Source organism: Homo sapiens, chromosome 2 (genome assembly GCF_000001405.40).
Source record: "Homo sapiens chromosome 2, GRCh38.p14 Primary Assembly".
In the NCBI taxonomy this organism is placed as follows: Eukaryota; Metazoa; Chordata; class Mammalia; order Primates; family Hominidae; genus Homo; species Homo sapiens.
Window position 1 is genome coordinate 176,912,616 of NC_000002.12, and position 72,089 is coordinate 176,984,704.

The 72,089-nt window shown below is 38.4% G+C and overlaps 1 pseudogene, besides 3 other annotated features; it reads right to left on the reverse strand.

Moving 5' to 3' along the window:
- Nucleotides 1,084-1,254: a silencer, noted in NCBI's record as "fragment chr2:177778427-177778597 (GRCh37/hg19 assembly coordinates)". NCBI's record gives its function as "represses an EF-1alpha promoter that drives an FKBP-Casp9 reporter gene in an ReSE screen in HepG2 liver carcinoma cells {active_cell/tissue: HepG2}" and the evidence as "EXISTENCE:reporter gene assay evidence [ECO:0000049][PMID:32094911]".
- RNU6-187P (RNA, U6 small nuclear 187, pseudogene) lies at nucleotides 17,370-17,475 on the reverse strand (annotated as a pseudogene).
- Nucleotides 19,285-19,584: an enhancer, noted in NCBI's record as "active region_16793". NCBI's record gives its function as "activates an Ori minimal core promoter by ATAC-STARR-seq in GM12878 lymphoblastoid cells {active_cell/tissue: GM12878}" and the evidence as "EXISTENCE:reporter gene assay evidence [ECO:0000049][PMID:35858748]".
- Nucleotides 23,135-23,234: an enhancer, noted in NCBI's record as "active region_16794". NCBI's record gives its function as "activates an Ori minimal core promoter by ATAC-STARR-seq in GM12878 lymphoblastoid cells {active_cell/tissue: GM12878}" and the evidence as "EXISTENCE:reporter gene assay evidence [ECO:0000049][PMID:35858748]".

Genomic DNA, 72,089 nt, shown 5'->3' on the forward strand with positions numbered 1-72,089 from the left:
GTGTTTAAGGAAATATTTCTATAACACCAGAGAAACCCAATTAAAATGTAAAATATCTACTAGCCAGCCTATTGTTTTGTTTAAAAAAAAAAGTAATATGTAGTTTTAAATAGTCAACCAAGGCCAGGCACAGTGGCTCATGCCTATAATTCCAGAACTTTGGGAGGCCAAGGCAGGAGGACTGCTTGAAGCCAGGAGTTGGAGACCAGCCTGGGAAACAAAGCGAAACCCTGTTTTTACAAAAAATAAAATAAATAATAATAATCCAAGTGCTGTGTCTATAACCCCAGCTACTCAGAAGGCTGAGGCAGGAGGACTACTTAAGCTAAGGAGCTTGAGGCTGCAATGAGCTATAATAGTGCCACTGCTCTCCAGCCTGGGTGACAGAGCAAGACCCTGTCTCTAAAAACATACATACATACATACATAGTCAATCAATCAACTATGGTAGCATGATCGGTTATATCCATGAGCAGAAGGGAATCATAGCAGATCATAAACCAATCATAGCAGAACCAGAAGATACCACATACCCCAGAGATCACACATAGTATCTCCCTTAGGGACAAAAGCCTCCTCTAGTCTATACACAGAGGGGCCTTGGCACAACCACAGAACAAGGTTCCTGGTCGGTCCATGCCTAGGTAAAACTATCACTTTCATGAAAAGCTGGTACCAGAATAAATTGCATGATTTGATTCTCTGACTTCTTATGATCTAAATTTTCTCCTCCACCTGCAAACCACAAATACAATCATTCTTACCTTTTCAGTCTCATATAATTTAATATCAAGTATCAGTATCAGATGGCAGAGGCAATCTAAGTTATATCAGCAACACACCAAATATTCACTCATTTACCAAATAATTATTTAAGATGTCCATGCAAGGCACTGGGGCATACAAAAACGAATGACAAAATCTAACCATTTGGTATTATTTAGACACCTTATTTTTTATGAAGATTTGTATATTTGCTGCTGTGTAAGCATAGTTTACAATGTTTCCATTTATGATACTTTTTTTTGAGACAGGATCTCGCTCTGTCACCCAGGTTGGAGTGCAGTGGCACAATCATGGCTCACTGTTGCCTTGAACTCCTAGGTCAAGCAATTCTCCCATCTCAGCCTCCCAAATAGCAGGGACTACAGGTGCACACCACCACATGGCTAATTTTTTAATTTTCATTTTCTGTAGAGATGCAGGGTCTCACTGTGTTGCCCAGGCTGATCTTGAACTCCTGGGCTCAAGCAATTCTTCCACCTCAGCCTCTCAAAGTGCTGGGATTACAGGCATGAGCCACTTCACCCAGGCTTAATGGTAATTGGGGAAAAAAAAGTATTATTTAAGTAATAACATGGTTAAAATACTGTCAATGTAGTGCTCTTATCTGTTCTTTTAAGACAATGAAAGGCAAAAGATTGTTTGGAAAAATTATTTGATATTCCGATATGATCACACTCATTGCTCCAGTGAAAACAGGAAATGTACAAGTGCATTTTTTACCTGGTATAACAAAACAACCCAATAAAAAGGTAAAGTACAGGTGAAGTATACAGCCTTTATGATACTTCTTGAAATTACTCCACTTTTATAGAGGATATTCATGGTGGCAACAGCTGTAAAAAATATGGAAATGTAAAAGAAAAGAGACTGAATATAGGATTTATCTATGGGCCCAGTACATTAAACCCTTTTTAACACATGAAATATGACAATAACTTAGACCCTCAACATCAGGATCATAAAGGGAATTTTAATGGTGACCTGTGCCTTCACATCAAAGAATTGAATTTTTGTTGTTTTAAAGGTCTTTTTACATATTTGCCTGGCTTGCACAATTACATCAATGTGTCAGTTTAACCAATAAGACAAAACTATTTGAAATCTGTGTTGCTAGGTTACCCATCCTGATCTTACACGCAACAAGTGGAAAACTTTTCCTGGCTTCCTCTCTCAGCGTCACACAAAGTGGGATCTTAGGCCACGCCACCAGGCTGGAAATCACAGCAGCTGTGGATTATGCCTTTGGAACAGGCAGGATGCCCAGTCCTAAATCCTCTTTCCATGCAACATGCTGGACCTATACAGAAAAGCAGGGTCAGTCTTGAATCTACAAGCTGTTGGGGGTGATGCAGCCATTCCTCCATCTGTTACCTGTAATTGCCACCTAAATGAGGCACAAGCTGACACACTGGTCCCTATAAAAGGTGGAAGTAAAGGGTAAGTCCATCCCAGCATACACCATTTCTGCAAAGATTGAGTACCTGATCATCATGATCTCAAGAGAACCTGAGGAGTAAAACTGGAGTTGTTGGGGAGGCGGCAAAGAAATGAACGTGATACCTGTATCAGGTAGACATGAGAAAGTGGATATAAAATAAGGCTTAAATCCAGAGATCTAGGCTTGGGAAAATAAAGAGATTCAAGGAGTGAGAACAAAGAGTGCTGGGGCAGCAGGAAACAGTGGATGAGTGAGTGGGAGGTAAAGAGGTGAGCGACGAAGCACAATTCCCAAATCTGTCTTCTCTCTTCATTCCACTGGGCATCTTTTAGGCCTTCACTTTCTTATAGCCCACATATGCCACATGAGTTGGTAGATAAAAGCAATCTGTTAATTAAGTTTTTAAGTAAAAAGACCCTAAAGAGTTCCAGTTTAAAACGGCATCTGGCTAATGGCCCTGATATAGCCTTTTCCACCAAAATACACACATACACACACAATTTATGTTGCCACCAAAAATTAAGATTGCTAATCAACCTTACCACTAACTATAAGATCAACGGACCTAGATTTTTAAAGGCAATCAGTGGCCCACCTGTGCTTGCCACCAGCCCTGGAGAAAGCCCACCTGTCTGAAATTGGAACGACCCATTATCTCTTCCCCACTGTCTGCCACCTGGCTCATTAAATCAGCCAGCCATCCTTCTACTATATACGTGTTCCTTTTTAAGCTGGAGTGTTATTCTCCTTCCACATCCAATCTCTCATTGGTAGCTTTTTTCATAAAAACAGGGTAGCTACTTAAAAAAGAATTGGTCAGCAAGAGAGAATGGGAAGGCAGGTTTTAAAGGAGCCTCGTTATAGTCAAGAAGGTGTTCCACTGAAGACAGCACAATATAAGGGAAGAGAGAACAACAACAACAACAAAAAACTGACAACCACATATGCTTAATACCACAAGCTTTCCTGTCAGAAGGAACAAAATGAACATAAGACAAAAGCTAATCTTGGGTCAATATTTAAGGAAAGAAAGCAAGTCAAACACCAGAAATTGAGCTAGTGGCTCTGGGTCTCACCCAGAGCTTGCCCTCTGGATGTAGCTCTATAGAGAGAATTGAACCAGTATTCAGTGGACAGAGAGTAGGGCCTGCTGGAAACACCAATCTAGATGGATCTTGTTGAGAGTGACAAGAAGAACAATTAACAAATGCATGTTGGTAAATGACATAGAAATAGAGATAGAAGAAATCATACTAAAGACTTGGAGGGAACACAGACTTCTGAAAATGATTTATCACAGGAATTTTTTTTAATTTTGGAAAATTATTTCAATCTTCAAAAGAATTCAAGAAATAATGGCCTCTATGGAATAGAAGCAGATGCCCATAGCGAAAGAATAGATCATCAGAAAAAGACAGCAAGATGAGAGGATAATGAAAATGTGTTAAGGTAAAAAAGAATTTAAGTGAAACCAAAAGGCAATGATGATGGAATTAAAATCTGCATTTGAAGCTATTTCAAACAGAAATGACACTGCAGTTCATTAGGTCAGTAAAGTAGGAGACCATGAGAAACTCCTCTGGTATCTAGAGGAAAAGAATAAAGATGAAAATTAAAGAGAAGATAATAGATAAGTGTTAAATTTAACCTAAAGCTGCCTCCTTATGTATTTTAAGTTCAGTCTGAAGGTTTTTCAGTACATAGTGAACTGTAACCTAACTGGATGTGTAAACAAACTAACCTCCTCTTGTATCCATCACTGAGTTTTGGCCAATCACAGGCAGTCAGTGCTCAAGTAAAGCAAACGCTGAGCTGAGACCAATCCCACTGTTTCTGTACCTCACTTCCCTTTTCTGTACATCACTTTCCCTGTTCTACTCATAAATCCTCTACCACATGGCAGTGCTGTTCTGGATTGGAGTAGCAGGGACTACCTGATTTGGGAATTATTCTTTGCTCAATTAAATTCTGTTAAATTTATCGCAGTGGCACAATCTCACTGCAATCTCTGCCCTCTGCCTTCCAGGTTCAATCAATTCTCCTGCCTCAGTCTCCCAAGAAGCTGGAATTACAGGCCCGCGACACTGGGCCTGGCTACTTTTTGTATTTTTAGTAGAGACGGGGTTTCACTATGTTGTCCAGGCTGGTCTCAAACTCCTGGCCTCAAGTGATCCACCCATCTCAGCCTCCCAAAGTGCTGGGATTACAAGCTTGAGACATTGCACCCCGCCTGAAGTTTTTTGTCTTATATGGAAGGCCTAAGAACTATACATATTTTTCAGGAAGAAACAGAAGAGTTGGAACAAAAGTTGTAATCAATTTGTAACCTTTTTTAGCCTTAAAAAATGTTAGAGTGGCTGGGAACAGTGGCTCACACCTGTAATCCCAGCACTTTGAGAGGCCGAGGCAGGTGAATCATGAGGTCAGGAGTTCAAGACCAGCCTGACCAACATGGTGAAACACCGTCTCTACTAAAAATACAAAAAATAGCTGGGTGTGGTGGCACATGCCTGTGATCCCAACTACTCAGGAGGCTGGGGCGGGAGAATGGCTTGAACCCGGGAGGCAGAGTTTCCAGTGAGCCAAGACTGTGCCACTGCAGTCCAGCCTGGGTGACAGAGAGAGACTCCATCTCAAAAATAAAAATAAAAAATAACAATAATAAACAGATCAAGAATCCGCTATATACCAAGCAAAATGAAACTATTAAGATATATCTAGAAATAGCTATGAGAACTCTTGAAGGTCAGAGATAAATAAAAAGTAACCCATAGCATGTGAGCAAGGGGCAGGGGACTGGGGAGGTGGGAGAGAAGTTCATTCTCAAATCAATGAAAATCAAAAAAATTCAGATGTTTCTCTTACCTTAGTAAATTCTATAAAGACAGAACATCTACAGAATTTTGAGGAAACAGTTCTACCCATGATGTTATGCCCAGACAAGTTGTCTTTCATGGGCAAAAATAACAGAAAACTATTTTCAAATCTGAAAGCTCTTAGAAAATACATTTCCCTGGAACCCTTCTTGAAAAAAATTACTTAAAGACATACTCTTTCTGACTGAGAGATAATTTAAGACAAACAACATAAGAATGGAACTATTGTGCTTTGAATGGTTAGCAATGAGCCGTAAAAGAAGGTATACATTTTAATTATATCAAATAATTATTGTAAAATTTGTTAAGAACAAAAAGTAAATGTCCAAAAATATCCATGAAAGAAAAATCTTACATACAAAAGTAATAGGAATAATACATATCTTAAATCTAGGTTTATATTAACAAAGATATGGTATATAGGGGATTTTAATGTGAAGACTTGAGAAATGTTAAGGAATTTTTTTAAAAATAATTCAAAGGCAACCAATAGTAAATTTTAAATAAGATTATATTTCAAGATTACCTTAATAAAGTAATAAAAGTACATTTTAAAAGTAAATAAAACATACTTTACAGAGCAAATAAGCAGATAAGAAAATAGCAAAATATCAGAAAGAAGATAAAACATAAATTATGAGAAAAATTATGAATGGGTTAAAGCAACCTGTTAATGATCGATATTTTCAAATTGCCTTCAAAAATAAAAATTAACTCTGCCACTGAAAAGAAACCCACCAAGCCTGGGTATGGTGGCTCACACCTATAATCCCAGCACTTTGGGAGGTTGAGGAGGGCAGATCACTTGAGATCAGCAGTTCGAGACCAGCCTGGCCAACATGGTGAAACCCCATCTTTATTAAAAATACAAAAAATTAGCCAGGCATGGTGGCAAGTGCCTGTAATCCCAGTTATTCAGGAGGCTGAGGGTGGAAGAATTGCTTGAACCCAGGAGGCGGAGTTGCAGTGAGCCGAGATCGCACCACTGCACTGACCACAGTGTGAGACCCTGTCTCAGAAAAAAAGAAAAAGAAACCCACCAGAACCTAAGTGACCCATAAAGGTAAGTGGCATAAGCATGAGTAAACATGTATCTGATCCATATAAGCAAAAGAAAGCTTACAAACCAGCAGTCAAGCCAAAAAGCAATAAGCAGGCCAAAAATTTAATTATTTATTGATAAAAGGTATAATCTACAATGAAGGGAGAATGGTCATAAACACTGTTATAGACCATATAATAGCAATATTTAATAAGCAATGCTCATATATTAGACTATAAAACGGCAATTAATTCCCCAAAGCGGAAATTCTAAAGGCCACAAATTTCCAACCACAATATGATCAACCCCAAAACTATTATCACATATTGAGACAAACTAATAAATAAGTAAAACCAATAGCTTAGAATCTTTAACAAACATTTCTCTAAACTAAGTTACAAAGGAAATCAAATCCTCAATAACAGAGTAGCTTTTAAATAATATAATGAAGAAATAACATGACTGAGAATACTAATAAAAGTTGTGAGAGAGTGCCAAAATTCCAATCAGAAGTGAATTCACACTTTTAATGAATTAAGTCGCCTAGGAAAATAAATGAATAATTTGATAAATTGATCAATTTGATAATTGGTAAAAATAAATTGAAAATAAAATGATAATGACAATGATGATGATGATGTCTGACCACCTACCATGAGGCAGGTACTGAGCCAAGGGCCTTAAATAATTATCTTATTGAATCCCCACATTATTCCTGAGAGATGGGTATCATTATAGCTTGCAAATAAAGAAATTAAGATTTTTGAGACATTAGGTAATTTGCCCAAGATCACACAGCTAGCAAATGGCAAAGTCAGGATTTAATCCAGGTCTGTCTGAGTCCAGAGTCTTTATCCTTAATCCCTGCCATAGTAGTATTAGAAAACAGAAAAGTGCTTATGTGATACATACAAACAACAGCTGGCTTTTTGGAAAAACTAGACAAAGACCTGACAAACCTAATATAGAACACAGAGATATAAGGAAGGAACAAAAAAATTAAAAATGAGAAGAAAGAGGATATAACAGATACATTAAATTTTAAAAGAATTACTCTTTATGTTAATACGTTTGTAAATACTGATATAATGGATTATATCACAATAAAGCATAAATCATCAATTGTGTTAAGAAAAAGTAGATTATCTAAATTGATAAACAACCAGATAAAAAATGGAAGGTTATCAAAGGCACAAGGGTCAGATTGATCTACCGGTGATTTTTTTTTTTAAGCTTTCAAATGAAAAAATATTTAAAATGAAGACATACAATGAAAATGAACAAGCTGCAACATTTTATCAAACACAAAGGAATATCTGAAAAAATGTTTCTGCATAGGAAAACCCAATTTTATAACAATATTTTAAAAAATATTCTAAAATTAATTTGAAGAGTTAACTATGTTCATGTGGATAATTTTCAGAATTTGGTAAATTATTCTAAAGTTTAACTGAAACAATGACATTGGTCTGGGCAATGACTTTTTTGGATACGACGCCAAAAGCTCAGGCAATAAGTGAAAATAGGCAAATGAGATTGAAACCAGCCCAATTTTTCTCCCAATAGTATAAAGGAATGAAAACTTTACAGATCACTGCATGTGGTTACAATAAAACACCAGACCCCTCATCCCACCGCCAGCTGCCTGTTGACAAACTCCTATATTAATTCCTAACTTTAGTGGGTTGGAGAGATGAATTTGAGAATTGTCTCCTATCTCACAGCTGATGTTACCTGCAATAAGGCTTTTCTTCCCTAGCAATACTCATTGTCTCAATGATTGGCTTTTTGTGCAGCAAGCAACCAGACCTACACTCAACCCTTGGTGTTTGGCAGTAGTATTAAATCAAACTAAAAAGCTTCTGCACAGCAAAAGAAACTATCAATAGAGTGAAGAGACAACCTACAAAGTAGAAGAAAAGATTTACAAACCATACATCTGATAAGGGGTTGGTCTCCAAAATATATAAGAAATTCATACAACTCAATGCAACAAACAAACAACTTGACTAGAAAACAAGCGAAGGACTTGAATAAATTTTAACACGAAGACATATAAATGACAAACAAGTATATGAAAAGGTGCTCACCATCACTAATCATCAGGGACATGCAAATCAAAATCACAATGACATACCACCTCACACCTTTTAGAATGGCAATTATCAAAATTTATTAACATAAAGAATAATTCTTTTAAAATTTAATGTATCTGTTATGTCCTCTTTCTTCTCATTTTTAATTTTTTGGTTCCTCCCTTTTATCTCTGTTGCATCTGGACAATTAGATGCCAAACCCTTCACCTGTGATGATTGCCTGTCTGACCACCTGCTTTCTGTTGACCAACTCCTCTTTCTTATCCCTCCCCAATTCCTATTTTCCCACACACGGGTGCATTTCTCCCCCTCCTGTATAAAAACCTAATTTTAGTCAGTTGAGAAGATGGATTTAAGACTGATCTCACATCTCATTGGCTGCAGCACCCAAATAAAGCCTCCTATCCTTGTGATAATTATTGTCTCCGTGTTGGCTTTCTGTGTGATGACCAACAGGGCCTAGACCAAATCCCTGGTACTTTGGTAATATAGCCAAAGGGAATAAAATCAGTAAAATCAGAATGTTGAAGAGATACCTCCACTTTATATACCCTGCAGCACTATCACAATAGACAAGATATAGAATCAACCTAAGTGTTAATCAACAGATGAATGGATAAAGAAACTATTCAGATTGAAAAAAAAAAAAAGGAAGGAATTCCTGTCATTTTCAACAACAGGGACGAACCTAGAGGACATTATGTTAAGTAAAATAAGCCAGGCACAGAAAGTCAAATACTGCATTATCTCACATGTGGAAACTAAAAAAGTTGAACTCATAGAAGCAGAGAGTAGAATGATAGTTCCCGGGGGCTGGAGAGAGAGGGAGTGGGGAGATATTAGTCAATGGACACAAAATTTCAATTAGACAAGAAAAAGAAGTGCAAGAGATCTATTGTATATGGTGACTATGGTTAATAACAATGTACTGTATACTTGAAAATCACTAGGGGAGGAGATTTTAAGTGTTCTTGTCACAAGAAAGTGAAATATGTGAGGTAATACATATATATTAGCTCAATTTAGCCACTCCACTCCACAATAATATATTTCAAAATATGTTGTATGCCATAAATATATACAATTTTTATTTGTCAATTTAATTAATTAGCTATAGGATTTAATTTTTAAAGTTTAACTGGAACCATAAAAAAAGAACTGACTATCACATTTTGGGAAGAACAAAAAACAAGTACATGAGTAATGAAAGAAGACCTCGGTGATAAAAACATACTATAAAGTTTTAGCAATTAAACTGCAAAAACCTGCAGCAAAAATCAGAAGGCAGATCAATGGAATGGAATAAATAGCCTAGAAACACACCTGGTATATAAAAGAATTTATTATGCAATTAAGATACCATCACAATCAGTGGGAAAAGACTCAGTCAATGCAGCTAGATAAACATGTGGGCCTGATACACTTCTCAAAAGAAGACACTTATGCAGCCAACAGACACATGAAAAAATGCTCATCATCACTGGTCATCAGAGAAATGCAAATCAAAACCACAATGAGATACCATCTCACACCAGTTAGAATGGCGATCATTAATAAGTCAGGAAACAACTGATGCTGGAGAGGATTTGGAGAAATAGGAACACTTCTACCCTGTTGGTGGGACTGTAAACTAGTTCAACCATTGTGGAAGATAGTGTGGCGATTCCTCAAGGATCTAGAACTAGAAATACCATTTGACCCAGCCATCCCATTACTGGGTATATACCCAAAGGATTATAAATCATGCTACTATAAAGACACATGCACACATATGTTTATTGCAGCACTATTCACAATAGCAAAGACTTGGAACCAACCCAAATGTCCATCAATGATAGACTGGATTAAGAAAATGTGGCACATATACACCATGGAATACTATGCAGCCATAAAAAAGGATGAATTCGTGTCCTTTGCAGGGACATGGATGAAGCTGGAAACCATCATTCTCAGCAAAATATCACAAGGACAGAAAACCAAACACCGCATGTTCTCACTCATAGGTGGGAACTCAACAGTGAGAACACTTGGGCACGGAGCAGGGAACATCACACACTGGGGCCTGTTGGGGGGTGGGGGGCTGGATGAGGGATAGCATTAGGAGAAATATCTAATGTAAATGACGAGTTGATGGGTGCAGCAAACCAACATGGCACATGTATACTTATGTAATAAACCTGCGCATTGTATACATCTACCCTGGAACTTAAAGTATAATAATAATAAAAAAATTTTTTTAAATCATGTGGGCCTGATAAATAGACAAGAATTAGATCCTTCCTTTACACCACACACACACACTCTTACACACCATAAAAACCTTTGAAAGTGGATAAATATATAAGCAAAAAATTGGGGAAGGTTTTCTAGGCATAAATATAATAGAAAATGTAAAATAAAAAAAGTAAAAAGTCAATAGGTTTTACTCCATGAAAAAATTAAACTTTTCTATTTCAAAAAACAATATAAATAAAATTTAAAAGCAAACAAGCTGGTAAAATACTTTTTTTTCCAAACTGTGATGGATATTACGTCACTATACATTGCATATAAGGAGCTCATACACTTGAATAAAACCACATGCCGGTAGTGGATTTCTGTCATTTAGGTGCCCAAATCCAACATTTTTCCCTTTGGAGGAAATCCCATGGTGGACAGGTTGCCATCCCTGCTTGCTGGCCCATAGTGGGAGGCCCTGCGACCTAAACACAGCTAATCAGCTGCTCCCACCTGAGCGTTTGTGTCTGTGAAGTAGAGACAGAAAGGAAGAGTATCCACTGGAGATTATTCACAGGTTCTGTGGTGGAGTCCAGAGGCCAACGGAGTCATAGCCCACCGGCCATGGTGCCAGCCATTGTCCAGCAGTAAAGGTGGTAGCTGTGGTGCCTTAACAGGCTACTCCTGAGCAGGATGTGGACTGTGCCCCTTCCCCCTTGGCTCCTGCCCAAGCCTGGTTCTCAGTGTTCCCCTGAATTCTGTAAGCTACCCAACAACTTTTCAACAGATTCTTTTTCTGTTTAAATTAACTGAAGTTAATTACCAAGGGCTAACTAGCATACCTCTATGGTCATATAACCTGAAAATCAGGCTATGTTCAGCATATAAACTGAAAATTCACAGAAAAAAATACATTGTTAATAACAATTTTTAAACACCCAATCTCACTATATCAGATAAATTATTGCTGGAAAATAAAAGCCAAAATTTGGGGTTAAAATTAGCATGCTTCTTAATTTAAAATATTTTGAATTAGTAAAGATGTAAAGACATGGTAGGAATATAAATTCATACAATCTTTTTGGAAAGCAGTTTGAGTATATATGCCAAAAACTTTCAAAATGCCCATATCTTTTTGATATATAATTCTTGTTCTAGAAATGTATCCTAATAATCATTTACACAGACAAAGATTTATAAGGATATTCATTTCAGCTTTTAAGTTAAAAAGTATAAACAAAAATTTGTTTAACAAAATGATAATGGTTAAACACATATCTACATCCAGTAGAATCTTTCTTAATGAACTTCTGCTGATCCACTTACTTCATTAGTCAGTCATTTTTACTCCCTTTGTAAAGCACATGGAGCACTCCTCAGTAGAACTTTACCCATGCACTTTCCACTCCAAATTTGGGTGGGAATTTAACAAAAGTGGGATGGGTCTGTGTCCAGCCTATTTATGTTCTTGGTAACTGCTATTGAAATTATAAATGCAAAAAGAAAGATAACAGTTGTTTTATGAAATTTAAGTTGATTTGCAAAATTTAGCCAAAATCAAATTGCCTAAAAAAAGGAAGTAAGAAAGGAATGTTGCTGTTACAAATCAAAAAGTCCATAGCAGTGATTCTCAAGATTGAGAACTGCTGATTTAACAGAGGCCTGTGCTCAATTTTTAATTCTCTCTAAGTTTTCTATTTCAAAACAAGCAAAAATAGAAACCTAGAAATTACAAAAGCATTATTGATATTGTTTATGCCAGAAAGCCCAAACTGTCTGTCATAATTAAAGAAACAACCTTGGCCTACACTTTTTTAAAATGGTGAATGAAAGTGTATATGCTTTAAATTTAAAAAAAAACTGTTTGAGAAATACATATGTTTTTAAAAATATACATCATATCATTTATTTCACTGTTTCACACTAGTTATTTCACTGCGGACTGCAGGTCCTCAAGCACTATAACTCCACATACCAAGTGTGAAGCCACATGTTCCCAGATGAGTGAAGGCAGCGCTGGAACCCAGGGTCAGGTTGGCATGGCTGAGCCGGCCCTGGCTTTCCCTCACACCGGAAAGATGACCAGAGAGCCCAGGAGCCAGTGGCAGGGAGGCAGGGCTGGCATTTCCAACAGAAGGAGGTTTTTGCCCCATGCTTCTCTCTCCTTAGCAGAAGAAAAATCTTTTCCAAAAGTCCCTAACAGACTGTTTTATGTCTCATTGGCAGAACTGTGTCACTTGCTAACCCCTAAACTACTTGCAGGCCAAGAAGAATGGGATCGTCATGACTGGCTGGGAAATGAATCATGGGCAGCCCAGACGCAGGGCTTTGATCAGTCCAGCTTCCTCCTCCTAAGGTGAGAGGATGCCCATCCTCACTGAACAAGTCGTTTCCACACATCTGAACAAAATCAGGGTCATTTTAGCTAGGACATAGAGAACTTCTAGATGACAGCAGAATCCACTGCACCTTATTTAAACCAGCTGCTGGCCTCAGCACACAGCTTAAGAGAGTACATCCATACTCAGTTACTAAAATCATTCTAAAAAGCAGAATACAATATTGTATTTATGATATGCAACTAATTTAAATATATATACACATATATGTTTACATATACACATACTTTTTAAAACTGGAAGAGAATATACAAAATATTACTGTTTTGTTAGGTTTATGAGTTGGTTTTAATTTTCTTGTAGCTTTTTATATTTCCTCATTTTTTTCTAATGCACACATAATCACTTTAATAAACTGAAAAAATATTTTTAATGATGCTGTGAAATAATATATTCATGTCTTCCAATTGTATAGCAATTTTACACACAGTATTTCATTTTTTTACCTGTAAAATTGGGATAACAATAATGCTTCATAAGAAAAATGCAATAATACATGTAAAATGCCAGGAATAGTGCCTGGTAGATGATGGAAACTCATTAAATACATACTATTGTTATTATTTCACATTAACTCCCTGACAGCATTAGAAAGGAATTACTGTCCGTATTTTATAGACAACCAAGGCTAAGAGAAGTTCAGTGATTTGCTCAAGATCATGCCACTTGCCAAGACCAGTGTTCCTTTCAGTTACACCATCAATGTTCTTCATCCATGGTACAGATTATTTTAAAAAGTTATATTCCTAATTTCCTACCTAAAATTAGAATTTTGTTGAGATAGAGTTTTTTAATTTAAATAACCATAATATAATGTATTTCTTTTCCATTGTTGAAATTGAAATATAATTCACATACCATAAACTTCACACTTTTAAAGTATACCATTTAATGACTTTTTAGTATACTAATGAGGATGCACCACCATCAGTATTATCCAATTTTAGAACATTTTCACCACTCCAAAAGGGGCCATGACTGGCTCCCTCAAGCCCCTGGTGATCACTGATCTATTTTCTGTTTCTGTGGTTTACCTCTTCTAGACATTTCCTATAAATTGAATCATACAATATATGGCTCTCTGTGACTGCTCTTACTTAGCATAATGTTTTAAAACCTCATTCATGTTGTAGCATGTATCCATACTTCAGTCCTTTTTATGGCTAAATAATATTCCATTGTATGGATATACCACATTTTATTTAGCTATTCATCATTTATATGCTAAATTTATAGGGATAGCAATTTGACAGTTAATAAACAAACCAGTATATGAATCAGCAAAACGCAGTAAACCAGTAAAATAACTAAATAAAATGGCAATCAAAAAACAAATCAGTAAAATTCAGCTTGTCTCATCCATCCAGGATTTTTTAACTTTTTATTTGCAACAGTGCCTGAAAACTCTAAACACTGTTCACCTTAAATAATAAAGCATCAGACATACTTCTATTAAAAATTAGAAATATACATTTTTCACCTTACCTTGGAATGATTTTTTGTTTGCTTTCTGTTAACTTACCAGAGACCAAAATATTCCAATTCTTTCCAGAATCTTTTGTGCCTCAACTCATCTGCAAGTCTTTTAGCCTAGAGTCCCTCAACTATAAACTATAAAATATGTGCATCTCTGATACAGATAAGGTGTCAATAGGAAGCCTGGTTTTCCCTTCCCTGGGGCTTTGAGATCCATGCTTACTTTTTTCTATAGATAGATTTTTAAATAGATGACCACTGGGATCCTGTCCAACTCCAGGAGTCTATGATTCCACTTTTTTGTTTGTGTTTGTAGTCATCACCACCCTCATTCCAATTCTATTCAAGTCAGAGAATTTAGATGCGACTAAACTTCTTGTGGCAGAAGGAAATGTAACAAAAGGACAGTGATATCAGGTGCGTCCTATTACAGCAACCCCAAAGATTTATATATCACTTCCCAATTTACAAAGCACATTCCCCATGCTATTTCTCATACAGTGCCCCATGGTAGCCCCTTGAGTAGGTCAGGCATTTTATCAAGCAGAAACTGAAATGTGGGAACTGGTCCAAGTTCACGGACAAATGACAGATCTGGGGCTCCTGCCTCCCAATGCCTGTTCATTTCATTGTCTCACTAAGCACCCATTCCAAGGGCACTGGGGCTGTGGAGAGTGAGCCGCTGAAAGGCAAGCATTGATGACCAGCAGGCACTTACAGTGTTCACAAGACTGACTTTACTGACCTGCCTGTGCCAAATGGGAATAAAGAGGAGAGACTCAGAAGTAAAGCAACAGTCAGAGGAGTAAGCAAAACAATGTCCAAGTGCAGCCAAAGCCAATGCCTCCTGGACTACTTGGAAAAGAATACTCTGCACTACAAGCCCCTCACTTACTGAAAGCTTCCAAGAAATGAGGGCTTTCAAACTGCCTATGGAAAGTCATTTAGAGTTGGCATTGTCCATTCAATTTCAGAAGTTTCCACCAGAACATTGCTTGGTGACATAGTGGTCTTCACCCTGAGCGTCTACAAATGTATGTTAAGTTGCTATTAAGGACCTGTGGACAGAGAAGGCACACCACCACAGGTAAGCCATATGTAAAAGAAGCAAACTTCCTTCCTCACATTTCAATCTATTTCAACATTCATCAGGTCCTTCAAAATTTTTGCCAGACTCCAAACCCACTTTTCTAACACCATTCCTTCATATACATCAGCTATGCACATACCAAGTGTTTGCATGTAATACTTCATTGCATCCCCCCTGTGAAGCAGGCATTATTCTCCCCATTTTACAGATAGGCAAACTGGGCCCAGAAACAGATAATTTGCCCAAGCTACTTGTAGATAGAGCTGCCATTTAAACTCAGGTCTCTGCTGTTCCAAACCTATTTTCTTTCTGCTAAATTGCAATACCTCTAACTTGTTAGAATTTTACATAAAACCTTGAAATTCTAAAATATATATATATAAACTTTTTCAAAATTAAAAGCTTTTGCTGTTCAGAAAAAAAATCCTGTTTAGAAAGGCAAGCCAGATTGCAATAATAGATATGCAGTTGAAATACATAAAACATCTTGAAGAAGTTTTTATTAGTATAAATTTGTGAGCATTCAAATTTCTACATATACTTACTATAAAGTCAATGAATAATGAAGCAGTCTTTTTTTTTTTTTTTTTTTTTTTTGAGACAGTCTCGCTCTGTCGCCCAGGCTGGAGTACAGTGGCGCGATCTCGGCTCACTGCAAGCTCCGACTCCGGGGTTCGCGCCATTCTCCTGCCTCAGCCTCCCGAGTAGCTGGGACTACAGGCACCCACCACCACACCCAGCTAATTTTTTGTATTTTTAATAGAGACGGGGTTTCACCGTGTTAGCCAGGATGGTCTCGATCTCCTGACTTCGTGATCCGCCCACCTCAGCCTCCCAAAGCGCTGGGATTACAGGCGTGAGCCACCATGCCGGGCCATGAAGCAGTCTTGATAAACACAGTTGCAACAGACGTATTAACTCCTGCTTCCAACTGATTGCTGTATTTTGTTTAGATTGCATAGAATTGAGACTATCATAATTCACATATATTAACAGATGCAAACAGTAATAGTTTTCTAAAAGCAGTTTGTGATGTCCAGCCACACCTTGATAAAACAGATGACAAAAAAAAAGCTTTATTCTGTTTGCACTAAAAACCTAGTTTACCTGCTTGCACAAGTTGACATGTTAATTATCCACAGTGTGTTAAAAATTGGTATGTGTCACGTTTTAGTGTGCATGTTGTATTTTTTAACTTTTAAGTTGGGGTACATGTGCAGGTTTTTTACATAGGTAAACTCATGTCATGGGAGTTTGTTGTACAGATTATTTTATCACCCAGGTATTAAGCCTAATACACAGTTTTTTTTTTTCTGCTCCTCACCTCCTCCCAGCCTCCACCCTCAAGTAGGCCTCAGTGTCTCTTGTTCCCCTCTTTGTGCCCATGAGTTCTCAATCACTTAGCTACCACTTATAAGTAAGAAAATGCAGTATTTCGTTTTCTGTTCTTGCATTAATTTGCTAAGGATAACGGCCTCCAGTTCCATCCATGTTCCCACAAAAGACATGATCTCATTCTTTTTTATGGCTGCATAGTATTCTATGGTATATATGTGCCACATTCTTCATCCAATCTGTCACTGATGGGCATTTAGTTTGATTCCATGTCTTTGCTATTCTGAATAGTGCTGCAATGAACATTCACATGCATGTGTCTTTATGGTAGAATGATTTACATTCCTCTGGGTATAAACTCAGTAATGGGATTGCTAGGTCAAAAGGTAGTTCTCCTTTTAGCTCTTTCAGGAATTGCCACATTGCTTTTTCCACAATGGTTGAACTAATTTATACTCCCACCAACAGTGTATAAGTGTTCCCTTTTCTCCACAACCTCACCAGCATCTGTTATTCTTTGACTTTTTAATCATAGCCATTCTGATTGGCATGAGATGGTATTTAATTGTGGCTTTGATTTGCATTTATCTAACAATCAGTAATATTGAGCTTTTAAAAATACGGAATGCTTCACGAATTCCATGTCATTCTTGCACAGGGGACATGCTAATCTTCTCTGTATTATTCCAATTTTAGTATATGTGCTGCTGAAGCAAGCACACGTGTTTATAATTTTAGTAGTCATTTAAAATATATTTAATTTTTTAAATAAATTCTTCCTAAATTGATTTGTAAATTCAATGCAATCTCAATCAAAATCCTAGCAGGTTTCTTTGAAGAAATTGAAAAGCAGATGCTAAAATGTATATGGAAATGGAAAGGACCTAGAATAGCCAAAATAATTAGAAAAAGAATAATAAAGGATTTATTATCCTACTTGATTCTAAGACTTACAAGAAAGCTACGATCGTCAAGACAGTGCGGCACTGAGGCAAGGATAGACCTATAGATTCATGGAACAGAATAGAGAGTCCAGAAATAAATCCAAAGTTATATGGTTGATTTTTGACAAAGATGTGAACATAACTAAATTGGAAAATCAGCAAAATAGTGCTGCAACAACTAAATATCTAGAGGGGAAAAAAACAACCTTACAACATATTTTAAAAGCTAACACAAAATACATCATAGGCCTAAACAGTAAGAGCTAACACTATTACATTTCTGGAAGAAAATATAAGAGAAAATATTTGTAACAACAGTTAGGAAAGGCATTTTTAAACAGGACACCAAAAGTACAACTCATAAGGAAAAATATTTATAAACATTTTCAAAAGTAAAAGCTTTTGCTCTTCAGAAAAAAGTGTTAAAAAAGGCAAGCCGGACTGAAATAATAGATATGAAAAACATATCTGACAAAAAGGCTTGTATCCAGAATATATAAAAGATATTTACAACTTAAGAAGGCAAGAGCCCAATAAAATGGGGAAAAGATTTGAAGAGACTCTTTACAAAAGAAGTTATACAAATTCCAATAAGCACATGAAAAGATGATCTACATCACAAATTATGAGGGAAATGTCAATTAGAACCATAATGAGCTACTTACTACGCACTTGAGAATATCAAGGATGGGTGAAGAGGTAGGACAACTTGAACTCTCATACATTGACTGTGTGACAGTATAAAATGGTACTATTTCTTATATAGTTAAACATATACAAGCCATGTGACCCAGCAATCTTTATCCTAGATATTTACCCAAGAGAGATAAAAATGTGTCCACGCAAAACTTTTACATCAATGTTTATAGCAGCATTATTCATAATCGTCAAAACTGAAAGCAACCCAAGTATCTATTAACCAGTGAATGGATAAACAAATTGTGGTATATCCAATGGAGTATTACTATAAAAGCAACAAAATATTAGTACTCTCGACAACATAGGTGAATCTCAAAAATATTATGCTAAGTGAAAAAAGGTAAACACAAAGGGCTACATACTATGATTCTGTCTGTATGAAATTCTAGGAAAGGCAAAACCATAGCAACAAAAAGCAGATCAGTAGTTGGTTGGCTGGGGCCAAGAGCTGGGGGAATATATTGACTGTAGGAGCACAAGGGAACTTCTAGGGTGATGGAAATGTTCTAATTTGATCATGGTGGGGAATGGATTTTTTAAATATACTAGGGATTTGTTTTTCTTTTTAAGGGATTTCTTTTGGAAAAAAAAAAAGTCCTAGAATAAGAACAGAAGCATGTTCTCTTCTGAGAAATAATCCTTAGAAAATAGAAGTTAAGCCAAAATATGTAACATTACCTATGTCTTTTAAAACTTTTCTTGTCCATCTAATTTCCATCTTAAGAAAAATTAGAAATAAATCAATTACACTTTAAATACTTTTGGTACAGTTGAATATGTACAGGACTGCTGAATATTGAATAGGTTCCCAGAGAAACTCTTTGTAACAGAACTTTCCATTTGACCATAGCCCTTAAGGCATTTAAAGACAAGTGAGAAACAGACTGTTTTGGTTCGTTGGTTTGGGTTTTTTTTTCTTTTTTTTTTCATTACTTAGCTTTGTCATCATGCTTTCCTACCACCAGAAGGCATATTTATGACTCATCAGTCAACACCCAGTGTCAGATAACTAGCCATTAACATACTTCACTTGTACTGTGATGAAAATGATATCACAACTTTCAAGAGATCCCCTTGAAGATGAAACTGAAAGAAATGGTGGCCACATGTTGTTTCAAACCTGTATTCGTTACACCTCCTGACTGCATGTCGTGCAAAAGGGCCAAACAGATGTGTAAAAAATAGCTGTTTAACAGGGGGGAAAATACTGTAAAATTGTTTATGGCAGGACAGCGGGTTCTTATAGGCAAAGTAAATTACAAATAGATTTCTCAATTACTTTTTAAAGCCTAGTATTTGATTCTTATATAACAGTCAAAAATCAATTTTGCATGGAATTTATGTGAATGCCTCATTATTAATAAAACAGCGGTTGGCGGCTGCTACTTCCTCCCCACAACAGCAGCACGCAGTGGGGAAGCATTCACGTGCCAGGCTGTGCAATTCTTTATCTTTTTATCCTCTGGTTCAGCATCATAAAAAAGAAAGGGAAGAGATGAATCCCAAGCAAATTTTAGGCATGGGCTTCTGGCAGCACCTATTTCATGGGGGCCTGCTGGTGCCCTGAGAGTACTTGGTGATGGGTGCTGAGGGAAGTCCTCACCCTACTCCCTGCTCATACTGTACCTCGAAGGTCTTTTTTAAAAAAAAAAAAAGTATAATTAAGCAAGTAACTCTAGTTGTTGAAAAAGTCACTGAGCTCTTTCTCTCGCTCTATCCTTAGCATATCCAACCTCGGTACTAGAGTCTACTGACCCTGTGAATTGATTTAAAAGGACTGGCCAGTGGCAATTTTCCCCAGATTGCTTTATTTCTCCAAAATAAAATTATTTATTTTGAAAAGAACTTGCTCCTGACCCAAACATTCTAATAACATAACAAGCATAATTCTCATTCAACAAACAAGAAAATTGAATCCCACTTATGTCTACAGACCATAACAGTCTGCTCCCTACACTGTACTTGATTCATCAAACCATGAACACTCCCCGTTTCCCAAATGAAAAGTGTAGTGTGGTGAGAAAAACCTAGCTTCTCTGGTTAGCCCTCCCTAACCAATTGGATGACTTTAAACAGTTATATCACTGTTTTAGGCCATGTCTGTTAACTGGTAAAATAAGAGAGTTTTCAAAATTATCTGAGGTTTCCTTCAGCTAAGATTTGGCAATGAGAAGAAATCATTGTATTCCCATTACATGTGAAAAGCAAAAAGAAAATTCTATGTTTGGCCAACAACATGGAGAAATGCTTATCTTCAGAGGTTAAATTCAGCTAAACAGTAGCTACCTGCTATTTCTTCTATTGGGTGCATGCCTCAAAAACGCTAACGGGGGAAATGGCAGGGCGATACACTGAGTGCTTACAGCATGTTTCCAGAAACTGATTTATTCTTGATTTGAATCTCTACTATGTGCATAATTACACCTGGTAACTGCAGGCAAGCTGTGGGCAACACTCTTGCCCCCTTAGTATTTGTGTCAGCAGTTAATTAGGAATGCAGTGCTAATACAGTCTTTAAACCAACCCCAAAAAGCTGTAGTAAAATCTAGTTTAACAAACAGACATGCATATCAGATGACTCCTTGCAGATACAGAATACCAAGAGTTTATTTACCAATGAAAATCCATGGTAGGTAAGATCTGATCCATGGGTTTGTTTGCTTTTGGGTTTTTGGAGACAGATTCTCGCTCTGTTGCCCAGGTTGGAGTATAGTGACGTGATCTCGGCTCACTGCAACCTCTGCCTCCCGGGTTCAAGCAATTCTCCTGCTTCAGCCTCCTGAGTAACTGGGACTACAGACGTGCACTACCATGCCTGGCTAATTTTTGTATTTTTAGTAGAGACAGGGTTTTGCCATGTTGGCCAGGCTGGTCTCGAACTCCTGACCTCAAGTGATCCACCTGCCAAAGTGCTGGGATTCCAGGTGTGAGCCACCACACCCAGCCCCCACAGGTTTGTTTTTAAGAATTGGATTTGATATACTATTGAGAAACAAAGTGGCTTAAATATATCAATTTATTCAGAGTTTTTAAAAACAATGACTTTTTCTTTTATTCTTCTGCTAATTATTTACATGATTAATCTGACTTAACATATCTTCATTGAGAATCACACAGTTGATCCAACTAAAATTAGTATTATTTTAGGGACAAGAATGAAGGATACATTTTTTTTCCTGTTAAGTCAAATTCACATTTGGGTTTTGTTGTGCATATACTGTTAATAATGCAAAGAGAAACTTGTTCACTATGGTTGATTGCATAACAGGCCCCCATCCTGTACCCCTACCTATAGCCACGCCCTTTGCCCTATGACTTTGCAGTTGCTTTCACTACAGAGGCAAATCTGTTTTCCATCTGGGCTTGGACACATGACTTGCTTGGGCCAATAGAATGAGATGGATCGGACAGATGTTCCAGCTCCAGGCCCAGGCCTTGAGGTCCCGCTTTCTGCTTGTTCTCTCCTATTTCTGCCATTACCATGAAGAGGACACGCCTGTGTTACCGGTGGTCACAGGGAAAGGAGGACAGACGTGTGGAACAAAGCAGTCACTCCACATAAGCCCAAACTAGGTGAACCAGCACTGAGACTCAAGAGGGAGCTTAGGCGATAAGATATAGAAGAAAACCCGTCCTTGCAGATACAGAAGAAAACCCGTCTACTGTTACATGTCACTGAGATGCTGTGGCTGTTCACTATGTGCCAATTTTAGAGCAACAGGTTACTAGTATACTGACCTTTTCAAATACTACCTGATATTTATGATGATGCCGATGTTGCCAAATCTCTTCCAAAAAAGTGACCATCTGTCTTTTCCCATCTTTATTAACATGAGTGCCAGATTGATTCCAAGTTACAGTTGTATTCTTTTGGGTGAACAATCTTCCTCATGTTCTCTCAGGGTTTTAGGTGAGAAGTTGTCCAATTTTGGTGTGCCCAGAATCACCTAGAGGGCTTCTTAAAACACACATTGCTGGGCCCCACCTCCAGGAGTTCCTGATTCAATTCATCTGGGATCAGCCTGGGCCTGAGAATGTGCAGTTCTCACACGTGCCTGGGTGGTGCTGATGCTGCTTCTAGGACCACGTTGTGAGAACCACTCGCTTATTAGGCCAGGAAGGGTTAAGCACAACGTCGTCGGTTCACATACCCATCTGTGTTTTCCCAAGGCACATTTTCCATCACCTTCTCCAGCTGACCAATAAATGAGTGGGGCCAGAGCCAAGATTCCACAGCCTTCCAGATGAGTTCCCTCTGGAAGAGGCAGTCTCTGCTGCAAACGGCAGAGTTACCAATCCACACAGCAGGGATTCAGCATCACCTTTTGCCCTGAACTTACAGTTATCCCAATAGTTTGGGAAACTTCCTGGCTTGCACCCAAGATAACCTGATTGAGGAGGTTAAAAGAAAGTTCACAGTTCTTCTCAGTGTCCACCTGAAAGCATTTGTTCTTAAATTCTTCATCTTAGGATTCATGGGTTTTACTGTCAGGGAAAAATCTTCACCCCATCTATTTAAATGTGTGCAATCAATTTCCCTCTCAAATCCCCACGGCAGGTATTCTGATTTCTTCCCACTTGCTGTGCAGTGATCCCCCACTGGGAAAGCAGAACAGCTTTTGCTCATGGTGAAGCTCAACGCCGCCTGGTTTTTTTGTTTTTGTTTTGTTTTTGTTTTTGTTTTTCAATGATTTAAGTTAAATTTGAACTCAGACACTTGCACATGGCTCCTCAGTATCAGCCAGAGTTGGCGGGAAACTGGGTCCTCTGAGCAATCTTTATGTTCAGTGCTGCCTCAGAAAATTACACCAAATTAAAAAGCTGCCCCTTGAAATTTAACGTTTTTAAGATGCAATAGGGAAATAGTAAGCAATTATAATGAACTGGCCAGCCTGCTTTACCTTTCACATCCTCTTTTTTTTTTCCTTTTTTTCTTTTTAATAAAGCATGGTTTTCATCTGCTAACTGCTTCACTATTCTAACTCAATGGTTGTGCTTTGAAGAAGGGCAGGGTTGCCCTAGAGGTGTGTAAGCACTTGCCCAGGGGCCTGGGGAATGTCTGGCACTTTTCTGCTCATAGTATGGGGTAGTGGGAATATTTCCAATCTGTTTTATGGAAGTAGTTTCACTCTATTTTGAGAATCTTTTTATTTTGCAAAGAATTTTCATAAGAAACTCAATGCTCAATTACTATCAAGCACTATTTTGCCTATAATCAGGTTGTACACTATTTGACATGTTTAAAGTGTTGTTTTCATGCAATAGATATGTATCAAGCATGTACTATGGGTAGGCATTGTGCCAGGCAATTTGGATACAAAGAGGAAAATATCCTCTCTTTGTTTTCAAAGTGCTTATAACTATTTTGATGAAACAGACACCAAAATGAATACTCATTCCTGCCTTCATTCAACACACACTGTGCCTATTATGTTCTAGGTACAGTGCTTACTGTACAGTATAGCACAAACAATAAAAAGGGTAGACTTGGTTCCTGCTCAATGTGTAATCTTGTAAGAAAGTCAGACAGCTACCCCCAAAAACTGTGATAAATGTTACGTCGTCAGACAAACATGTGGCAAGAGCATGAGGCAGGAGATCTTGTCTATGAAGTATGGAGATAGCTTTAGGAAGAAGTAACAAATTAAAACGTGAAAATACAAAACAGGAAGCTGAGAAAGGAGGAAGGAAGAAGAAAAAGCTCTATAAGGGCTCAAAGGTTGGAGAGGATTGATACTGAATTGAATAAAAAATTGAGAAAACTTCAGTTTGATGAGAAAGCATGAAGGAGGGATCTATAAGAGATGAGAATGAAAAGACAGGAGCGGGGCATATTTAGGGGTTTGGACTTAACCCTAATGGTGATGTGCAGTCATTTAAAGGTTTCACCCAGAAGAGTGACATGAGGTTTGGGTTTAAGTGCAATAGTTTAGGGTACAAGTTAATACTACAGTCACTCCTCATTATTTGCAGATTCCATATTTGCAAAGTTTCCTACTCACTAACATTTACTTGTTACCCCCAAATCAACACTCATGGCACTTTCAAGATCTTTTGACAAAAAGTTTAAGTTGCCCAGAAAGCACCTTTTCAGTTGAAATTGAACAAGGTAACAGTCTGCCTTTGTGTCTCCAGTCTCATACTGTAAAGTGTTCTTTTTGTGGTCTGTTTAGTATCACATTTCTTCACATTTTTGTGCTTTGTATTGGTGATTTCACTCTTTAAATGACCCCTAAACACAGTGCTAAAGTGCTGTCTAATGTTCACAAGAGCAACAAGGCTGTGATGTGCCTTATAAAGAAAGTTCATGTGTCAGATAAGTTTCTTTCAGGCATGAGTTATGGTGCCGTTGGCCATGAGTGCAGTGTTCATGAATCAACAATATATATTAAATAAGACATCTTTAAGGAAGCACACATTAAATAAGCATATATATTGATCAGTTGAAAATGTTGACCAGAGGCTTGCACAAACCCAACCACATTTTTTTTCATAATTCAGTATTAGCTAATTCAGTGTTTGCAGATACTTTATAGAACATAACTACATGAATAACAAGAATTGGCTATATATTGGATAGGGGCTAGACTGGAGACAGAGGCATAAGTTAGAGAGAATTCTCAGGCATTCAATTGAGAGATGATGGTGACTTTGACTAAAGTCTTGGCAGTGGAGATAAAGAGAAGTAATCAGATTCGAGAAGACTGGATAGGATTTGGTAGTTGATTGGATATGAAAGGTAATGGGTAATGGAGAGGGAAGAATCAAGGGTCATACTCCAGTTTCTAGTTTAGGCAATTAAGTGGATATTAGTAACACTGTGAGAAATAGAGAACCATGTAGGAGGTCCAAAGTTCAGTTTGGGGCATGTTAATTGATGAATATTAGAAAGGCATCCAAGTTTGAATGTCAAATTGGCTGTGTGATATGCATGTCTAGAGCTCAGAATAGAAGTCTAATAAAGGATACAGATTTGAAAGACTGGGAAGTAAAGGTCCACGTGGTGGGAAGAAATCCAGGAAAAGGAGCTCTCATCATAGAAACCAAAGGAAAGGCAGGTTAACAGTGTTATAGACACTGGGAGGTCTTAAAAGTAAGGACCAATAAGCATTCACTAAACTTAGCAACACAGAGGAAACTGATGACCTGGGTAAGAGCCATTTTGATGGAGTGATGGGAGCAGAAGTCAGAAGGAAGTGGGCTGGCAAGTAAGCCTACAATGTTAATGACATCCAAGGTATCACAGGAAACCTGCGGGGAGGTTCCAAATGCTATAGTGAGAAATTAGTCTCATTCAATTTAAGGAAAATTTAATAAATAAATAAATAAATCTCCACTGGGGACACAGTGGAAATTGGAAGGTAATAGAGAATATGGAAATAGAAAGTTGGGGAAGGAGAGGTCAAAGGGGGAGTGGGAAAACAGAAAAACATATCAAAAGAATAGATGTAAGAACAAAAGAAACAGGACGTCATAACTGAGAAAGCTGAGGCCCAGAAACAGATTTGACATGCATAAGGATACATGGTGAATTATGGACAAAACAAGATAGTATTCATTCAGATTCTGCTTAAAGAATTCTGTTGGAAAAAAGTTAAGTGTCCATGTGTTTCTCTTTTTCAAACACACACACACAATCAAAAGTGAAAACAAAAACGTACAAGTCTGTGGCTTAGTGTTTGTGTGTTTAAAAAGAAAAGAAAAAGAAAGAGCTGAAGCTAATCCTCAAACTATCAAACATCAGCATCTCCCACTATGCCCTGACTGTGTAAAAATGAATACCACCTTGCTGAGAAAGAAAAGGCAAAAGAAGTGACCAGTCCCCTGGGTGATCAGACCGAGGCCACATTGCCACCTGTACTCTATAAGAACACTGACACCCAGGTCCCATCTCATGGGAAAACCATTGTTCATTCATTCAGCAGGCATTTACCAGACATCTGTTCTGTGCCTGGTACTGCTCACATGCTCAGGATTCATCAGTGAAGAGAGGAGACAAAGAATCCTACTGTTAAGCAGTTTATATACCTGAGGGAGAGAAATAGACAATGAAAAAGAAATGTAACAAGTAATTTTACAGTATAGTAAAATAAGTGCAATGGGGAAAAGAAAAATGTAGGGCTAATATGAGAGGAAGACAGAGAATTTGGGAATTACCTGAGGAAGAAAGAGAAAGAAGAGAAGAAAAGGAGGTCCAGGGAAGGTGGAAACCCAGAAGCTGCTGCAGAACCTCCTTTACCTCCTCTTGAGGGGTCACAGTTAGATCAGCACCACATACACCTAAATTGTAACATCTGAGCAAGCCGCTCCCACAAATGGAAGAGTAGATGGAGTTAGAATCTGCAAAGATTTAAGGCCATTTGTTTTGTTACATCCTTTATACAGTATATCAACTCTCTTCAATGTTGTTGATTTTCTTTTATGGTGGACAATAGGTCTTCTAACTGGCAGTGGAGTCCTCTTTCTATTAAACCAGAAAACCAGACTACTATCTTAATACGAAATACATACTTTTCTATAGCGTTATCTTCTTTGAATTGTTTGCTGTAACTTTTAAGATATAAATACTTTTGTTTCCTTTTTATTTGTTGTTTTTATGACTAGTATTCATTAGACACTTTATTTCCTCCCTGACATACTCCTGTAATTTTAGGTAATTGCCACCAAATAGAAAACGGTTTCTGGACTGAGTGCTATGCAACAAATAAAACAAATACACATCTCAGCTTCCCATGAGCATGAATAAATGAGAAATCTAGAGGGCATACTTCTCTTGATTTTGATTTTCCCATAAACATTGAACTCTTTATTTAAAAAACAACTAAGCAAGGCATGAAACTCGTGTAGATGCCTGGAACATTAGGTTTCTACTCAACTTGGTCTTGATTCTCCTCTTGGTAAGAGCAGGAATAACTGAGCAGGGACTTGTAGTTTCATGTCTAAATCTTCCTGGCATGTACACACAATGAAGCCTTAGACTTTGTTGCAGCTCAACGATCCTTTCAGGCAGCTTCACTTGATCTGCAGACCCTGCTTGCTTGGCAGTACTTAACCAAGGAACAGAGATACCTCATTCCTTCCAGATCCTCTGCTCCTTAATATTCCCAGCCCATCCATCTGTATCAGGAGCTGAAAAGCCCCACAGTGCATCTAGATTTTATGAAAACTCCTGATTGTATTTTTCCAAACAGCAATTTCCCTGACTCTGGCTTCTAATTCTGAATTTTTCTCTATTTGAGAAACATTCCAGTTCCCCATTCCTTTTTCTGATCAATAGCTGGCCTCTACCCACAATTGATTCCTTCTCCAATTAGCTCTAAATCATAGTATCAGATAGAAACTGCTTTCTGTTCAAAGGCTTAGTGTTAGAAAAATAATCACAACAATACTGAAACACATATGTGACTTGCTTTTTGTTTATGTAATAAATTTGACTGAATTTTTTCTATGGATCAGTGCTCCTCAATTTTTAAATATTCCCATACTTACGCGTGAGTACATCAGAACATATTTACACCAGTCTTGGGATTAGAGGTAATGAGCCTCATTTCTCCAAAAACAACAGACTTCCTCTACCTCCTACTCACAGACAAATTTCCCTAGTCTGAGTTTGAAACTAAGGGCACATTGGTTTCTGGAAAGGTGTAACCTGCTGTGTTTGAACCAGTAATTAGGACAATGCTTATACAGAAATTCTGAATGTTTCTAGACATTCTAGAGCCTTGCAACTCAAAGTGTGGTCCTTGATCATCTGTATCATGTGAGAGCTTCTCAGAAATGCAGGCTGCACTGCAGACCTACTAAATAGGAAGTTGCTTTTTAACAATATTATCGAGTGATTCACATGCACATTAAAGTTTGAGAAAAAAAAATAAACTTGAGATGATGTTTGGGTTCCAGGATTTTTCTTCCCAGGCAAAAGCATAGTGTGAGAGAAAAATATGAAAACATTTCCACCTCTGGCATTATTTTTGACAGGCCTTCTCTTCTTTAATACAGCTACCATTGCAGTCTTTCACCAAATTCACAACTCCAACAATCAGCAACAAACATCCCAGAGGCTGGAAGATGTTGCAGCCCTCTTGCAATAGAACCCTCCTCGGCTTCTTCTCCCAGTGCTTTAGCTACAACTGTCCACCACAAAGCTCATTTCTAAATTTTATGTTGTCATTCCCTCCCCCTTTTTCTGAATCCTGCATTTCTCCAGTGTTGAGAATGCCTGGAGACAAGATAATGTGGAACCAAAAGAGTAAAGACAATTACGTCTTCTTAACATTCCCCTTGCTTGTGAAGATGAGTGCTATCCAATAGAACATTCTGTGACGATGGAAATGTTCTGTATCTGCACTACTCAGTCTGAAAGCCAGTAGCCAGGCACACATGATTACTGGGCAATTAAAATTGCTAAGAGATAACTGAGGCACATTAAAATATTAAAGAGTTTATTTGAGCAAATAGCAGTTCATGAATCAGGCAGCACCAGACCACTAGAAGTTCAGGGCTTCGGAAAAGGGGCTTGAGGAGAAAATTTGTATAACGTGAATTCAGAAGCGAGGCAAAAAAGAAAAAGAAAAAAAATTGTGTTTGGCTAAAGTGGAGCAGTAACTTTATTTTAATCAACCTAGCAGAAATCCCTAGTTAGAAGTTAGTTGGTGGTTCCTCATTGATTAAATGTAAGTTTCATTTTCCTAGCACATGACCATTTACAGTGAGTTGGGTTTCAATTTGCTTAGGTAAGATCCCGGGGTGCTGGAGTTGCCTCAGTCTGATGAACTCCCAATTAATTATTTTAACAAAATGGAGCTAGTGTGACTGAGGAACTGAATTTTGTAAAATTCAATCGTTATTTAAATCTTTTTTATTTTTATTTATTTATTTTTTTTTTTTTGAGACAGGGTCTCATTCTGTCCCCCAGGCTGGAGTGCAGTGACACGGTCTCGGCTCATGGAAACCTCTGCCTCCTAGGTTCAAGCAATTCTCTGCCTCAGCCTCCGGAGTAGCTGGGATTACAGGCGCCCACCACCATGCCCGGCTAATTTTTGTATTTCTAGTAGAGATGGGGTTTCACCATCTTGGCCAGGCTGGTCTTACACTCCTGACCTCGTGATTCACCTGGCTTGGCCTCCCAAAGTGCTGGGATTACAGGCGTTAGCCACCATGCCTGGCCTAAATTTAAATATTAATTAAAGTAAATAAAATTTAAAATTTATTTCTTCAGTCACACCATCCACATTTCAAGTGCTTGATAGCCACATGTGGCTAGTGGCTACATTATTGGACAGTGCAGGTCTAGATCATTCTCGGGGTTTCTCATCTCCCTTTCTGTTGCTGCTCAGGTGATCATTATATCATCATTTAATGTCTCATCACAACAGCTTTAGTGACTATATATATATATGTATATGCAGGAGGGCAGAAATGCCTATATCCGGATACAAATGCTGTTTTATGATTACCTTCTCTAGTGTAGAAATCTCTTTAGAAACTGAAACTCAAAAGGAGTGTTGATTTTTTAATAATCACAAGTGCTCCAAAAATTCCCCCAAGAAAACGACCACCTTGTAGTAATCTCAATGCAGGTAAACTGCTTTGAGAGTCTTTCTTCAGAGATGCCAGAGGCATGGAAAGGATAGCAACATCTGCACACTTTACCATCAAACATCCAGACATATTAGAAAGAGAAATCAAATATTCTGATTGGCTAATATGTCTGAGCAGGGACAAATGGACCATAATTCTCTGTTCAGAATTTATGAAGATTCATCATCATTTAATTAACAATATAAATATTAAAAAAACATTTTATAATAAAATTTTATAATTGTAATAAGACACCCTAGTGCATGAATTATGGGGTACTAATTCCCACCCAGTTTTGTTGAAACTGGACATGAATGAATACATTAAAATGCATACTATGTCATGTCTTAGCAGTTAAAAAATAAAGTGGCAAAAAAGTGTTTCAAAATTCAAAGTCCTATTCCCTTAGAATATAAGCAAAGAAATTCAATGAAAATGTAATTTATTGAGTTTGAGTTCTTACTCATTTTTCCACTGGTAATTACATTACCCACACAAGAGACAGTTATTGAAGAGGTGCAAAAAATTAAACTATTATTTTACTCTAGATTTGTAAGCTTTCACTCTTTTGCAGAGAGGCCATGTTTTTCCCTCCTAAATCACCTTATAATTTAAGAATGCAATAATAATAAAATATTAACAGTCAGCAGAACACAGGGATCAGACTTTTCTGAAGGGCAGCTGTGAATCTTTCAGTATCACAATCATTTATTCATAATTATAATAAGTTACATTTATGGATATTTACAATGTGCCTGGCACTGTGCAGTGAAATTCACATATGTTACCTAAGTGAATATTTACAATCATTCATGAGGCTGATACTATCATTAGCCCATTTTATAGGTAAGAAAATTGAGGCTTACAGTCTTTCAGTGAGCTGTCCATGGCCTAAGAGCTAATAACCAGTAGACAAGATTCAAACTCAGGCAACCTAACCCCCAAATCCAGCTTACCCTACATGTAATGTAGCCAGTGAAATTAACCTCACTGACAAGATGAAAACAGAGTAATAAGAACTAAACCATCATCAGCAGGGTTTAAGCAGCAGCTGAGAGAACTTGGAGTGATAAGGTAATTCTCAGAGTCTAACAAGCCACTCAGGGCTGAATAGTAGATGCTCAGAGTGTAGTCTTAAGGTACAAGCAGAAGAATTCCCTTTTGGTGACATGACCAAGGAGGTCATATATCAGAAAAGTGCTTCTAAGATTGAAGAGTCAGAGAGCTAAGACACGAAGGTCATAAACTGCTTTAATGCACTCAGGAGGAAAAGAACAGGTCCTCAGAGGTCCAAGTAGGCAGTCAGCAAGTGAGGATCCAGTGAGTGAGAGCACAGAATGAACAGAAAACGAGCGAAGAGACTTGATCACACCGAGCCTGACATATAGGGAATCAGGGAACCTGAGATTGGGGACAGGTCCACACTGGGGGCCTAGGGCTTGAGGTGCCAGTAATCAGCCTATGATGGTCTACGGTGCTAAGGAGAGAACTCCTCAAGATGGGCTTCATGTATCCCTACCCATCCATCACCCTCCACTCCCAAACAGCAAGTCCCTTTCAGTCGTGGGACTTGTCCCTCCTTTATCCTGTGAGGTTGAGATAACTGGTGTGGAGAGAGGGGTAAAAAGGGAAACAAAGCAAACCATTACCTAAATAATCACTCTTAAGAAAGAGTAATCATGGGCTATTCTGCCATGGTTATACATACATGAGACTGATAAGGAACTGAGTATGAATAACAATTGCTATTCGTTATTGATGGCATCAGACTGCCACATGATTTAGTCTTGAGGTTGTCCAAGATATTCTTTAACAGAAAAAAATAAGCTGTATCTTTGCAAATCTTTGTTAAATACTCCTATACATTTCCTACTAAAGTCTTCTTTATAACCTCTAAATATGTCTCACTCGCAGGCATAAGACCCTCATCATTGATCCTGCAATTACTTGGGTTTTGTTATAGCAACAAAGCTTGCATTTATTAATAGGAAATTTTATTTCATTTCTGAAATGCCAAGTAGTTATTGATAGAATCTGCTCAATTTACATCCTGAACCCATATACACCTGTTAAAAAATCAATCAAGATTCATGCACATGTAAATAACTACTTATTAGTTTTATGATTTTCTGGTAGAACTGAGTTATTGTTTTCCTCTAACAAATCCTAGACTTTAGGACAACTTAATGAAGGATTTAAATAGATGTTGTGTCTAATCACTCACAAGTAGGGGCCAGGAGAATCTGGAGAATATTTTCTAGTTCAGTTAATGACTTAAAAATTAATAGGCAAAAAATTAATCGGCAAAGAATCCTCTGAATAAAAATAATAAAGTCACAGGATTTCATGACTGCAAATGTTTAGCTACTTCAAAGTTTCCAGCTTGAGATTAAGATTGTGGCTACATTGAGGAACATTTGGAGATTTGATGGGGAAAGTGAAACCTCCTGAGGGAAAAATGCATCTCAAGGATAAGAGACATGAGTTTAATGCAAGCACAAGTTTAATGCACAGTATCAGAGAGGAGAAAGGGTTGAACACCTGAGTTCTCAAAAATTCTAGGAGAAGTTCCAGAGCCAGGGCACAGGTGTGCAGCAACGCAGCAGGTGCAGGTGCACCTTGTTTTATTGCTTTCACTTTCTCATGCTTTGCAGATACTATATTTTCTACAAATTGAAGATTTGTGGCAAACCTGCATTGACCAAGTCTATCGGCACGATTTTACCAACAACATATGCTCACTTGGTGTCTCTTTGTCACATTTTGGTAATTCTTGCAATATTTCAAATATTTTCATTATTACTATGTTATGGTGATCTGTGCTAGATGATCATTCATGTTACTATTGTAGTTGTTTTGTACTACCATGAACCATGGAGCATGCTCCATATAAGATAGCAAAATTAATCAATAAATGTTGTATGTGTTCTGACTGCTCCACCCACAGGCTGTTCCCCCTTCTCTCACTCTCCTCAGGCCTCTCTGTTCCCTGAGACACAACAATATTGAAATTAGGATAATTAATAACCCTAAAATGACCTCTAAGAGTTTAAGTGAAAGGAAGAGTCACAAGTTTCTCTCTTTAAATCAAAAGCTAGAACCAATTAAGCTTAGTGAAGGAGGCATGTCAAAAGCCAAGAAAGGCTGAAAGCTAGGCCTCTTCTACCAGCCAGTTGGCCAGGTTGTGAACACAAAGGAAAAGTTCTTGAAGGAAACTAAAAGTGCTACTCCAGTGAACATACGAATGATAAGAGAGCCAAACAGCCTTGATATAGTTTGGATGTTTGTCCTCTCCAAATCTCACGTTAAAACGTGATTTCCAGTGTTGGAGGTGGGGCCTGGTAGGAGACGACTGGATCATGAGGGGTGGATCCCTCATGAATGGTTTAGCACCATCCCCTTGTAAGTGAGTTATTGCTCAGTTAGTTCACGTGGGATCTGGTTGTTTAAAAGTCTGGGACCCCGCCCCCCGCCTTCTCTCTCCCTTACTCCCACTCTCACCATGGGATATGCTGGCTCCACGTGGCTTCTGCTATGATTGGAAGCTTCCTGAGGCCCTCACCAGAAGCAGATGCTTGTGCCATGCTTGTACAGCCTGCAGAACCATGAGCCCATTAAACCCCTTTTCTTTATAAATTTCCCAGCCTCAGGTATTCCTTTATAGAAACACAAGAACGGCCTAACACAAAACTTATTGCTAATAGGGAGAAAGTTTTAGTGGTCTGAATAGAAGCTCAAACCAGCCACAACATTCCCTTAAGCCAATACCTAATCTGAGTAAGGCCTTAACTTTTTCAAATTCTATAAAGGCTAAGAGAGGTGAGGAACGTGCAGAAGAGAAATTTGAAGCTAGCAGAGGTTGGTTCGCAAGGTTAAGGGAAAGAAGCCATCTCCATAACATAAAAGTGCAAGGTGATGCAGCAAGTGCCAATGTAAAAGCTGCAGCAAGTTATCCAGAAGATCTAGCTAAGACCATTGGTGGAGGTAAATACACTAAACAACAGATTTTTACAAAACAGCCTTCTATTCAAAGAAGATGCCATCTAGGACTTTCATAGCTAGAGAGAAGAAGGCAATGCCTGGCTTCAAAACTTCAAAGGCCAAACTGTCTTGTTAGGGGTTAATGCAGCTGGTAACTTTAAGTTAAAACTAATCCTTGTTTACCATTCCAAAAATCCTATATTCCTTAAGAGTTATGCTAAATCTACTCTGCCTGTGCAATAAAAATGCAACAACAAAGCTCGGCTGACACCACATCTGTTTACAGCATGGTTTCCTGGATTTTTTAAGCCCTCTGTTGAGAACTACTGCTCAGGGAAAAAAAGCAAACAAACAAAAAAAGAAGACTGCTTTAAAAATATTACTACTTCTCATTGCCAAAGCACCTGGTCACCCAAGAGCTCTGATAGAGATATACAAGGAGATTCCTGTTGTTTTCATGCCTAGTAACACAACATCTATTCTGCAGCCCACAAATCAAGGAGTAATTTTGACTTTCAAGTCTGACTACTTAAGAAATATATTTTGTAAGGCTATAGCTGCCATAGATAGTGATTCCTCTGATGGGTCTGGCAAATTAAGTTGAAAACGCCATAGAAAGGATTCACCATTCTAGATGACATTAAGAACATTTGTAATTCGTGAAAGGCAGTTAAAATATCAACATTAATGAGAGTGTGGAAGAAGTTGATCCCAACCCTCATGGATGATGTTGAGGGGTTTTAGCCTACAGTAGAGGAGGTAACTGCAAATACCATAGAAATAGCAAAAAAACTGGAGTTAGAGGTGGAACTTGAAGGTGTCACTGAATTGCTACAATCTCATGATGAAACCTGAATGAAAAGTTGCTTCTTATGGATGAGCAAAGGAAATTATTTCTTGAGATGGAATCTACTCTGGGTAAGATGCTGTGAACATTGTTGAAAGGACAACAAAGGATATTTAGAATAGTTCATAAACATAGTTGATAAAGCAGCAACAGGGTCTGAGAGGACTGACTCCAATTTTAAAAGAAGTTCTACTGTGGATAAAATGCTATCAAACAGCATCACATGCTACAAAGGACTCTTTAATGAAATTAAGAGTCAATCAATGTGGCACCCTTCACTGTTGTCTTATTTTTAAAAATTGCCACAGTCTCCCCAGCTTTCAGCAACCACTACTTTATCACTCAGCAGTCATCAACTTCAAGGCAAGACCCTCCATCAGCACTCAAGGCTCAGATGACTGTTAGAAATTTTTAGCAATATAGTATTTTAAGTTATCTACATTTTTTTAGACACAATGCTATTGCACACTTAAGAGACTACAGGATAGTATAGACATCATTTTTATATGCACTGGGAAACCATAAAATGTGTATGACTCACTTTATTGCCATATTTGCTTTACTGCAGTGGTCTGGAACCAAACCCCTGATATTTCTATGATGTGCCTGTAGATTGAGGAGGCAGTAGCAGCACTGGGAGCTGGTCCTCTCAGCACCGACAGCAAGCCCCACAGCACCACTGTTGGGTTTTGGCATGATCAGCAACCAGGAATATTCCCACAACCATCCCAGCCAGGAGGGGAAATGGGGTCGTCACCCAGTGTGCAGAACATATAAAGACATCCCTTGGGAACCTCAAAATTGGAACGGAGATGGGCCAGAGAAATACATTTGTGACTACGTCTGTGACCTGAATTTTTCCTACCACAGTATGTGACTCCTCAGCTTCTGACTAATGGGGTACAGGGGATGCTACCACAAAATATGGCAGCTTGGCATACTGGGTTTTTTAACCTGAATTAAATTGAGAAAACTGTAGAGGCAAGAAAGTCACTCTACCTTCTCCTGCCTTTTTCCCATGGAACATGGCTGTAAAAGAATTTTCTGACCTACTTTGCCTGAAAATAAGTCCTAAGACCCTCATTCCAGAGGGGTCCTGCCCTATACCTGGAGACCAAGAAGAATCTGAACAAACAGGCCTTCCTAAATTCTCCACAGCTTATTACCATCACATCCTTTTGTCCTCCAATCACACTTCTGTACAAGTGACCATAAAAATACAGTTTTCCCTGGGCCTTTGGGTCTTCATTTCTAAAGGCTCCCATGTCATGTAAAACTTTGGTTAAATACATTTGTTTTGCCTTTGTCCTGTTAATCTGTCTTTTGTTGTAGGGTCTCAGCCAGAACCTAGTGATGGGTAAGGAAATGATCTGACTTTTTCTCCCCTATATGACCCAGGAGGAGAAGCATACAAGGTCACATATCAATGGTCTCAAGTTTGACTGGGATGGTAAGATTGGCCCAAAGACAAGTTAGATGAGGACTCCAGTGTCAGTCACATGATGAAACCCAAACATGGGCTCCTTCTTGAGACCCAGGCCCTCTTGCTGTAGTAATTGTGTGACTCTCGACTGTTAGCCACCACATGTCAAAAGACTGAACCTTGAATCAGTCTGATGAAATTCAGACCACTGAATCTAACCCTGCCACAAACTTGTCACTTAATTCAGAGCCTGAACAGAACCTGAGTAATGGTAACCCTCCACTTGTACCTCCGTGCATTGCCTTTGTTTTGTTCTCTGCATGGCCTATACCTGACAAAGACTGTCTGTGACCAAACAACTTGAATGAGGATCCTCTGGGTCCTTCATGATGAGGCCCATCTTTGGGCTTCCCTCTCTGTCCTTGAAGAATCCAGTTTGAGCAGGAACCCTGCTAAGTCAATTAGGCAAAGTCCCCCGTTCTTAGTGTCTGACCACTCTCAGTATCTGCCACCTAGACCTGCTTTCAGCAAGAGTCCTATCAAGTTGGTTTGATGTTTCCTCTTAGTGGTTTTCCATCCACGGACCCCCCACGCTGCTCTTTGGTTACAAATCCCCACTTGTCTTCCTGGCAGTTGAGCCCAATCTCTTTCCCACACTTCCAGACCCTGTTGCAGTGATCCCTGTATCCATCCCACGGCCTCTCCTTGAATAAAGACTGCCTGGCCATCTTTTAACAAGTATTATGAATATTTTTTTCTTAAACATACCTGAACATCCACTTAAATATTAATGAATAAATTACCAGTGAATGGATGGGGTCTATGTACAGAGTATTTTCTACCACCGTGATTCTATGTCATCATATCCTTAATAAGGCAAATGCTAGTATGCATGATGAAAATCAAAGAAAATTTAAAGCCAAGTAAAAACACTGCACAAAATTTACAGGCAGGCATTCTAAAATTTAGCACAAATGAAGCTCCACCCCCAACCCTAGTCTCCCTGTCATTTGACCCAACCTGTACATGCCCCCTTCCTTTCTGAGTATTAATATTACAATCCACTTCATCTCATTCATGAGTGAATTGTTGTTATAGTCTGAATCTGGTGTATCCCACAATTCAAATATTGTGACTTAATCCCAAATGTGGGAATAAGAGGTGGGCCTTTGGGGAAGTTAATAAGTCACGAGAGCTCTGCCCCCAATTACAGGATTAGTGCCCTTATAAAAGAGGTTGAAGGGAGCTGCCTTTCTGCTTTCACCCTTTCCACCATGTGAGGACACAGCAAGATGTGTCATTTATGAAGCAGAGAGGGAACTCTCACCCAACACCAGATCTGCTGGCACCTTGATCTTGGACTTCCTAGACTCCAGAACTGTGAGCAATAAATCTCCATTACTTATAAACTAACCAGTCTATGGTATTTTTGCTATAACAACCCAAACAGCTTGACAATCACCTTTAGATCTTCTTTTTCTGTAACTGTCACCAAGCAAGACTGAGTTCTGCTAGTAGAACTATGCTGGTCAGTATTTTAAGCTAACTGGGAGAATTGCATAAATGACTATCTCTTTCCATGATAACTTTATAGCAATCCTTTTCTCTAGAAATTACTGGACTTGGGGAGGGGGAGTGGAGGATTAGCTCAGGGTATTGGGTTATTTAGAAAGGAAATCAGAAATCAATCCTTACACTTAGTAAGGCAAGTGTTGCAGACAGAACTTCAGACCTCCAGGAATTCAGAACTCATAAAGCAGAAAGACATATAATAAAAATACTGAAAACTAGATTGGAGATATAAAAGCAGGGATTAGGTTTGATGGGTCTTAAGAAAAGCCAGCACAGGCTGGGCATCATGTCTCACACCTGATATCCCAGCACTTTGGGTGGCTGAGTGGGGTGGATCACTTGAGGTCAGGAGTTCACAACCAGCCTGGCCAACATGGTGAAATCTTGTCTTTACTAAAAATCCAAAAGTTAGCCAGGTGTGGTGGCAGGTGCCTGTAATCCCAGCTACTATAATCCCAGCTGAGGCAGGAGAATTGCTTGAACCCAGGAAGTGGAGGTTGCAGTGAGCCAAAATGGTGCCACTGCACTCCAGCCTGGGCGACACAGTGAGACTCCATCTCAAAAACAAAGAAAAGAAAACTCAGCCAGTTTTCCCAAACTCTGAAGAAAGAAGAGAACCTGGATAAGGGAAAAATAGCAGGTGTTGGGCCTTATACAAAAATTAATTCAAGATGGATTAAAGACTTAAACATTAGACCTAAAACCATAAAAACCCTAGAAGAAAACCTAGGCATTACCATTCAGGACATAGGCATGGGCAAGGACTTCGTGTCTAAAACACCAAAAGCAATGACAACAAAAGCCAAAATTGACAAATGGGATCTAATTAAACTAAAGAGCCTCTGCACAGCAAAAGAAACTACCATCAGAGTGAACAGGCAACCCACAAAATGGGAGAAAATCTTCGCAACCTACTCATCTGACAAAGGGCTAATATCCAGAATCTACAATGAACTCCAACAAATTTACAAGAAAAAAGCAAACGACCCCATCAAAAAGTGGGCGAAAGACATGAACAGACACTTCTCAAAAGAAGACATTTATGCAGCCAAAAAACACATGAAAAAATGCTCACCATCACTGGCCATCAGAGAAATGCAAATCAAAACCACAATGAGATACCATCTCACACCAGTTAGAATGGCAATCATTAAAAAGTCAGGAAACAACAGGTGCTGGAGAGGATATGGAGAAATAGGAACACTTTTACACTGTTGGTGGGACTGTAAACTAGTTCAACCATTGTGGAAGTCAGTGTGGCGATTCCTCAGAGATCTAGAACCAGAAATACCATTTGACCCAGCCATCCCATTACTGGGTATATACCCAAAGGACTATAAATCATGCTGTTATAAAGACACATGCACACGTATGTTTATTGTGGCACTATTCACAATAGCAAAGACTTGGAACCAACCCAAATGTCCAACAATGATAGACTGGATTAAGAAAATGTGGCACATATACACCATGGAATACTATGCAGCCGTAAAAAATGATGAGTTCATGTCCTTTGTTGGGACATGGATGAAATTGGAAATCATCATTCTCAGTAAACTATTGCAAGGACAAAAAACCAAACACTGCATGTTCTCACTCATAGGTGGGAATTGAACAATGAAAACACATGGACACAGGAAGGGGAACGTCACACTCTGGGGACTGTTGTGGGATTGGGGGAGGGGGGAGGGATAGCATTAGGAGATATACCTAATGCTAAATGATGAGTTAATGGGTGCAGCACACCAGCATGGCACATGTATACATATGTAACTAACCTGCACATTGTGCACATGTACGCTAAAACTTAAAGTGTAATAATAATAAAATTAAATTAAATTAAATTTTAAAAAAAAGAGCAGATGTTGGGAAGCAAAAAGAGAATTAGACTCCAGTGAGTATCCCTGGGAAGGGGTCCTAATCCCTGCTCCATCATCCCCAGGTTGATTCCAGGTAGGAGATGAATCAAAAGAACATTCCCTGATTGTGCTGGGAAGACAAGAGTAAAAAAGACCAGTGCCTTACTTCTATGTGGGCCCAGGAGAGCGGCAAGGCCTAGAGTTCTACCCCACCCCAGTGTGAGGCTGGAGAAGTTAAGTAGAAATACCTATATGAGGTGTCTAGGAAACAGGGCCTGAAACAGCTCCTTGGGGGAATCAAATGTTTTCAGTACAGACAAGAGCAGCATGGGTATGATCCTGAGAGAAGGCGAGCCTGCTGGGGCTAACAATAGGAGAGAATACAAGAGTAGGTGAGCTGAAAAGCATACAGGACTCTTTAGAGAGCAGGAGTTGCCTGAGCAGATATGTGATTTCATAGCTGCCCATGCCCTGGCCTCTATCTAAGCACCAGGAATTCAGATGCAAGAGGTAAAGAAAAAGGGAAATCTTGGTGAACTGAAAATCATCTTGATTTGACAGCGTTTACCCGAATTGACAAAGAACATGTTTTCTTCACCGGATGGAACAAATGCTTGAGCTGGAAATTGTTTGTTATATAGAAATAAAGTTTCATTTCTTGCATACTCAATATGTGTTTAATAAAATCAAGTATGCGAAAGTAGACAACTTCCAAGGCAGACCAATCAAATGCTGATTCTATTCTTTAAAACAAACAAACAAACAAACAGAACACTCAAGAAAAGCATTCTTTGCTGAATCTTTTAGGCTGCTTTGTATAGAGTAGATGCTCACTTATGAGTGTTGCTGCATGTTCCTCTAACAATAATCTCTCCTGGCACAAAGTCTTATTTTAATTCAAGCAAGTATTTATGCACACTATCTCAAGCACAATGCTGTTGTGTATTTAAAATACACCTATATGCAAAAAAGAAAGGGAATTTCTCAGATTAATAATGTATAAGTAAAAAAAGAACTAAAGAAGATACATATCAGATGGAAATTTTCCTCTCAATTAATGAAGAGTTATTGGAGATGATCCTATAGTCAGGGATTTGCTATAACACCAAAATATCACTTTAACCAGTAAGTTTTAGAATTCCCCTTTAGCAAAAAAGTTTTACAAGAATCATCAACAGGCTGTAAAATGTATAGTTATTTCAGTCTCTCTACCTCGAGTTTGCAGAGAAGCAGTGAAATGGTCAAGAGAATGAAATAATGAAGAGAATCATGTACAACTTGAAAACAACTTTGTTGGACACAGTTGATCTGAACTGAAACCTAGGGTTTGTGTAATATCTTGGTATACTCTAGTATCTATTATAATTCTGTTTCTCAAGGTTTTTGCAAGTTCGCATACACTTTTTGTTTTGTTGGTGTCATAGTAAAGTGGGTAGGACTTGGGGAGGAAGAGGTCCTCCTGCTTGATCAAAACCCAAGGAAATGATCTGGCTCAGTTGACCTGCAGATCCCAGCCAGCTATTCAGCCATAGTGAAATGTGTTGTCTACACAAGACAATTCATCTCTTTCTGAGCCCACATTACTAGCAGGTAAAAAGTCATTTTTCCGTGAAAGCTGTATTGTAAATAGACAATTTACTAATTTTGGTGGAATTATACAGTTAATTTCTATAACCATTCAGGCTCTAGCATTTATTTCAGCAATGTGCCTTTGTCAAAGTGAGAGCTTTGAAGCATTTTATTTTCTTCTTTATTTGGAAATGGGGAGGAACTTACATGGAATGAGATTTATTGTGGTGTAAACATAGTTCTCTAAATAAAAGATTATTGTTGCATAGTCTATCAATAGAGATGTAGTGATAAAAAAGAAGTTTTAGGCTTGTTTCTGGTCCTCTGGCTCCTACTGAACTGAGTACATTTTTAAATGTCATGAATGAATTTAATTGGGTTTTGAGATACACTGCCACATATGGCTTTTTTAACATAGAAAAAGGATAGAACTAAAAATTTTAAAAAGACGGAAGAAATGAAGAGAAGGAGGAAGGGTAGGAGGGAGGGTGAGAGAGAGGAAGGAATGTGGGAAAGAACCAAATAATCTGACTGGTGCCTTGTGGATGTTTTATAGTACCCCTAAAATCCTGCTCTCATTTCATTTATCTTTCCAAAATGACAGTGATGGTTATAGAGCATGTACCACATGCTCCACACAGTTCTGGTTCTCTTGCTCCCACAGACCTCATCACTTTACTATATAACACTAGCAAAACTAAACTTGTATGCCATCTTGAAAAAACTCCGATAATGAATTATGATACTAGAGCATACCAACATGTTTGTGCTCTATACCAGCATTTTAAAATGAAAATTAAAGTAGTGATTTAGAGGTCCAGCCTATGAAATTGGGATTGCGCATGAAGCCCAACCTGTCATGCCCTTTCTCCTCTGGTTTCCCTACTTGTCAAGTCTGCCCAACTCTTTGCAGAGTCTATAAACAATCCATCATCATCAATAAATTTTTCATATTATTACTGAGACTTACTTGGTCCAAATTAATCCAAATGTTTAAGCCAGCCCAGCCTTATCTCAAGTTCCATAATTCAAGAGTTTATGCTATTTATGAAACCCCTAATCAAAATTTTCAAGCAATAGACACCAGAAGTATACATTACTCATGTCACCCTCGGCAGGGGAGATGGCCTGTATTATACACATTAAATATTGATGTATTGATTCATTCTCCTGGGAAAAAAAATGCTCCCCTTAGTGGACAGTAAGGTACAATTTGCCTGTATTCCTACAAGTTTTGTGACATATGGCCAAATATCTCCAACTCAGAAAAATCACCCATAACTTAGGGTCTCTTTAGGGAAAGGCTAAAAGACGTTCTGGTTTCTCTTGTTCAACGTTTCTCCCTATGTGTATTTTATTATTGTTATTGAGTACTTACACGTGCCAGATACTATTCCAGGCACTTAGGGTATATAAGGGAATAAAACAGAGGTTTCTGCCTTCATGAGGCTTACATTTTAGTAAAGGAGACGGACAGTAAACAATAAATAACAAATTGAGAGAGTTTTTCATAAAGCTCAACCCAGATCTATTCCTTTAACCCTCCTAATGATTCTGTGAGTCAATTATCTCCCTGTCCTGCTAAAACAAGCTACCATGGACTATTTTTTTCAGCAACAAAACCTCAACTAATATGATTAGCCAGACTGGGTTTTGAAGTGTCCCCCTCTACCTCTCTTTTGAAACTATAATAATGGGGTATATCAGTCAGCATCCTTACTTGCAAGTAACTGTCTTATTTAAGAAAAATAAAATCACTGAAGGGATATTTGGCAGCTCTTAGAATTGCTTGGAGGGCTACAGATCCAGACTTGGAAAACACACAAGACCAAAAGGAGGCCAGACAATCAGAACCGTTGCAAAGCAGGTTCACTGTTTGCTGGTTAGGTAAAGTGCACATCAGCCCACTGCAGCTTGGGCTTTCCTTTTATTTCTTCCTCAAATCCGGGGAGACAGAACACACACAAGTTACGCAAAGTCAGTTCACTACTTACAGATAGGAAGTGAGAGACACCAGAAGCCTGGGATTTATGATCAGTTGGACCTCCAAGGCTCAGGAAAGCAACCCAGGGTGAATGGAGTCTCATTTGCATGTGTACCACTTGCCCAGCAGCTGAGGGACCCTGGAAAGCAGCACCCCCCCTTACCTTGGGGAAACATACCTGGTAGGCTAAAGCATTGAAGGACATCTTGTTTCCAGGAGAAACTGAAACAGAGCCCAGGCTCTTCCAGCCTGCCCCCTTCTTATCCAGGATGTTGCATTCCCAGCACAACCTACAGTTATTTTTGAGAACTACAAAGCCGGAAAGGAGGGAGAACTGGGTCAGTCCAAGGCCACCTGGAGAAGTGTCCTGCAACCACAGTCCAAAAGTCTCTCACATTGCTGACTCCAAGACACTGCCCCTGCTGCCTCAGGACACTGAAAATGTCCACAGCTGAGCAAAGAATTCCCCAGCAACTGGTTCTTTGCATTAGTAGTTCCACAGGCAAGATTCTCAACAAATGCATCTGATTGGCCAAACTTAGGCACCTGTCCCCAGTTGACAACATTGAAAAAGTTATTTTTTAGCTTCTCAAAATAGAAGAGGCTGTGCCAAGAGTCATATGTTGATGAACCCCCACATTTAGGAAGAGTGTTTCAAAGCTGGGCAGCTCCTCCAGAATGACATATTTGAAAAGAACTTTTTTTTTACAAGGTAGTGTCCACACCTAGCATAAGCCCTTCACACACCAACTGTAAGACACATGGCAAGGCTTCTGGAAATTCAGATATGAAACTAAATATGCAAGAGGAAAAGTAGAAACACCCACAAGGTTTAGCATGTGGCCAAATAACCAGGTTGTGAAAGCTTCCCTACTTCTTGCCATCATCAGGCAGGTAAAGATATAACCCCATTATTCTGGTCCTCAGGCTGGTGTTGATTTAGAACACCTGTGCTTCCCCCATCAAGAACACATTTGAACATAATAGAAAGCAAGTATGAGAGATAAAATGGAAGGTAAAGGGAGGTCTTGTACTTCAATGTTTCACCAATTCATCACCCTATATTGAAGACTGCAGTCAGCTAAGCCAGACTGCTACCATATGAGAAGCCTCAGAGCTCCTATTCTTGGAAAACCAACCCTCCCTGCACCCTTACGTGGAGGCTGAGCTAGGTCCTCCTCCTACGTGTGCCAAAGCAGGCTATTCTTACCTTTAGTATATCATTCTCCTCCTACTGCAAATATCTGTTCTGTTCACTTGCCTGTCAACCCAACTGAACTCAGAACACTTTGAGAAAGGAGACTGTGTATCTGTAGCACAAATCACAGTTCTTGGCACCTATAGGAAATAAGAAATATTTGTTAAACAAATGACTGAAATAAAATATCAGTGTCATGACTCCAAAAGGCAGAATAAATTCAGAATAAATCCTTAACTGTTGTTTTCATAAGAGGTAACCTTGCAAGTCATGATGCACCGGTGACCTTCAGAAAAAAAGTCTTTAAAAACACCAAAAAAAAAAAAAAAACACAAAGGCTTTGAGAGGTGGCTTTCATTGAAAATCTTCTCCACCCTGACACCATGCCCCTTAGCTTTTTGCCCAGTTTGTGTTCTTGAGTCCCAATCCCAACATACTCATCCCCACCTCCATCACACAAATCTACTTACCATCATCCTACTTCCTACTTCCCTCTACAAGTGAATGAGCTACACTTAAGGACCAAAAATATCAAATATCCTTAGGTTGAAAATCAATTAATTTTTGATAACTTTTTTCCACCCCATCCCGTGCCTACTGATTCATCTAATTGGAACTTTCAGTGAAATAATCTGGTCTTCCAGACTATTCTGACTAGCTAGAATGGAGGTGACAGTCACCACCTTGCATCAGTTAGCTTTTTCTGCAAAACATACCACCCAAAACTTAGTGGCTTCAAATAATAGCCATTGATCATTGCTCACAGACCTGTGGTCAGGTCTGTGCTGCTGCTGATCTGTGTCAGCATTGGCTGCTCTTGGCTGAACTTGCTCATGCATCTGCAGTCAGCTGGTCAGCCGGGTGATACGCGGTCTAGGATGGCCTACTCACATGTCCAGAAGATGATGTGCAGTTGGCTGGAGCCCTAAGGGTGAGTCGGCCATGTGTATGTCAGCATTCATTAGGCTAGTCCAAGCTTCTTCACACAATGGCCATAGAAGCGGCCCTATGTACAACAAAAGAGGGCAAGCCCCAGTGTTTGGGCACCTCTCACATCTCTGGCATTCTCACATTTGCTATTATACCACTGGCCAAAAGAAGTCATTTGGTCAAGGTCAGAGTCAGTGTAAGAGGGGACTTCCCAGGACCATACAAGGAAACCCTGAATAAATTGGAGATCGTTACTACAACAATCTAGCACATATCCTTGGCCCAGGGTGACTTCATTCTTCAACCTCTTTAAAACATTTACCCTTCTGATATACACATGTAAAGCTGAAATTTAATTTGGGAGTTGGAAGATTTATCAGTATTTCAGGTTTCCTTTGTGTATACCTCAGATGGTCACCTGTGCACTAAAATAAAATTTAAACATTTCACACAGCACACAGCAAGTGAGCTTTTGAGATCAACTGCTCATTTTTATGTTCATTTACATGAGTCTGGAGTTCATAAGGACAAAGATTTCATCAGTCCCATTTCCCTTCATGCCCCAGACCTAGAATAGGGCCTAATATATAGCAGGAGGGAATTCATTCAGCAATTTATTTTTTTTTAAGCTCCTGCTATGTACACTGCTAGGGCTGGAGATACAGAGGTGAAAGATCTGGTACTTGTCCTCAAATAGCTTACAGCCCAACAGGGAGAAAGAAGAGTAAACTAATAATAATATTATAATGTGGCAAATGAGACAGCAACAAAAATCCAGGGCACTAAGGGAGAGATTGGTGGAGATAAGAAGGGAGCAGAGAGTTCAGGTAAATGGCCTTTGCCATAATCTAGTCAAGAACTGATTCGGTTCCAAACCAAAATAGAGGCAAATGGGGTGAAGAGAAGTTGGCAGAATTGAGAAATGAAGGAGGGGACATGGACAGGTCTTGCTGATGGATTATAGCTGGAAAGAGAGTGTGAAGGAAGAATAGAGGATGATTATCAGGTGACTGAGTGAGTGGTAGACAGAAGACAATGTTTCTCCATATCACAAGCCCAGTGGTAAATTACACATATTTAAACTGGCTACTCTCTTGTTTTGATAACATTTGCAACTAGAGGAAAACCTACCCAATAAACATACATGACATTCCTTGGCCCCACATATCTTAAAGAATCCTTTAAACTCACAAGTCTTCAACATCCCTGTAATTGCCTTTTCAATCTCTTCTCTGTACCATCTCAAATATGTAATCAAACCTAAATTTAGTAAAATTATTTTTCTGTAGAGTAATATATTTTTATTGTTCATGTCCACTGCTAGAAGCCAACAATCTTTTTTTTATTACTATTATCTTACAATCATAAAAGCTCTGTGGCCAGGTTATGATTGCTTCAAATGAAGAAACTCAGTCCAGGTAATTTCTCACGACAGAAGTCCATGAGGAAGGTTAAGTCTGAAATCAAGCATATTAGATAATGCATCCAAGTTCAGACATTTGATTTATTGCCTATCCTTCCCAATGATTAAATATCCTGCTACCCTCTTGAAACTACACATATATTCATAATACGCTCAAAGCAGGTTAACTGTATACTAACTTTTCATCTTAATCCTCTGGAGAAAAACATCAGCCCTCACAAGACTAATAACAAAAAAGGATTGGACAGTAAAATCCAAGGAAGAGTAGAAGCAACTAATGAGGATGTGAGCATCAAATTTCTCTCTCTAAACACCAGGATCTAGCAGTTTTTCATTGTGGTAAAGGAACTCAAGAACAGCTGTCGAAAATGTGGCATGGTTAACCCTCTAACAAAAAGTACCATCTGTGGGCACTGCAGTCTGGTTATGCAGATGTGCCCCAGTACAAAGCCCAAGGAAGAGAAAATGGGTTGGCGTTACTGAGGTTAACGGGTCTGAAAGCAGACAGCATATTTTCTTCAATAGAAGGAGCACTCTGCTACAGAAGGGGACAATTTGTAACATTTATAAATCATTACTGAACCTCTAATGCACCTCTAAATACCTGCATTCATGTTTTTAAAGTTTCTTTAACAGTAAGTAGATCAATTACAGAGGACTACAAGTTCAGCATCTTTCCATGTACCATTAGTAGTTCAGTTTAGCTGAAGAAGGTCCCTACACTAGCTTTAATCGGTTTCTCCCCCACACTCCCCATCCAGTAACGCCTCTCATTAAAACTCTTTTGAAATATGCAACACTGGCTAGCTTGTCCCACTTGCTAATGGTCCTGAATTGATTCTTAATTAGTTGCAGTTTTGGAAAGAATCCAATTAAAATAGTGAGGGATTCCAATAGCAGAAAAGAACTGGCTAATATGTGTTATGCTCTGAGCTGCTGATCTTTGCATTAAACTTGCTCAGGCAAAAGGCAGCTATGCAAAATATGGCAGGATTCAAATCATACTAAACATGTTCAGGTTTTAAACAGAAACCTTCACATGGTAATTTATTCTCTAGCCATAAAACATGATCAAAGAAAGGCAGCCAAATGCTGTTAGAAAAATTACATTCCTTGATTCCACTTTCTCTCTCTTCTTCCTAAATGGACAGGTTACTAATTCAGAAGAAGGCAGCAGAATCTTTTCAATAAATTATACCATATTTTTTATTTGCTGTGTATTTTCCAGTCCTCTACTTAAATTCCAAAACAGGAGAGGAAGCTCAGTGTGGGAGAATTGAAAGAAAAAAAAAGTACGGTGGGGGGAGGGAAGCTTCTAGGAAGCTAAATAATAGGTTATTTTCTTACGCTCTTTCCAAAAGCAAAGTGTTGCTACCAGCAAAATTCCCAGTTTTGTTTATGAGGGCAGCTGGAGGTCATTTGACAGGTATGGCTTTTATGGTTCATATTTAATTATAGAAAAGCGAGGACTCAGAAAAGCAAGGTCTCAGGAAGCCCAGGAAGGAGAAGGACTCGTGCCACTGCTGGTAGGTGACAGTCACGTGACCAGCTTTTGTATTCAGCAGTAATAACTCACTGCCCGGTACTGGGATGGAGCCCAGCTTGGCTATCCCCTGAGGAGCTTCCACCAGACTTGGATGCACGGAGTCTTTGATCTGCAGATTAACATGATCAGGAACACAGGCTTTGTCTTTTCCAAACATCCTTGGTCCCTAAATTTGTAACCAATGAAAGCTTGAGCCCATTTTTATTTGAGTAATGAATTGCAGTAATTAATGTACACATTGATTTTTTTCAAGTCTCCCTAAAGGCTGTTTCCATTTTTAATTTATAGAAAATACATACTATTCCTTTAATAAGAGACTGCTCTAAATTTCAAAATACTTATGGAAGAAGAGGCACGATCAAGCAAACAGCAAAATGACGAAACAAGTGATGTTAAAGATTGGGCAATGACTTGAATTAAGCAAAGTCACTTTTGAAAAATTACTAAGAGACTTTTCCTGTGGAATTTCAGTATCAATTCTGGATCTGTTCAAACATTTCAGAATGCTTTTTAAAGAAGCAGTTATTTGAAGTGTTAAGTATCTACATGGATAAATATCTCCTTCCTTTCAAACCAAGCTCTTTCCCAACTATTAATAAAAGGGACATCCTGTCCAAAAAGGAAAGAGATGAAGAGAATTAAATCTGAATCAGATAAAATTGTTGTGGAATTTTAATTTTGTTTTAAGTGATCACATCATTTCTTCCAATGCCCCTGAAAAAATCGCATTTAAAACAAAGAGAGAGAGAGAAAAGGCCCTTGTCTCAGCTGCACCTTAATGAAGTATCCCCAGGGCTTGAAATGATGGGATTTTTCTTACTTGAGAAATAATTCTTTTTTTGCACTGGGGTTCATAATATATACCAATAGACAAAGAAGAGTGTGTGTGATACACAATCTGATAGTTATGTGAAAGTCACAGGTACTAAAGAGTAGAAAATCTCCTATGGCAGGTATTCAGCAATGGCAGGGTGGCCCAGGAGGGAGGAGGGTTTGGAGGCTCATGCAAACTAAAGGAATACCTGATTAACCTTTCGCTGACTCTGAGCCACGTGATGCGCAGTGAGCCTTCTTAGAGTGATGGCTTTAGAAGAAGATGTTAAATTTAACCTCTGGCGCAATGATAAATTGACAATAAAAAATTCAATGGCTTGGTAATTACCAATCACTTTGGACATCGGCAACATTTTTCAGTTCTGTCACTGCGCATTGGCACAAAAGCTTCAGCTGAAATTCTCTCGATCTTCCTCTTTTTAACTTTGTTTTCATGATGCAGATTAAATCTGCCACCCTATTACTGATTCATTTTCCTAATTTTTCATGTCTGCACCATGCCCCAGCTGCACCAGGCTGATAATTGTGGAGCCCAGCCCTGATGATTAACATCAGAAGAATTAATTATGCCTGCCATTAAAATTCCAGGTTGCACATGGTGATCAAGAAAAATTAAGTTTCTCTAGGCCTCTAAATCATTTCACCTTCGCAGGGAAGGATAGTGCCTGGACAGCTAGGCTGCAGCCTGTGTTCCCGCTGAGGTCGAAATCACATGCCCTTTGTGTAATTCAACAAATGCCTTCCCAGTTATTTTTTCCACGATTTGGACTAAAAGATTTAATGCTTAGAAAATAAAAGAAACCTGAAATATATTCTTGATCCTTTGAGAGGGGAGAGAAAAAAATTTTTTTCAGCAGCTCAGCTGCTGTTTCTGAAATATCTCTTATACTAATTCGTAGATGAATGAATCTCATGGAAAAAAGAAATGTGCAGCCCTTGGAAATAGTTGATGAAATGAGGGTAGAAAAAGGTCTAGCTTTACAATCGTTATAAATGGGAAGAAAGGAAATGTTCATTCAAGTAGACAAAGGCAGTGGCATTTCTTGGAAATAAATTGATAACAGAATAAAAACAGATTCTTCAGATCTTTAGGCTAAATAATAATGAGTAAAGGAAGCCTGTTGACTGACGCATTTCCAAAATGATGGTTGCATGAGAAACTCAAAATGTATTCAGTCTAGCCTAAGGTACAAAATTTACTAGAGCTATAAAGAGTAAGATGATATGCATTTATCATGTTCTTTTTCTACTCTATGTTCCATTTTTAAATTACCATAATAATGTATATTATAGGCATGGCTTTAGAAGACTACAAAGGGAGTCATATTTTGATGAACAGATGTAAATATCTTATACCAAATGGTAAATCTCTCATTCACCTCTATGCAAAGAGTATGCATAAGCTATGCATCATATCTGTTTCATTTATTATATTTAAGAAGTGATATCACAAGACAACTATTTCATTGCAGATATTCTTGTTAGTTTTTACTGGCAGTAAATTTACAAAGTCAAGGTAACCATCCCAGGTGGAGCAGTTGTGGGCACGGAAGAGGATGTAAGGGAAAAATGTAAAACTAATTCTACCTTTCTAAAAGCTGTATTAGAAAATTTTTTTAAAGCTTGAATATTTTGAAGTTGGCTCACTTTCACAGAAAGTCTTAGACTTAGTGACATGATAAAATCCCAAACTTAATGATTTAATAGCTGGAACTGAATATTTCTTCTATTTCTCAAAGTAACTACCTTCTGCACTAATTACCCAGGATCATTTAATAACCCAGTTCCACAAACGACAAGTTCTACACACAAGGCTGAATATAAATTTATTCATCTTGCAAGCATTTTTCAAAGATGATGTAACAAAAACTAGAAATGTCTATTGAAATACCGAAATTTGAAAGTCATAAAATCTGTTTAGAGAACCTAAGGTACAGATGAGATCAAAGCAGCAGGCTATTTAAGTTCCTCAAACTCTTCTTTACAGGGCACAGAACTGACTTTTGAGTATCCACATTCTTGATAATATTCCAATTCTTGAGGAGGTCTAGAAACAAGAAATGCTGCCTGCCAAACTGTTAAAAATACGAGCAAATAATGGACTATATTCTGCCTTTCCAAAGGCAAGCAAATTAAAGTTACAAAAAGTGAGAAATGACTGAGAATATGAAGTGACTGAGGAAGGAAGGAAGGAAGGAAGGAAGGAAAGAAGGGAAGGGAAGAGGGAAGGGAAAAGGGAAGGGAAGGGAAAGGAAGGGAAGGGAAGGAGGGAGGAAAGGAGGGAGGATAGGAGGGGAAACTGTGAACAAAATATATAAATCACGTAAGCACCAAGATTGATTAATGTAAAAATACATAATGCAACAACTTCCTGATGGTCAAGGAAAATAACTCAGGACAATGTTTTAAAAGAACATAGGAATTAAACAGCAGTGAAATGTTTAATGCTAACAGCACTGCAGAATGAAATCAAGACGATGGCTCAGAGGAAATGTCTGGATTTTGCTTATAGGTATTATAAAGAGCATTAGATATATGTGGAGTGGAAAGGAGAAAACACTCCCAAGTGCAAGAAAGCATTAGAAAATAGATGAGGGGCTTCCTGAAACTGTACTGAATAATAAGAGTGGGGCAAAAAGATGCACAGATTTCCCACCTGCATTCATTTTCCTTATCAAATAGACTAATTTCTTAGTAAATCCTAAATAAATAGACTCATATTACTCCTCTTTATTTGTGGCAAAGAAAAGAGGGCTTAGGAGAGAAATTTGGATATCATAAATAATTAAATTTTGTTTTTGTTTAATGCGTCATCTCTAACGTTCTGTTGCCCTTTATTGTTCCCATCACATTTATGCAGCAAGAACATGGTATGAACATGTGTGAGTGTGTGTGTGTGCACGCGTGTATGTGTATGTGTGTGTATTCCTATAAATAAAACAGTTTTTGCGATGTTTTTCTAGGTTTATGGGGGGGTGAGCAGATAATTATACTATTTGAGGAGACTGCCGTGTTACAGTGTTACCCACCAATAAGCTATGAAGATCAAGCATGCATGTGTAGGGTCATCCAGTCTAAGTAAATAGAACTTATCACAAAATGATTCTGGTACATGATTTAATGAAACACATAATCATAATAGTGCTGTTCTCTAATTAGGAAAGAATAGCAAACAGTGCACAAAAATTAATATAAGGTGTATTACTAGTAACGAATCAAATAAAATATTTTGTTTTTCCACTTTGTTCATTCTCCAGTGCTGTTATAACCAATACCAATGAACAGAAACTACAGGGCACAGTGGAGACCCCCTGCATTGCTGTAGTATGCGTGCCTGCTGATGAGATGCAAATAAACACATGGGGTCACTCACGAGGAATTCTTACCAAAACTGTCTAACCTGAATCCAGCCAAGCTTTAATCTAACCTCCGCTATACAAGAAATACAGAGAACAGAGGAAAAAGTTAAAGGACACCACAAGGAAACAGACAACCCAGAAAGTAGAATGTTGTACAGAAAAACAAGTTAAGTCTCTTCAATGGGTCAATTTCATCAAGAATAAAGAAGCTGAGAAGGAACTCTTGTTTAAGAGACATCGTAAATGCACACTTTGAAATACATTCTGGTTTGAACAAATTGTAATAGTTATAAAAGATATTTAGGAAAATAGTGGAAATTTGAATATGGGCTGTGTATTAAATTATGTTAGAGAATGATTGTTAATTTCATTGGGTGGGATGATGCTATTGTGGCTATATTTTAAAAGCCATTATTATTTTATGTATGCATTCTGGATTATTTAGAGTGGAATATTAACAGTAATTTTCTTTAAAATAGTCCAGAAAGAAAGATAAAGAAATATGGCAAATTGTTACGTAAGTTGGGTTTATGCTTGTTCATTATACCATTCTCTCTGCTTTTCTGCTATGTTTTGAAATTTTTTATAATAATAAAATTACCTTTGCTGGGGGAAGAGTGTTGGGAGGTAGATTTCACAGAGATGGTTGGATCTGAGTAATAACTAAATTGAAGTAGTTATGAGTGTCTTACAACGAATGTCAAGATGGAGTCAGCCCATGCCACTGGAAGTCATTTGAACTATTAAAGAAGTCTCTACAACCAGTTATAGAATTACTTATTTGCATAATTTTCTTATTTGAAAGATCTTTAGTTACCACCTGATCCAACCATAACATTTTGTAGAAAAGAGAAGAGAGATCAAAATAAGTGAGGATGTTGCTTAGTTTTTGTTGCCACCAGAAAAATCAATCCTCTTGACTTTGAGCCCACTCCTTCTTCTACTCAATCCAATTCTTAATCTAAAATTCCATGACACTCTCTCTCTCTCTCTCTCTCTCTCTCTCTCTCTCTCTCTCTCTCTCTCTATATATATATATATATATATATATATATATATATATATATATATATTTCGAGATGAGGTTTCACTCTGCCACCCAGGCTGGAGTGCAGTGGCATGATCACAGCTCACAGCAGCCTCGACCTCCCCAGGCTCAGGTGATCCTCTCATCTCAGTTTTTGTATTTTTAGTAGAAATGGGGTTTCACCACATTCCCCAGGCTGGTCTCGAACTCCTGCACTCAAGTGATCCACCTGCCTCAGCCTGCCAAAGTGCTGGGATTACAGGCGTGAGCCACCGTGCCCAGCTAATTCTACTTTTTAACAACAATAAGGGTAAATTATATAATACTTTTACACATTTCATAATTTTTCGTATGCTTTTCATACGTTATTTCTTTTAATGCTTCCAACAACTCTAGAAGATAGATCATTTTACAGATAGAAAAACTGAGGTGATAAGAAGTTGAACAACTTGCCTCATGTCACAAAGGAAAAAGCTTGAGATAGAATCAAAGCATATTACAACTTCCAGCTCTGTGTTTTCTCATTACTCTACAGACAGCACCTACACTTGTTAAATGACAAATGTCCAAGATCTGATTCCCCAACAGCCAATTAGGGACAATATCTTGTAGCAGCAAGTTTCATATAACCATTACTTGCAATATCAGGTAAAAGTCAAATGCATAACATTAAATAACAACCCACTGAAGGTAATTAGCTAATCCAATGGTTGTCAGCTCAGACTGCACATCATAGACTCTAGAGTGGAGCTTGATACTCTGGGTTTTATAAAAGCGTCATGGTGGCTGGGCGTGGTGGCTCACACCTGTAATCCCAGCACTTTGGGATTACTACACTTTGGGAGGCCAAGGCAGGTGGATCAGGAAGTCAGGAGATCGAGACCATCCTGGCTAACACGGTGAAACCCCATCTCTACTAAAAGTTCAAAAAATTAGCTGGGCGTGGTGGTGGGTGCCTGTAGTCCCAGCTACTCGGGAGGCTGAGGCAGGAGAAAAGCGTGAACCTGGGAGGCAGAGCTTGCAGTGAGCCGAGATTGCACCACTGCACTCCAGCCTGGGCGACAGAGCAAGACTCCATCTCGGGGGAAAAAAAAAAAAAGTGTCATGGGGCAGGGGAAAGGAGATTCTGATGTGCAGCCATAATTTAAAATTGCTAAGATAAACTACTATTATCCCAGCATGTAGCCTTCACGTGGTATAACTTGTGAAGAATTAGAATTTGGAAATCTGAAAAAATAAATGACATGCTACAACGTGGATGAATCCTGAAAATTATGCTAAGCAAAAGAAGCCATTCACAAAGGACCATATATTACATAATTTCATTTGTAGGAAATGTTCCAAATAGGCAAATCTATAGAGATAGAAAGTAGACTTGTGATTGCCCAGGGCTGGGGAATTTGGGTAACATAGGGTGATGGCTAAGAGGTTTGGGATACTTTTTGGAGGAATGAAAATGTTCTAAAGTTGATTGTGGTGATAGATGCACAAGACTGTGAATATACTAAAGCCCATTATATATTTCAAGTGAGTGAATTGTATGCTATGTGAATTTAGCCTCATTAAAGCCTTTTTTTTAAGTGAATGAATTGAATGTCTAGACAATCCCCTATGTTAACCATTTCTCTCTCCTTACTTTTTGATAAAAGCTGGATTTTTGCATTAATTCATTCATTCAGTAAATATTTACTGACCACCTTCTGTATGACAAGCTCTGTTCCAGGAGTTGAGGGTAACAGCAAAGACAAGGGTGCTGTTCTCATGGAACTTATAGTCTAGTGGGGAGAGGGCAACAATAAACAAGTAAATAAATTAAGAGAATAATTCCAGAATCTGATACAAAGCAAAGGAAATAAAACAAGGGGAAGTGATAGTTTGAACAGGGGTGAAGGCTACCTTAGAGCTGGGTAATCAGTAAAGGTATCTTTGAGGAAGTGAACTTGAGTTAAGAATGACAAGAAGTAGCAACTCATGCAAAGATCTGGGGACTGAATTACCCAGCAAGGACAAATACCTTGGGGCAGTAACAAGACTGATGTCTTCAAAGAATGGCAAGAAGGCCAGAATGGCTGGCAGAAAGTGAGCAAAGGGGAAGTAAGAGCTAAGTTTGAGAGGTTGTCAGGGACCAAATCACATAGGGGAAGTAGTTCAGGTGATTACCTAATACATATCTGAACCTCTGAGTGTGAAAGAGGGTGCTTTACTAATTACATAGGACATAGGGACAAAAGTTACACACCAGGGGCTATCCCAGGCAAACTAGGACATCTGCTCACCCTACCTAAATACCAAGATTTTACCCTAAAATGCAATGGAAACCATTGGCAGGTATTAAGCTGGATTACTGAGAGTGTGAAATTTTCCCCTCTAAGGGGTCCCCAGAGCTGATTCTCAATTAGGGAGATTAAAGATGGAAATGGTACGGGCAGGTGGCAGGTTTGGCATCTATTATGAAATCTAGAGACGCCTATTGCTATCGCACCACATGGGGGTGGTTTGCAGGCGTCCCTGTCCTTCAGCATCTTAGGGTCAGTTCTAGTATGTGAAAAATGTTCTGCTCAGTCCCCAGGGTTCCATGATATAAGGCACACCAGGAATCATTTCGGCTTGGAAAATTTTTGAAGCAGGTGTTGCCAGACATCCACTCTAACCACAGAAAAGCTTCAAAAACGTTCTGAAGCTTCATCCGACTCCAAGCATGGGAATTCTGTTGCTTCCCAGGGGGTTCACAAAGAAGAGTGAGCTATAAAATGCATTCCCAATTAACCGCTTGGAATTGTGTAACAGATTTACTGAGTTTGGGAGCTTGCCTACTAAAAACAATCATTTTCACCTTGTATGGATAATGCTGGAGTATTATTTCTGGCTCTGATTAGATACCAGGACGTTATTAAGTAAATGAAAAACACATAGCAACAACCCTCCAATTTCACCCATAAAATCTGCTTCAGATACAGTGTCTGGGAAAGGATGGAGGAATTACAATTCCAAGAAGCATTTTTAAGACTCCTAAAACTGTTCTTGAAGGCAGATCAATAATAGTTACAATTTATTGAGTGCTTACTATGCTCCAGGCATTATACTAGATAACTTGCTTGCTTTACGTAACTATAATCCTTTACCACAAACTTGCAAGGTGTGTGTGCTATTCCCATTTTATTGATGAGGAAACCAAGTCCCTAGGAGGTTAAATCATTTTCCCAAATTCATATTCATAATAAACCTTAAACTTAAGTCTGAAAATGAGTACATGCTAATTCTCAAATGCCCTGACTCATTCCCCTCAGATAAAGTAAAGCATACTTCATTTACATAAACATGTAAATGTTCCATGTGTTACCTACCATCTTTTAAAAACTCAATCATGTATATAAAAATTCAAATAGTATAGAACAAATAAATTGGGAGTTATTGTTAACATCTCAGTGGGTTTTAGTTCACTGTTGTTTTTTTTCAAATAGCAACCTCCCAGGCCTTAATGATTTGCTTTACAAGTTTTCAGTTTACATACACCTATTCAGGAATGTATCTTCTGAACCCATTCCATAGCATATCTATTTTTCTGCTTCCTTATACTCCACCCCCTTTGCATAAAACATTTATACACCCAAGTGGTTACCATATAAATCTTAGAGCTTTGGCAAATATGCTAAAATCTCTTTAAACATTATTATTAATGGTGGCCTGTGGCATATGCCTTTACTCAGTAAGTCCTCCCTTGCCCTTAAGGCACATCCAAACTTCTTAGCCTGGTTTCCAAGGCCCTTCACACTCTCTCCATGTGCTTCTCAATCCTAGCTACCTGCTGCAATCACCTTGGGGCCTATTAGGTAAAGGGAGGAGCTGCCATTTTGGGAAACCAGACAGGCAGGTGGCACAGAGGGCATCCTACTGTATTCAAAGGCCACCCCCAACACACAGAGATCAGTTAAATCAGACTGAGCATGGGGCCTGGGCATATCTTTATTTTTTTATGTGTTTGCTGGTTGTTTATTTAATCTTTCTCATTGTTGCTAAGGTACAGCCAGGGTTGAAAACCTCTACTCCCTGCTCACCCTCCAGCCTGTTTTACTGCACTTGCTTTTCCTGCTCAAAGCTCCAGCTCTCCAATGTGCTCACACCTCTAGGCTCTGTACGACATGGTCTCTCTGCCTGAAATACTTTCTTCTACTAGCCTCTCACATACCCCTCTAACTGCTGCTCATCTGTCGGGTCTCCTTTTGGATACACTTTCCAGGAAGTTTTCCCTAATCCCTACCAAACAGGTGAGAACAGTTTCCAAAGCACCCTAAACTCAACCCACAAAGTGCTTATGAAACTGCACTGCAATCACCTGTTGAACCTGCTCCACGCACCCCTGCCACCCCCATGGTCTCCTTGAGAACAAAGTTTGTATGCATTGAGCTTTGTGTTCCTGGAACCTGGTTCCATGCCTTGGCACATAGTGCATGCTCAATGTATATTTCTCAAGTGAGTGAATTAGTGAATGAGTTCTATTTCTCAGTTTGAAAGAGCTTGCTAGTTGATGGGAAATGCCTGTAAAACACTGCTGGATGTGTTAAATGCTTCCAGAAGTTCACAGAACATGCACTCAGAGGAAGATATTACTCCCCCGGCTCGTTCATACACATTCCTCATCCCTTGCTTTGTTTTTAGAAACTTTTTGTAGTATCATTCACAGACAATGGTGTTGTTTTAGAATTTAAAGTAATATTTATTAAGCAGTCCTACACCTGAATCCATGCTTATTTCATGGATTAACCAACCTTTCTCTGTGCAGAGATGTCTGTACTCTCTAGTAGCCTGGTTGTGAAGATGTCCTTCGAGTAACCTTAAGAAAGAAATGTGGAAATGCCATCTTTATAACATGACTTTGTATTATCTGTGAGTATGAACAGAAACATATTTTGGTAAGTTTTTCCCCAAATAAAAATAGATGTCTTATTTTTTCTTTTTTTAAATTAGTAATTCACTAATAATCAAAGAAAAAAGTTATCATTTTTTGTTTATATCCTTTAAAACTTTTCTTCATTTTTACCCTTTTTTTCACGTGGATTATATTTTCCTATGTTAACAAATACAGATTTCCATCATCATTTTTAATGCCTGTGAGTAATTTGTTGTATAGTTATTGAACTAACAACTATTGGTAGTCATTTAGATTGACTGAAGTTTCTGTTATAAACAAAGTTTTGACAAATATCTTTATGTGCCCATTTTTATGAGTTTATCAAAATATTCCCTTAAAATAAATGTCCAGAAGTGGAATTTCTGATCCAAGGAGCATAGATGTCTTGAAGTCTTTTTATTACATTTCTAATAGAATATATTAGAGCAGTTTTTATCACTATCAAAAGTTTATAAAAAGTTTCTCAATTTTCCTGTGAACATCAAGTATTTTTAATATTTGTTCATTTCACAAGAGAAAACATCTATTGCTGTTTTAATTTGCAATTATTTGATTATTCATGGGTTTTAATATCATTTTTGTATTTTTTGGCCCTTTGTATTTTTCTATTGCCATGTTCACATTTCTTATTAATTTATAGGAGCTCTTTATATATTAGGGATATAATCTCCTCATCATATATTGAAAATGTCTTTTTTCCCTTTTTCTTTTTCTTTTACCTTTGTTTATGGGGTGTGTTTTTCTTGTACTATGGTTTTGTTTTTAATGTAGTTAAATTATCAGTCTTTTTCTTTCTGTTTCTGGCTTTGATGACATACAAATTTAGTGTTTTGTGTAGTTTATGAGATTTAAGATAGATTGCTCATTTTGTCAAAAATTGAGTGTCACCTGGAAATCAAATTAAAACTTTTGAAAATATTTTTAGACAATTTATTATATAACCATAGCCCTTATCATAACTTAAAAAATCCCTTAATAATGACTAAAGTTAACATATCAACATTTTTGAAAAAAAATCAATCTTTTAAAAATCCTGTCTGTGTCAATTAGTAGGTGATATTTTGTCTATTCTATATTTACTACCTGAAATAAAATAATCCCAATAGAAAACCTAATTTGGCCAGAAAATGACTTTACAAGCTGTTGCAGAATATGGATACAAGTATCACAGCTTCAAACTGTGAGGAGAGATCAAGCCAGAGCTTAGCTGGAAATGTTCTGATAATGACCACACATGGGATAAAACAACTGAAAATAATTCACTTTCATTGGTATTTAAAGCATTCTAGAAAGGTTTCTCTTTCCTTTCCTGGAGATGCTACTTAAGAACCCCACAGTTCATGAAAAATCGTGTGATGATAATGCCCCAGCCTGCTGATGTCCTGCACCCACACCCACACCACCCATTGAGGGGACCCGTTCAGTGAGCTGATATTTGGTCCCTAGAGGCTCTCTTTCTACATACTGTTAATATAGACCCCCTAGTCAGGAGAGTAAACTTGACTTTAAAATATCCAAACTCTTGAGTTTCTTTAAGATTTCGTAAAGCTTTTCAGCTCCCTTTAAATTTTGCAACAAAATAGTCTTCTCAATGGGTCATAAAATAATGGACTTATGAAAGCCAATAGCAACTTTAAATTTTCTGTTTTACATCAATAAAATTAACAGTAATAGTCATAATGAAATCATTCTGGAAGCATGAGCCAAAGGAACCCTCTAACAAAAACAGCTTTGCACAAATAAACCTTCATTTTAATATTTCAAAAATACAAAATAAAATTATAGCTGCTTTCTCATTCTTTGTATCCTACTATTAAGTGCTATTTTAAAATCAAGCAAACATTAATACTTAACAGATCATCTCATATTCACCACTTTCACAACTGCACCCTCACGTAAGGAAGAAAAAAATGCCTGGCAAAACTTCTCATATTGGTCAGTGATTGTCAAATGAGATGGAGTGCTGGGCCAGGGGATATGGGGCATCCATAAAAAAATAAAATGAAATAAAATAAAGTCACTATCTACAAAGACTTGCTATCCTTAAGGAGGGTTAGAGAGACATAAATGAGAAATAATTCAATAATTACACAATAGAAAATACAACTAAGGCAAAATTCTATGGTTCAGAAAGGAGAGATTAAGTTTAGGTTGGGCATAAATAGCTCAGTGGAGAGCATGGAAATAGAGCTAGATGTTAAAGAATGGGTTGGCAGAAAGTAGGGAGAAATGCTGTCCAAGTAGACATGAAGGCAACAGCTTCGACAAGAACAGCAAAGTAGAAATGAGCATGGCACCTATGGGAAACAATGAGCAAAATATGGTCAGGTTTGGGAAGCCATGGAACGCTTAACTGCAGAAAGGAAAGACAAAAGGTATCCCATAGGGGAAGGAGTAAAAAAGAAGGCAGGGAGGATGCAAAGAGGCTTGAGGACCAGCATGAGAGGATTCTTTAGGGATAAGTACGCTGTCTGCATCCCGTGTTCCAACTTCCCAGAGTCAAAAATGGAAAGTTGTTTTAAATAATAATAATAATAAGAGTTGCTTAGAGTCAGTGGGTGGGGGAAAAGGCTGTAGGTTGGTGCTACAATATTGTGTATTCCTCCCCTGAGCCCCCACCCACATCATACCTGGACTATTACCTTCTCCAGAGAAGGCACTGAAAGATAATTTTAGTATTTAGTAAATGAACAAACACATGAGTGGAATAAGCTAATGAGCAAACAAGCATGAGAATTCTTTGCAGGGGCTTATCATATCTAGATACAAACTATGGGGGGCTTCAGGAGAAGAAGGGAGAAAACGGTGGGAGAAAGGAAAACCAGCAATAAACTGCTGCAGAAAATCAATTATAAAATGATAAGGACCTAGATTTAGAAGGTAGAAATAGGACTAAAAACACAGACATTAATTTGAGAAAATTATGGTGAGTCATTAAGTGATTTTAACTCATTGCTATTCCCATCTAACAGCCAGGTCAAGTTTAAATGGTCTGATCAACTATGATACTCATTCATCCACATGGAAAATATCTACTGAGCACCAGGCACTTTTCTGGCCCCAGGGGCCAAAGTGAATTTCAAATTTATTTTCCTCAGATTTCTGACTGATCACATAAAGCCCTGAACCCTGACAGCCTAACAACTCAACTCATGTGCAATTGTCCGTTGTCACAATCATCCTCCCTGATTACCAAAATAACCTGGCATTCATGAGGAGAAAGGTTTCAAAGAGTGAATTTTAAGGCTGAGCAGCATTAAGACAGTCCCAACTGTGTATCTATTGGAAACATTAAACAAGCAATTAAGCACTTCATCTCCAGTCATTCCACATTATTTATCCAGGTGAGACAGCGTCCCAACCAGATATAATGTTGCTTTAGGAAGCATGAATTCAGCTGTGATTTTTAAGACAGCAAAAAATTTGTATAGCAATTATATATGGATCATGAGTCAAAAATTCTCTAAATCCAAATTTGAACATATAGTTTAAATTTTATGTTCTTTCTACCGTTTGACTCTGCTTCCAGGCTCTACCAGTCAATGTCATCCTAAACATCTGCATCAAAGTTAGCCTTCATAAAACATCATTCAGCAAATTGCTCCACAGGGGAGTAAAGTTCCTCCCTCCCTCCCCTACCCTCTTTCTTCTTTTCCTTTCCTTTCCTATCTGTGGAGTGCCTACATCAGCCATGGCCCTAGGTGCTGGGACCTCCACAATGAACAAATCAGATATAGTCCATGGTTTCATGGAGTTGATCGTCATCAAAATGTCCCCTTGACTAGAGCCAGTCATTGCAAGCCCTCCAAAGTAAATCCCCGCCCTCCCCAGGCTTATCTCGTGATTGTGCCCCCGCACCACTCAAACTTCCAAATCACAGCAATGTTAAACTTTGAATTCCTGGAGTTTGTGTTTGTCTCCTGACACTTGGTGTTTCACTACTCCCTTATCATGCTGCTCCCTAAGGTGACACAGTCTGATCTGCATTTCAATTCTGACTACATTTTTCTAGCTGTGGTATCTTGAACATGTTACTTAATCTCTGGGAGCTTCAATTTCCTCATCAGGTAAATGAAAATAATAACATCTACATGTCAGGGATGTTGAAAAGATTAAATGAGATAATGAGTATGAAAACATCCAATAGTTGGTGATGAGTTTCTCCTACAACCCCAGTGACAAATGAGCACACTTTTCAAATTCCCAGAGCATGATTACACCACCAGACTGTTGAGCCACTTTGTATTATCAATCTTTTTTGTGTCTGTCTTCACAACCTACTTAGGATCAGAGAATGTGACAAACTTCTTTACTGCTTCCTGATACCTGACACAGTGTCTGACACATTATTGTCCATATTGGGAGGAATGGTGAATCTGCTTAATGATCCTTGATGCCTAACAGTTGGCATTAGTAGTTTAGAGATTTTGCTGAATTTGGAGACTCATCTAACATTCAGGTTGTTCTCCTGAGCTTTAGACACAAAAGCAGATGGAGAGTTTTCTCAGAGTGTCTTGCTCCTTTTATTTCTGTTGTTAGCTAGTTTAAGTCCAAACGCAGTCACTAAAAATATTCATATTCAAGTATTATCCTCTTAATGTCACATTGCTCTCTATACTCAATGACTATGGATCATTTTTAAAGACCAAACCAAATGGAGTATTTTTATAATACAACAATAGGCCCTCAGAATAGGAAACCAAGCAGAAAGTTAAAAGGTTAATGAAGGCCCAGCGCAGTGGCTCATGTCTGTAATCCCAGCACTTTGGGAGGCCGAGGTGGGTGGATCACCTGAGGTTGGGAGTTCAAGACCAGCCTGACCAACATGGAGAAACCCATCTCTACTAAAAATACAAAATTAGCTGGGCATGGTGGTGCATGCCTGCAGTCCCAGCTACTCGGGAGGCTGAGGCAGGAGAATCGCTTGAACCCAGGAGGCGGAGATCGTGCCATTGCACTCCAGCCTGGGCAACAAGAGCGAAACTCCATCTCAAAAAGAAAAAAAAGTTAACGAAGAGTCAGTCCAATCCTACCATCCTTCATTTCAGCTAGCATTCTAAGGTAGTAATTCAGTAACCTCACAAGAATGAGAATTGCAAGCCTATGATTTTGAAGAAATAACTGAGGGTAAAGAATTTACTTTTCTAGGCCATTCCATTGCCAAATTTGTTCTCAAGCAAGTGCAACTTCAAGAAACCTTCTAGGAACCTTCCTCAAGAAGCTTCAGCCCACTTTACAAATCACTGTGCAGCCAATAGCCCCCTCTTCTGCAGGAATCATTTATAGTTCCCTAAATCAAGGACCTTCCACAGTTTAATAAAACTTTCTCCTGAATTATAACAGGAGTCATAACTGACTTCATCTAGACTAGGCATCAGCAACCCAAAGCCTTCATTGGACTCCACTCATGATTTCAGAGAGGGCAGGAGCCCTGGTGCTTGGGTACCCAGCCTGATGCCTCACTGCTGCCCAGCACGGTTCTCTCCCAGTGCCAGAAATCTGAAGACAACCCACTGCAGAAACAACCTCCCTACTGATGTCAAGCTCAGGGGGCATCTTGTTCCTGCTCTGATGAAAGAACATAACCATTTTCCAAGAGACTGAAAATGACCAAAGGGAATCAACTAAAACACACATTTATTCACCTTCTATATAAACTCATTCTGAGTTGCAATTGCTTCATGTGGAAAGAAACCAGGGTTTTCCCAATAGGAAATTCAGATGGACTAGGAAGGTGGCAGGGACAAAGAGACTAACAGGTTGGCAAGATTCTCAGGACACATTTGGATGCAATTGCTCATTCTTTTTGTTTTTCCAGGAAAAGCTCCAGCAACAGGGAAGAAACCTCTTCTTGCCCCTTCCAGTAAATTCTCCTTGTAACCCATTGTACCTCCCCAGAGACGTTTAGAGACCGACATTCATTTAATTGCTTGAAAAGCCCAAACCAAACCAGAGTCACTGGAGCTTAGCCCACTGTTTGTTGGCTGTCTGCAGATTTACAATTTAGCACCATGTGGATCTTCCGAGCCAAACTGTTAGAAATCTAAGGGGCTCATTCTATGCCACAAAATACAATGGGCAAGAGCAGGAAAAGCTTCAAAGTCCCCAGAAGGCATCAAATCCAATTACATTGCAACACGTGTGCAGCCCTTTAAGCTGGCCATTAACATTTGGAAAATTCTTCTGGTAAATGTCTTCATATCCAATTTAGCCTTCTTTCCCCTACTCTCTACCACCCTCATTTCATAGACAGGCAACAGTAATGAGCTATATAATGTAACTCTTTAAACGAAGAATGTCATCACTTAAAAATACAAGAGAGCAGTACATGTTGTATATGTCTACAAACTGCAGTTGCTGTCTGTTAGAGTTTGTAGCAACTTTTAAATCTGTCATCACAGCATGAATTTCATACTAAGCTCCTTCCCGGTGCTCGAGCCAGGAAGCAAAAGGGGAACAGGCTGTGTCATTTATGGGCAGACAGGTATTGGGTCAAGTGTGACATCACACTCTGCTCAGGCCATAATGAGGTGAAAAAGCGAGACTGCAACAACGTGGCAGTTTGTTTACTGGGAAAATTTAAGTGGGTCTGTGTTTGGAGTTAATATAAAACTGAAACAAAGGACATGGATCACGGAATTTTTTTTTTTTTTTTTTGAGACGGGTTATGCTCTTGTTGCCCAGGCTGGAGTGCAATGGCACGATATCGGCTCACCGCAACCTCCACCTCCCGGGTTCAAGCAATTTTCCAGCCTCAGCCTCCCAAGTAGCTGGGATTACAGGTGTCTGCCACCATACCCGGCTACTTCTTTTTTTTTTTTTTTTTTTTTTTTTTTTTTTTTTTTTGGATTTTTAGTAGAGACAGGGTTTCATCGTGTTGGCAAGTCTGATCTCGAACTCCTGACCTCAGGTGATACGCCTGGCTTGGCCTCCCAAAGTGCTGGGATTACAGGCATGAGCCACCACGCCCAGCCGGATCACAGATTTTTAACAGCTCCAAACAGAGGAAAAAGGAAAAAGAGAAGAGACGTTTAGAAACTTAGTAAAACACACAAAGAGTCAAAGGATCAAAACGGGCTCCAAGCAGGCTGGTCTGTTGGCATTTTTACTGGACACATTGTTCACTCAAAATATCAGCACATCAGCCTACAGTCTAATTTTTCTTTCCTACCCATGGTTAATATTTAATCAGGGAGGATAAACTAGACCTAAAATGGGTGTGTGCATGTATGTATATTTTTTAAAAATATAGCTGACATGTTTAATACTCTGGCAGTCTTGATCAAAAATTTTCTATTCAAAGGTGGCAGGAATATAACCCCACATATCACATTTCCTCAATTCTTTTTTCATCCACACTGATATTGGGATACCATGATCAATTTCTATTTCTCCATATAATTACCTATATCAACACATGAATTTATAAAGAACCAAAAAGTACAACATTAAGATATATATGGCAAATAAGACAGGGTGAAAAAACTTTCAAGACCCAACTTTAGGCCTGGTGTGGTGGCTCGCATCTATAATCGCAGCACTTTGGGAAGCCCAGGTGGGAGGGGCATTTGAGCCCAGGAGTTTGAGACCAGCCTGAGCAACACAGCAAGACCCCATGTCTAAAAAATTTTTTTAAATTAGCCAGGCATGGTAGTCCATGCCTGTAGTCCCAGCACTTTGGGAAGCAGAAGTAGGAGGTTCACTTGAGGAAAGGAGTTTGAGGCTGCCATGATAGTGTCACCTGGGCAACAGAGCAAGGTTCTGTCTCTGAAAAAAAAAAATAGTAAAATTTTATTTTACACTTTTATGTATTTATTACACCTAATGTGAGCCCCATTCTCAAGGAGTACACGGTCTATAGGGAACTTTTATAAACAACTTACTATATGACAAGGCAGAGTGAAATCAGTACAGGTGCTAATGGCAACCCAGAAGAAGCCATTAAATCCACCTAAAATTATTTTATCTTCTGCAGAAAGAATTCCTACTCCAAAGTAGCTTCTTTTCCTGCATATCAATAAAGCAAAAGGTTCAAGACATTCCCGCCGGGAGGAGCCAAATACTTACAGAATCTAAGTCCCTACTCAAGTGAGAAAGTCACAAAGCTTCACACCATTGAAGTCCCCATAGAATTCTCTGGAGGAGCTTATTTTTCAAATTGTTCTGAATAGTTCTACTTCATCTGAGTGAGAAATTTATTCTAAGAGAAAAACTCCTATTGTAGGACTAAAAGTCTACAATTACCCTTGTGTTCCTAATTTTCTCAGCTCGAATCAGACTCTCCAGTAGCATTGGCCGAAATTTTACCAATTCTTCCCCTTTATGGAAATATTGGTTTCTTTCCACAAGTCCAATCACAAGCCCAATATTAATTGGACCCATGCTTTTTTCCTAATTATGGGCCTATTAGAAATCCTCCCCATCTCCGTGGTGATCATATCGCTCTTCATCGGCTGTAAGTTAACCCCTCTTTTGCTGTTTTCCACCTGGTATAGATGCCATTTGACATACCCAGATGCTTAGGCTACTGATTTTTCATTCTCTATCAATAGGGTAACTGGACTGCTTGATTTTTCAAATAATCAGAATAATAAAGTGGTTAAGGGTGTAATCCCTAGAATTTGTTTTTTTTTTTAAAAAAAGGTCTAATCTCAACTGTACCATGTTCATCTGTGTTACCTTTGACAAATTATTTTACCCCTCTGAGCCTTAGTCTATTCACCCAGAAAATGGGAAGAATGAAACACCTTGAGTGAAACTGTTGTGAAGATTAAACGGTACGTGAAGTACTTAGTACAACTGCAGCTCACGGTAAACATTCAATCGGTTAGTTGTTAATGAAATAATAATTATATAATGAAGAGAAGATGGTAATAACAATTATATGATAATCATGTATTATAATCATTCTTGGTAGAAGCTCATGGGGTAACATTATCCAAAACCACAGTCTTTTCTCTAGTTAATTCTATTTTAAGACCCCAGTATCTTCAATCTCTCTACCTGTAGGGAAAAATAGTGGAGAAGGAGAAAGACAATGGAAACAAAATGCAGAGACAGCCAATCAGTCAGCAAAGCCCCCACCCCATGTGCGTACAATCAGCACCAGCTGTAGTCCAATTAAACTTAATCTAGTCACATGCTCATGTGCTCCTCAGAAATTAGAGGAAATCAATTCAAATGCTAATGAGAAAGTCCATAATTTATTATCTGCTGAGGAATGCATGTTACATTAATTTTAACTGTAAACAATTATTTTTATTGCAAGATTAATTACCCTATCTTATACAACTTCCTTTTTTCATATTCTTTTAAGGAATTAGTTTTCAGTTGCTGTTTTGTGGCTCTGTCACAGTTCTTTAGCTTGAGAAAAGTATAATTAATTTAGGAATGCTGCAAATGTTGTTTTCTATTCTTCTGCCAAAAGAAAGTGGGATAAATGGCTAGGTCAAGCATGGAGAAAAATAGCTACAGCTTCTGGCCAGGATGAAAAGACATTAGAACTCAGAATGGAAGTTGGGGGAAACCACACAGAATTTAAAACGTGGGTTAATGTTGGTCAGTTCTAACCATAACATTTCTCAAAGGCTTCAACAAGCAAATCCAGTCTCAAAATTATTTCAAAGTCTCTGAAAGTCAACAAGAACTGCATGAGCTAGACTTTTCAGAGCAAGAAAGAGACTAATCATTTTTTTTCTTAAAATAGCATCAAGGCCTGGATGTATACATTTTGGTTGGAGTGACTGTTCCTTTGAGCAATCAGAAACGAATGAAATTTGCACTGTCAGAATTCTGCTCCCTTGACAAAGCTGCCCTCACCCTGACTTGACTCCCAAGGTGAATGAATATTCAATACAGTCACTTGTGAAAAATTATTCTTTAACCAATCACTTCTCAATATGGAGAATAGGATTTTAGGTAGTTGCTAGCACTCGTAGGGTTGATAGTAAGTATTCTATTATTTCTAATGAATCATTTACTTGATTTTTATGCTTTCTAAAAGTTAAGCAGGTCCATTTCCTTTATGGACACAACAAGGCTTAGCATTTTAAAGGTAAATATTTATGAAATACCAAATCCATTAGTTTACTTGCTGGCACTTTCTTAATTTAAACTTCCAAGTGAAAGTAACTGCGAGTCATCTATTAAAATTAAATTAGTCTAAATTAAATCTATAAGCCTAGTTGTTGATTTCAGTGGGAATTTGGTTAGAAAAATAGGTAAGAGAATTGAGCCTAGGGAAGGTTCAACTGCTAATTACTTGTAAAAGTTTAGGCTTAAAGAATAATAAGCATTTAACCAGGAATATAAATAGAGGAAGAAGTGTTGGTTCTGAAGATCCCAGGCTATACCCTTAGAGATAGGTTCAGTTATGACTTCCTGTCAAGGAGATTAAATCCTAGTTCATCCTAATGTGTTTCAAACTGGTCCTTTCTTAGAACAATGGCCTTGGAGGCCATCAGGCACATACAACAATCAGCTGGCCAGGAGTAGGTAGGATGAAAAATAATCTTTCCTATGAGCAACGAGCTCTCAGCACTCCACACTGTAAATTCAAACCAAAAAGGTAGGGGGTGAGGGTTGTTCTTTTTGCAAGATTTTGTGATTTTTATTGCATATTTTGGCAAGTTCCTACCAGAGGAGCATGTGCTACTTATCAGAATCACATATAGTAGCTACGAAAACCAGAAAGTGGTTGGAAGGGACAGACCGCGGTGACACAGGTTACACCTGGTTTTAATTTGATTGTCAGATGTCATAAGGGTGGACTTATAAGATTAAACCTCATTTCTGCTCTAAACCTATAGGGAATTATTACTGATTTATTTTAGCGAAGAATGTTTCATGCTCGTGATTTCCATTCCAATTTCTCTCCTTAATAAAATAAGATGTCACATGTCAAGCTACATCGTAGTGAATTATTTCAACCACCCAAAGCCATTCAACTCTGCTTGAAAATTTGCCATAAAGCCAAGATCTGTCACAAAGCATTTGGATTAGTTACCCCTGGAAAACCCTCCTACTATCAGGCAAACTGATGGGCAGCACATTAGAAAACCATGAAGGGTTGCCATGCTTCTCACACCAGAGAACTCTTTGGTTCAATACTCATCAGTGTTCTATGACCCCTTGAATTACTCAGTGCCTGGATTCAAGTTCCTCTATTTTTTTGACCAAACCAAAGCAATCTTACCATGGGCCATACTTGTGGTAGGTTTTATAAGAGTTTCATCTTTCCCAAGCTGTAAACCTCTGCATCAAGTTCCACAGAATGCATGGGAAAGGGCTTTTATTAATTTTAGAGACTTCATATAATAAATGCTTGCATCTTATTAAAGCCCCTGACTGATGAAGTGCAGGATAGGCAGGCATTCAAAATCCAAGCCACAGGTTTGCATTTTGAAAGTTTGTCTTGCTCTCGGTGTGTTTCCCTACAGTCCAGAGCAGGGGGAACACTCAAGTGAACTCTCTGCCTACATAGGATGACTGGGGACATCCCCAACTCTAATCAATTACAGATTAATTTCACACCTCCCAAACCAATGTGCTTTAAAAGGGAACTATCTTAGGGGGAGTCTATAGATCATAAATGTGGTGAATGTGTCTGAGGACCCCCATCTGCAAACACATATGCATTCTATATGTAATGTCCTACTCCGTAGTACTCTTCAAGACAGGTTCTCTTCTTTATGGTAAATACATGTGGAATGTCCTGCAGAACCTCAGGATTTCATTTCTTCAATATTGTTGTGTATAGGAATTAAAAGGAATTAGGAGAAACACAGAGATACTGTGTGAAGCTTCCTCAAACTGTTTCTTTGACTATTGGGAGGCAGGAAGCCCCAAACATCTCATCAGAAATAATTGTCTTTCATTATTTCCATTAGAGAAAGTCAGTCTTTAAAAGGACAGTGATTTGGAACTGGTTCAAGGAAGCATCTTTAGATCCTCAGCTCTCCTGAGCTTCACCAATTTCTGGTCATACTGTGGTCATTCAAGGGTTCTCATAAAGCTGTGTTTTGGCAGCAGTACGTGGTCAATCCCTTCCCTGCCAGGCTCCAGCCTCTGTCGGCCCCCTCTGTCTGTGGAGAAGCTGCTGGACTTTCACCTCCAGACCTTGCCCTGTCAAGGTCCTAAACAGACTCCCAAGGGGTCAATGGGTAGAATTCAGGATGTCTATGGACTTAGCTGAAAAAATATTATTTTCACTAAATTCTAACTAAATTTACTATTTTCTCCAGCTGGGCAGTGGGACCCCATCTCTAAAAACAATTTTAATTAGCTGGGTGTGGTGGCGCATGCCTACAGTCCCAGCTACTTGGGAAGCTGAGGCAGGAGGATCACTTGAGCCCAAGAAGTTGAGGCTACAGTGTGCCATGATCAAGCCACTGTACTTCAGCCTGGGTGACAGAGTGAGACCCTGTATCAAAAATAAATAAATAAATAAATAAATTTACTATTTCCTTAAATTGCAAACATGGACAACAAACCAGAGTAGAATTAGCACGCCTAGGACTTACAAAAATCACGTCTATTTTCATATCACCATTATTGTTGTAGATATCTCAAAATACCATTTACACTCATCACTACTTCAAAATTCTGGTAGTTATTAATTTCATTGCCAGCTTTTATTATTAATCTATTAATAAACATGTGTTACTATATCACAACTTTGGAATATTTTGATAACTATGTCATAATTAGTTTTATAACTACATTGAGGTTTATAATTTGTTATGCTAGGTATTTGTTATTCTAGATATTTTATATTGTACATAAAAACACTTTTCTGAGAAAGGCTTTATTAGCTTCATCAGACTTCTAAAGAAGCCACACAAAAAAAGGCACACACACACACACAAAAGATGAAGAACCCTGACTCTAACATGACTGGAATTCATATCTGGCCCTTATCACATAACCCAGTTCCTAAAAATGGTTTCTATTTGGTCCTGTCAAGTACAGTACTACAATGCTAGTAGCCCAAACCCTGTTTTTCCTGCTTGAATTTCTGTCTTAGAAAACAGTTCATTCTTTATTCCTTCTAGGACTGGATCCTCTGATTCACTACTCATTCGTTCAATAAGTATTTATTGAGGGTCTACTGTGTGTCAGGTACCATGTGATGTTGTGGGGGGGCGGGGAGCTCATGCAATATAGTGCAGACAGGACAAGAGAGAAAAGTTCCCTGTTCCAGTAGAGCTAATATTCTAGTGGGATGATGGATAGATCAAGGATAGATAGATGATAGATAGATAGATAGATAGATAGATAGATAGATAGATAGATAGATATAGATGATAGATAATTTTTAGTGGAGGCAGTAAGCTATGTAGAAAATTTGAATAAGTTGATGTCATGGAAAGTGACTGGTGGTCATGGACAACATGTCTGAGATTTGGATGACAGAAAAAGCAGCCATGTGATGTCCAGAGAGGAAAACCACTGGAGTATTTGAGTGATTAGGGAAGACCAGGGTAGTTGAAACTCAGTCCTGAGGTGGACAGCAGTCACAGATGGGGTCAGAGTAGAAAGAAGGGGTTACTTCAAGAAGGGCTTCCTAAGTCAGGGTAAGAACTTTGGATTTTATGAAAGTTCTGGGCAGCCATTCACAGGTTGTAAGCAGCAGATTATCATGATTTGATT